This window comes from Polypterus senegalus, unplaced genomic scaffold (genome assembly GCF_016835505.1).
Source record: "Polypterus senegalus isolate Bchr_013 unplaced genomic scaffold, ASM1683550v1 scaffold_2334, whole genome shotgun sequence".
Classification (NCBI taxonomy): Eukaryota; Metazoa; Chordata; class Cladistia; order Polypteriformes; family Polypteridae; genus Polypterus; species Polypterus senegalus.
In genome coordinates this window covers 1-63,528 of record NW_024381365.1, presented here as the reverse complement: position 1 = coordinate 63,528, position 63,528 = coordinate 1, and the positions used below count along the sequence as shown (strand labels likewise).

General features: G+C 37.1%; 1 long non-coding RNA gene across 1 annotated transcript; it reads left to right on the top strand.

The window, feature by feature from the left end:
- Positions 1-33,060: 33,060 nt before the first annotated feature.
- On the top strand, positions 33,061-56,272 carry LOC120520579. Its single transcript, XR_005631881.1, has 4 exons — positions 33,061-33,104; positions 41,382-41,423; positions 48,676-48,717; positions 56,140-56,272. It is a non-coding gene; the product is annotated as an uncharacterized LOC120520579 (long non-coding RNA).
- Positions 56,273-63,528: the final 7,256 nt, after the last annotated feature.

Here is a 63,528-nt window from a genome sequence, read left to right as displayed (position 1 = left end):
GCAATTTATTCAGTATTTATATTGGTTAATTAGATCATCTTAACTTAAAAAAATTATTTTGAAAAATCCACTTATTCATTTTGTTAATGACTTTTAAAAGAACAGAGTTTGCATCGAGCTGGGTGAACGAAAGCTTGAAAGGATTTCCTGCCAAGATTACTAACTGGTACATGAAGTATTTCCCGATTATGGCATACTGTAAATGCACAAATTGATATAACATTTAGATGCTTTCTAACTGGTTTAAATGTAGTACAAGTGAATTCTTAAGAGTTACTGTAGGTGCTACAAATATGGACGAAAGACATATAATTACCTGCCAACAGTAAAGAGAGGCACTGAAATCTGCAAACTAACCTACCAAACCTTTTCGAGCAATGCAGCACTCTACACAGCTCAGTGCACAAAAGACTTCTACTATAACACTGTCAGAGGAAACCAGCTTTCTGAGAGCAGTAACACATTTAACAATGAAACTTTGTAACGGTTGTCATTTGTATTTAATGTCAGTTGGGGCTGAGCAAATGGGTGAAGATAACGTCCATGTAAAATAGATATTGTTGATTGGCTCCAATCATTGCAGAATTTTCCTCCAAGCTGTTCTTAATATTGTTGGTTTTCAAGTTTATTGTTATGTGTACAGTACAAAGCACAATGAAATTCTTACTTCCGTGTATCTTCAGAACAGTATACAGTATATAAAAGTATATACAATATACAAAATAGTATTTGCAAGTATATACATACGTTTCTACATATTTGATCATGCAAACAGTAGATCTTCATGCAAACTCTATCTAACGATAAAGGTGATATATTTGAATAAAACACAAGAAAAATGTACCTTTTAAGTTATTTATTAAACGGAAATATTTGTAGATGTAATCATCTACTGTGGATCTTCTGGGGAAAAAAGTAAGCACACCCTTGATTTCAGAACTTGATATTGCCCCTATTAGTTGGGATGACTTCTTGTAGGCATTTTGCATAACTGCTCAACTGTTTTTATGACATCAACTCAGTGAAATTTTTGACCACTTCACCTACAAAATTCCTTAAGTTGTAAGATGTTAGCGGGTTTTCTTCCAGGTACTGCCCGTTTCAAATGCTCCCACAACTTTTCAACGGGATTCAAATCAGGGCTATCCCTAGGCCAGTCCATAACCATCATTTTCTTCTTTTTTGGAGTCATTCCTTAGTGGATTTGCTAGTGTGTTTCAGATCAATATTGTTCTGAAGGGTCCATTGGCGTTTCAAATTCAACTTTGGAATAGAAGGCCTCACAATTTACTGAAGCATACTTTGATTTGACGCAGAATTCACAGTTGACTTGATGAAGTTGCCCAGGCCCTGAGTCAGCAAAGTAACCCCAAACAATAACATTTCACAAACATACTTCACAGATGGCTTGAGGTTCTTCTCCAAAACTGGTGTCTTCGGTTTATACTTATTCAACTTCGGAAAGTATATTTTATAAACATGTAACTGCTTCAAAGTTAATTTGTCATTAACAGTCCAGACAAGTTAAATCTATTAAACTGTGCAAATATTGTAGCTTGTAATTTTTTAAATGTTGCGCAATTGCTTTTATTGACTTGTTTTACCAAAAAGGAATATTATAAATCTAACAAATTTTCAATAATGTCGTTTTGCCTTTTCTGTGATGCCAAATTTAGCAAGTTAAATTTTGTAATGTATGATTTTTAGAACAAACCTAATTTATTTTGAGACATGTACTGCATAATGTTTAATTATGTTTTCTTAGGAACAAACTATTATGATCCGAAACCTGGAAAGGGAATGTGAGGTACAGTAAATTAATACTTTATTTTATTGATGCATTTTTCCTCTCTTGAAGACCATTTGGTATTTATAAAATAATTTACCATTGCAAACATAACCAAATTTTATATGATTTGTTCAATCTGATGATTAAAAGCTTCAGCAATTTAAAAATATGTAGTTCAGAACATTTGGCTGCCAGGGGTACTACCAGAAATAGGAATTTGGATACTCTTACCCTCATGATCGGTATTAACCTTTTGCATATGAATAATTAATTGATTGATTTGCATGATTGATTTTGCACTGGGAAATATGAGGTGAACATTTTGGCTCCAGAGGAGTGTGCTGTCACCTATCGACGGAAGGTTGTCTCTTTTATTGGTCACTCATTACATGAAAAATTAGTTATTTGTCTTCTAGCCTATTTTACAACCATAGTCAATTTCCTAAACTAGGTCTCTCTATGTCAAAATTTCAGAGTTCAAACCACAATACTCACGTAGAGTATGAGAGCTAGCAGTTATTTTACCTATCACTACTAATATAACAGATATAGCAGATAAAACAGAATGTTATGGATAAAGAACAATTGTTACCTTCCTCTATTCCATGCAAAGTAATGTTCATGCATTATATAGTACTATTAGTAATATGTTTCCATAGGCAATTGACATCCTTTGCGAGTAGTTAATTATAAAATGAAGTTTTTCCAGATTGTTGCCTATGCTTCTACTCACAAATTTGGAATACTAAGTTAAAAGGCTGATCAGTAATCAACAGGGGCTTCATTTGCAGAAATGTGCATAGAATTCACACTTAAACATGGCGTACGGACAAAAACAGAAATATGCACAAAAAAATTGAATGAATAAAACTTGTTTGTTTGCTAGGTTCCACACACTTCCCCATTATAAATCCCAACAAACGTGAAATTTAACACACATGCCTTATAGCCCTACCCCGACTCCTCCCACAATTTTACATATCTGAATATGAAAATCAATATTAATATCCCTTTCCATTCAGTATTTTGTTAAAAGTCAACGGCAAATGCACATGTAAATGAGGTTTTTGCAAATGCCAAGTGGAGGTCCTACTCAGTGAAGCTGAGGTGAGAAAAAAACACTTTTTGGTGGCTTAGGCAGTGGCATGAGCAACAAAAGGAATGTGATGGAATGGCACTCGAAAGTTCAAGTTCAGAAACTTACACAGTGCCTGAAATATAAAATGAAGTGGTAGGATGTCAAAGTCGACCCAAAGTCTGGGTGTCATACGGAAGTGTAAAAAAAAAAAAAATAGCGACAATGAAGAAGAAAGAGATCGAAATGTTGACTTAAATCTGAAAATTTTCACTTTAATCTGGTGGTATATTTTGTCATTAAAGTAGAACATTGTAACCTTCATCTTTAAATCAATATTTAATTTACTAGAATTTCTCAAATCCCATCGTAACTAAAGCAGCCCGTTAAAAGGTTTGCATTGTATGTTTGTGAATCACTATGTGCTTCTTAAATGGTCTTTCTCTTTCACACACAGGAGCGTAAAGGCACGGATCTCCACACAGAATACATTACATTTATTATATTACAGCTCTCTCAACATTTTAAAATACTAATATTTATACTTTATATCATTTTCATAAATAAATGCATTAAAGTACGTACTAAACATGGGGACACAGTGGGGTAGTGGTAGCGATTATGTAGCGCCCCGTCCAAGAATTGTTCCTCCATCCCCTGTCCAAGGGCCTCATGTATAAACGGTGCGTACGCACAGAAATGTTGCGTAAAAACTTTTCCACGATCAAATTGCAATGTATAAAACCTACACTTGGCGTAAAGCCACGCACTTTTCCACGGTACCTCATACCTTGTCGTTTGCAATTTCTCCGCTTGGTTTTGCAGACTGGCGGCACCCAGCGTCAAAGCAATGCTACTGCTCCTGTGAGGTTACTCTTTATTTTCCTGACGCAGCTTTATAAATACACTGAAACTAACCGCATATTGTTTATTAGTGTAATGCATCTGATTGTAATTAACTTTTAACAATATAATGGTCCAGGGAATAGCCATAGTATTCCAAATACCATATCTGGTTTAGCGTTGTTACTGTTTATTTGAACAAATAGTATGTTTTTCCTTTGCCTCCACTTGGTATTTGCTGAAATTCTTATATTTCCCCCCTGATATTCCTTCATCTGGATTTTTCTGTGCGTAAGCACATTTTGGCTTTTGTGCTTATGCCATGTTATAGTGCGAGTTCTATGCACGGCGTTATACATGAGACCCCAGGTATTATTTCTGCCTCCAAACCCCATCCAGAATAATTCCTACCTCCACTCCATCCAGAATTGCTCGTGCCTCTCTCGTCCAGGGACTTGTCCTGCTTCCTGCAAAATATTTTTTCGGACGCACGCGACCCTGGATGAAATAATTTATTGCAGCAGTACTGTGTCTTTCAAACGTACCAACCCCCAAATCCTGTCCTTCCATTTTTTTCTTTCCACATAACCAATCGCCACAATATAAGCTCTGTATTAAATGTATACCCAGCCGTAAGCTTAGAAAGCAGATTTTTAAAGACCGTTAAGGAACATTGAAAAATCTTGGTAATACATGTTGAATTATTCAATCCATTTATCTATCCAGGGTCACTCCAGTCCCAGGAAGCATACAACACAAGGGAGGATCAATCCCTGATTAGGGTGCCAGCTCATCACTACTGCTGTGCCACCGTGTCCGCACATGTTTAATTATTAACAGTGCACATTATTTAAATGTAGTTAATAATTTATCTATAAAATGTAATATACATACTTTAATGCATTTCATCAAAAAATATCAAGTATACATCCTAGTATTCAAACAGCTCACAGCTCCAAGAAGATAGCTCTTAGAAAACTAAATTGACTTGAAGCTAGTCTTCATCATCTATTAATATGTGCTCTCTTTTGTCGAATTCCTACATTTTCATTGAACAGTACAATGAGATTCAATATACAAATCCTCTATAAATTAATTTTTCCTATAAAATAACAATAATAAAAACAATGAAACATATACTATATGAAAGAATAAGTGCAATAGTACAACATAAAAATATAGTGCAGATAATGCACATGGCTCATAAAATGGCTCAGGTTGTGTAATATTACAGTTGTAGAGTTAACAGTGAGTTAATTGTAATTTATAAGTTGAAACTGTTCTACTGGGAGCATTTGATAGACAGAAATGTTATGCCATAAATATAGCACTTCTCTTAGGGGGTTATATATAAAGGACAAGAAGTACATTTTATCATAGTGAATAATAAAATAACAGCGTCAGCTTTTAAGCAGCGACAATACTTGGGCATCTTGGTTTATGTCATAACAATTGTTATTTAAAATTTATTTTAGGGTTGCTGTATCCTGAATTGTAAACTTCTTAAATTTAATAAAAATATTGTGGCACAATATTTTGTCAGAGTAAACCAGCTTTCTAAGAGCAGTAACACATTTAACAATGAAACTTTGTAGCGGTTGTCATTTGTATTTCATGTCAGTTGGGGCTGAGCCAATGGTTGACGATAACGTCCATGTAAAATAGATATTGTTGATTGGCTCCAATCATTGCAGAATTTTGCTCCAAACTGTGCTTAATATTGTTAGTTTTTAAGTTTATTTGTTATGTTTACAGTACATAGCATAATGAAATTCTTACTTCCATGTATCTTCAGAACAGTATATATAAAAGTATATACAATATACAAAATAGTATTTGCAAGTATATACATAAACGCACACACTGATTGCTTTTTTAAAATATTTGTTCTTGTTATTGACTGTCCCCGAATTTACTTATGTAAGTATCACTGGCCCTGTACCTTTACAAAAGTGTCTGAACAAGACAGGTGAGGTTTTCAATTAGTCACTTTATCTTCCTAAGGCACTAAATGGTACGTACAGTCATTTGAAAAAGTAAGTATACCCCATGGGAACTCTTGACGTTTTCTACATATTTGAACATGCAAACAGTAGATCTTCATGCAAACTGTACCTGCCGATAAAGGTGATATACTTGAATAAAACACAAGAAAAATGTACCTTTTAAGTTATTTATTTATTTAACAGAAATATCTGTAGATGTATTCATCAGCTGTGTTTCTGCTGGAGGAAAAAAGTAAGCACACCCTTGATTTCAGATCTTGATATTGCCCCTATTAGTAGGGATGACTTCTTGTAGGCATTTTGCATAGCTGCTCAACTGTTTTTATTACATCAACTCAGTTCAAATTTTGACCACTTCACCTGCAAACTTCCTTCAGTTCTAAGATGTTAGCAGGTTTTCTTCCAGGTACTGCCTGTTTCAAATGCTCCCACAACGTTTCAATGGGATTCAAATCAGGGCTTTTCCTAGGCCAGTCCATAACCATCAATTTCTTCTTTTTGGAGCTATTCCTTAGTGGATTTGCTAGTGTGCTTCAGATCATTATTGTACTGAAGGGCCCATTGCCGTTTCAAATTCAACTTTCCAGTAGAAGGCCTCACAATCTACTGAAGCATACTTTGATATGAGGCTGAATTCACAGTTGACTTGATGAAGTTGCCCAGGCCCTGAGTCAGCAAAGTAACCCCAAATAATAACATTTCACAAACATACTTCACAGATGGCTTGAGGTTCTTCTCCAAAACTGGTGTCTTCGGTTTATACTTATTCAACTTCGGAAAGTATATTTTATAAACATCTAACTGCTTCAAAGTTACTTTGTCATTAACAGTCCAGACAAGTTAAATCTATTAAACTGTACAAATATTGCAGCTTGTAATTTTATAAATGTTGCGCAATTGCTTTTATTGACTTGTTTTACCAAAAAGGAATATTATAAATCTAACATAAATTTTCAGTAATATTGTTGTCGTTTTGCCTTTTTTGTGATGCCAAATTTAGCAATTTAAATTTGTCATGTATGATTATTAGAACAAACCTAATTTATTTTGAGACATGTACTGCTTAATGTTTAATTATGTTTTCTTAGGAACAGACTATTAAAACCCAAAAACTGGAAAGGAAATTTCAGGTACAGTAAATTAATACTTTATTTTATTAATGCATTTTTCCTCTCTAGAAGACCATTTGGTATTTATAAAATAAATTACCATTGCAAACATAACCAAATATTATATGATTTGTTCATTCTGATGATAAAAGCTTCAGCAATTTAAAAATATGTAGTTCAGAACATTTGGCTGCTAGGGTTACTACCAGAAATAGGAATTGGGATGCTCTTGCCCTCATGATGGGCATTAACCTGCTACATATGATTAATTGATTGATTGATTCTGCAAGAAATGTGAAGATTTTGGCTCCAGAGGAGTGTGCCCTCACTTAACGACAGAAGGTTGTCTCTTTTATTGGTCACTCATTGCATGAAAAATTAGTTATTGTCTTCTAGTCTATTTTACAACCGTAGTCAGTTTCCTAAACCAGGTGTCTCTATGTCAAAATTTCAATGTTCAAACCACAATACTCACATAGAGTATGAGAGCTAGCACAGTTATTTTATTAATCACCACTAATATAACAGACATAGCAGATAAATCAGAATTTTGTGAATAAAGAACAATTGTTACCTTCCTCTATTCCATGCAAAGTAATGTTCATGCATTATATAGTACTTTTAGTAATATGTTTCCATAGGCAATTGGCATCCTTTGCGAGTAGTTAATTATAAAATGAAGATTTTCCAGATAGTTGCCTATGCTTCTGCTCAGACAAATTTGGAATACTAAGTTGAAAGGCTGATCAGTAATCAACAGGGGCTTCATTTGTAGAAACGCGTGCATAGAATTCACACTAAAATGGCGTCGGACAAAAACAGAAACATGCGTATGTACAAAAATTCCAGATGAATAAAACTGTTTGTTTGCTAGGTTCCACACACTTCCCCTTTATGAATCCCAACAAACGTGAAATTTAACGCACATGCCTTACAGCCCTACCCCGACTCCTCCCACAATTTTACATATCTGAATATGAAAATCAATATAAATATCCCTTTCCATTCAGTATTTTGTTAAAAGTCAACGCAAATGCACATGTAAATAAGGAGATTTTTGCAAATGCCAAGTGTAGGTCCTACTCAGTGAAGCTGAGGTGAGGAAAAACACACTTTTTGGTGTCTTAGGCAGTGGCATGAGCAACAAAAGGAACGTGGTGGAATGGCACTCGAAAGTTCAAGTTCAGAAACTTACACAGTGCCCGAAATATAAAATGAAGTGGTAGGATGTCAAAGTCGACCCACTGCCTGGGTGTCATACAGAAGTGTAAATAAAAAAAAAATGGCGACAATGAAGAAGAAAGAGATCGAAATGTTGACTTAAATCTGAAAATTTTCACTTTAATCTGGTGGTATATTTTGTCATTTAAAGTAGAACATTGTAACCTTCATCTTAAAATCAATGTTTACTAGAATTTCTCAAATCCCATCGTAACTAAAGCAGCACGTTAAATGGTTTGCATTGTATGTGTGTGAATCACTATGTGCTTCTTAAATTGTCTTTCTCTTTCACACATAGGAGCATAATGGCACGGATTGCCACACAGAATACACTACATTTATTATATTGCAGCTCTCTCAACATTTTAAAATACTAATATTTATACTTGACATAATTTTCATTAAGAAATGCATTAAAGTACGTACTAAACATGGGGACACAGTGGGGCAGTGTTTGCAATTAGGTAGCACCCCGTCCAAGAATTGTTCCTGCAGCCCTGTCCATGTATTGTTTCTGCCTCCAAACCCCATCCAGAATAATTCCTACCTCCACCGCATCTAGAATTGCTCGTGCCTCTCCCATCCAGGGACTTGTCCTGCTTCCAGCAAGATATTTTCTGGGACGCTCGCGATCCTGGATGAAATAATTTATTGCAGCAGTACTGTGTCTTTCAAACGTACCAACCCCCAAATCCTGTCTTTCCATTTTTTTTCTCTCCACATAACAAATCGCCACAATATAAGCTTTATATTAAATGTATACCCAGCTGTAAGCTTAAATCGCAGATTTTTCAAGACTTTTAAGGATCATTGAAAAATTTTGGTAATACATCTTGAATTATTTCATCCATTTATCTATCCAGGGTCACGCCAGCCCCAGGAAGCATACAACACAAGGTAGGATCAATCTATGGATAGGGCGCCAGCTCATCACTACTGCTGTGCCACCGTGTCTGCACATGTTTAATTATTAACAGTACACATTATTTAATTGTAGTTAATAATTTATTTGTAAAATGTAATATACATACTTTAATACATTTCATCAAAAAATATCAAGTATACATCCTAGTATTCAAACAGCTCACAGCTCCAAGAAGATAGCTCTTAGAAAACTAAATTGACTTGAAGCTAGTCTTCATCATCTATTAATATGTGCTCTCTTTTGTCGAATTCCTTCCTTTTCATTGTACAGTACAATGAGATTCAATATACAAATCCTCTATAAATGTATTTTCCTATAAAATAACAATAATAAAAACAATGAAACATATACTATATGAAAGAATAAGTGCAATAGTACAACATAAAAATATAGTGCAGATAGTGCACATGGCTCATAAAATGGCTCAGGTTGTGTAATATTACAGTTATAGAGTTAATAGTGAGGTAATTGTAATTATAAGTTGAAACTGTTCTACTGGGAGCATTTGATAGACAGAAATGTTATGCCATAAATATAGCACTTCTCTTAGGGGGTTATATATAAAGGACAAGAAGTACATTTTATCATAGTGAATAATAAAATAACAGCGTCAGCTTTTAAGCTTAAGCTCAGAAGTATATAAGACTCAGACATAAGCCAGGTGCACATTGGACCAGGGCTCAAATTTAAGTCTTATGATTTATACACAGAGTTATGTAATGTCATTTAAAACTGCAATATATGATAAATACCTAGAGACGGCAGACAGGCACCTAGATGCAGGATTCCCTGACATGCCAATTTTTTCCAGCTTTTCAAAAAGTTTTCAATGCAGAAACTCACGATTCAAGTGATTCTGTTGAAATTCTTTTCGATCATTACTCCAAAAATGATAGCCCTCCAATTTTAAAATATGAAAGTAGCAGGCAAGAATGGACAGTTGTGCCAAAAATGATCATAAGTCAATCATACAAAGACATCAGTCCAAAACAGATTTTAGTAAAAATGGCAGCAACTCAAGGAGTAGTTTCCAAATTTAGCCAGAGTAGCTCATATTGGTCTAGTTATCCCATTGACCACAGCTGAAGGTGAAAGGGGTTTTCGATCTCCTTGGAGTACCCAGATACTTGGAACTTTGATTATGTGAAAGCCGCAGACAACTTGGCCTCTAGGAAAAAAAGAAGAAAAAATATTTAACTGAAGACACCTTCTGCGTATGCAAGTTGGCTTTGAAGAATATTTTTTTATTTCTTTTCATTAGGTTTCCCATACTTTTTTTTCATTGTTTTCACTTTTCTTCCTGACAGCGATAATACTTGGGCCTCTTGGTTTATGTCATAACAATTGTTATTTAAAATTTATTTTAGAGTTGCAGTATCCTGAATTGCAAACTTCTTAAATTTAATAAAAATATTGTGGCACAAGTGTCAAACCTTAAAGAAAGTCATAGTAAACATTGGGAAATAAATAATAATAATTAACTAATAAAAATAATGCACATTTAATTTTCTCCACCACCAAATTTCCCTGTCCCACCCCACCCAACTACTTTTTCATGCCACCCGGCTGGAAAAAAATTCTGGGGAGAACACTGTCATAGTAAAGTCTGAATATATTTCGTATTTAGAAAAAGTAAAGATGAGAAGGATGAATGTCACAGGCGGCTTGTGATCTAGCACTCACAGCTGTTCATTATATATTTTTCCGACGATCAGATGAAAATGTCGCACTTTGTTGATGCCCTCTTGTGACGTCGCTCTGTTCTCTTCTCCTGATGTCTTGTCTTCTCTTCTTCTTCCTCCTTCCTATGTCGCTCTTCAGACGAGGCATATTTACTATAAAATTCTATCACGGTTTCACAACACATAATTGCTGCATGCACCCGATTGGCTGGCTCTCCATATGATAGAGGAATTTTGCTCAAACTCTTTAATCTATCTTTCCCCAAATAATAAAGTTATTTGATGTTGTATGAGATATCGGCCTATCCTCCTTCCCAAGATTGTACACCAAGTAGCTCTGTCAGGTGTTCATCCAAAAGTAATCAATAGCCTCGGTATCACCAAATCTTTCTTTCCCAGGGTGTAAAACCAATTTAGCACTTTGTTGTGAGCAGCTGTTATAAAAGTGAGGTATAAGGGAGGAAGATATGCTTTTGATATTATAATATCTATTCAAGTGTCCTGCATCTGAATTCATCTTGTTCAGAGTGAGCCAAATGTAATAAAAATAGAGAATAATTTGTAGATTTTATACATCATAACAGAAGCTAAGTATTGTTGTTTATTATACCCTGTACCATGTAAGTCAGTGGCAACTGAAGTAATATTTGGTAATAATATAGTTACAGGATGTTGTTCATTAGATATAGAGTACAGTTAATAAGAGGGCTTTATAAATTCCACTATTACAGTCTTCGGTCTAGGATTTGAACCCAGAATATTGAAACTGTGAGGCACTAACCCTCAGGCTGCCTTTATGCTATTTAGTTTATGTAAATATCCAAAGGTTTAATCAAACTCAGAATACTCAAAATAGAAGCTGCTTTCTTCCTTGAAGGCAGGGAGAAATCAGAAGCTGCTGCAACAAAGCAGGGTTGAAAAGCGGAGCGCATGTAAAACAGCTAATGGATAAAATTAAAGTTAACAGCTTGTTTTACTCTTGTAATTTTAACAAAGTTTGACCTGGATTTATTTAAAATATTTTGCAATTTATTTAGTTCTAGCAGAATACCCGCGCTTTGCAGCGGAGAAGTAGTGTGTTAAAGAAGTTATGAAAAAGAAACGGAAACATTTTAAAAATAACGTAAGATGATTGTTAATGTAATTGTTTTGTCACTGATATGAGTGTTGCTGTCATATATATATATAGACACAGACACATACATAGACACACACACATATATATATACATATATATGCATATATATATATATATATATATATACACACATATATAGCAAAATACCCGCTTTGCAGCAGAGAAGTAGTCTGTTAAAGAAGTAATGAAAAGAAAAAGGAAACATTTTAATAATAACGTAACATGATTGACAATGTAATTGTTTTGTCATTGTCATGAGTGTTGCTGGCATATATATATATATATATATATATATATATATATATATATATATATATATATATATATATATATATATATACTAATAAAAGGCAAAGCCCTCACTCACTCACTCACTCATCACTAATTCTCCAACTTCCCTTGTAGGTAGAAGGCTGAAATTTGGCAGGCTCATTCCTTACAGCTTACTTACAAAAGTTGGGCAGGTTTCATTTCGAAATTCTATGCCTAATGGTCATAACTGGAAGGTATTTTCTCCATTAACTGTAATGGAGTTGAGCTGCAATGACGCGGGGGGAGTTTCGTGTGACATCATCACGCCTCCCGTAATCACGTGAACTGACTGTCAACGCAGTGCGTAGAAAACCAGGAAGACCTCCAAAAGCGCTTAAGAAAACATGCATTATATAATTGAGAAGGCAGCGAAACAATAAGAAGCGAGCGAGTGACATATAATACCATATTCATGAGTGCTGCTACCTCGGAAAGAAAGCAAGGTGTAAACCTAAACTTTAAATTAAGTTCATAGACAGGTTACCGCTGGCGTTTCACCTGCCCACAGGTAATGCGGGATACAAGTTTAATGAGAGGACGAGGATATAAACGAGTTTTGATCACTTTGTAACTAAGTTAAAATTGTAGGTGAAGGGGTGTGCTTATGCAAATTCCGAGAGACTGTGTTTGTGGGGATTGACAGTTAAGGCGGGTGGGGAGTCACGTCATCATCTCCCCCCATTCATCTCATTTACTCTGAGCTGAGCTCAGCTAACGCCGTCTTCCGAAGCAACTTCGTCAGACTGCCACCAAATACTCACAGAAAAATCCACAAGTTAATACACACGCTCTCTCTAGAGTTTCTCCACACTGAATCCTCCAGGCACTACTTACAAAAGGTTACATTGACAATCGTGTTACGTTATTTTTAAAATCTTTCCTTTTCTTAGCACAAGCACAGCTGAGAAGCTTCGATGCATGTGCTCCATAACGCTTAAAAATAATGCATTTAATCACACTTTGCATTACAAGCAAAGGGAGCTTTTGTCAATGCATGATTTCCTGGTACACGATTACATTGATCAGCGCATCCCGATTCATTTTACCCTCGCACCACCTTAGTTTGAGAAGAAGTATGAAAAATATGAGGTTAACATAGAAAAACAGATCACCAATTCAAGCTTTATGAATAATCGATTTGCCATCAATAATTGTTTTGGTAAAGCCATCCTCCTTCCATTTTATAATTTTTCCGCCATTAGCCATGATTAAATGAACGGTAAAAAGTAAGAGCGAGCGAGGTGACTTATTTAGGCAGGCATATATATGACAGCAACACTCATGACAATGTCAATCATGTTACGTTATTATTAAAATGTTTCCTTTTCTTTTCATTACTTCTTTAACACACTACTACTCCGCTCGAGGCGGGTATTTTGCTATATATATAATATATGAATTACCTTCAAAGAGCGCTGAGACTTTTGATATCATGAACGTGTGTACACAGGGGTCTCCTGCCCAGCAAAAGTCGAGCAGCCAGCGCGCTGCATAGCTGTGCCGCCTTTGAGGCGCTGACTGCGCTTCTGCCTTAAGTCAAAGTGAGCACTTTTAATTTTTTTCATCCTCCCCCTGCGCTATAGCCCAGACAAGTGCAAACACGGGACCCCTTTTCTACACCACGGCAAAATAATATTAAGGCGATTCACACTTTCTTTTGCACGATACGATTATGAGGTCCTCACCTCGGATTATGAAGACACGCACACGAGTGCAGGACTGACAGTGCCATCACAGCCGATTAATGGCGGGACGTCTCACCAGTCTACACAAGACCCACCGCGACTGTCCCCAAAAGGCGATCATAACGTCAGCGAACACATCTCTCTATACTATATAAAAGAAAAAGGCAACTTTCCTTTCTTTACACCTTTTTTCCTTTTATCCCAAACCAAAGCCTTTCTCTCTTAACACTGCAGAGGACACAAAACTAATTTTCTTTAATTGCCGGTAAGGCACATTACCAGAGGCAGAAATTTGAACGTTCACATAGAAAATGTAATTTCTATACCACAGCCGTCGTGTAGCGCCTTTCAAAAGGGATCTACTACCGAGAGATGATCCATATACATTTTAGCTGCTGTTAGTTACTTACCTGTTGTGTTACACAGTCTTTAAAATGTAGTTTACCCGCAACCACTCCAGTAGTGATCAATGTACCTGTACTTCTTAAAACGTTAATGTTTTACTGTTTAATAACTTATAGACTATATTTTATTATTTTTCCCTTGCACTCAGTGACCAAAGCTATACACACACATATAGACACATACAAACATACACACAAGTATATGTATGTGTATATATATGTATGTATGTGTATATATATATATATATATATATACACACACACATATAATTTGTGTGTGTGTATGTATGTGTGTGTATATATGATGTAGATAGGTATGTATATAGATATGTAGATATGAAGATATGTATGTGTATATATATATATATATATATATATGTGTATGTATGTGTGTGTGTATGTATGTATGTACAGTGTGTGTGTGTGTGTGTGTGTGTGTATATATGACAGCAGCAATCCAAGCTGTGAGAAAACAGTAAAAAGGAGGCGTGTCAGACGACGTGGTACATTTTCTGATGCAGCTACCGAAAAACAACTTTGTGACGCTGCCACCAAATACACAAAGCAATTACAGTACTTTGACAATCATGTTACGTTATATTTAAAATGTTTCCTTTTCTTTTTCATAACTTCTTTAACACATGACATCGCATGGAAGCGCTTGGTATTTTGCTATATATATATATATATATGACAGCAACACTCATCACTCACAAGTGACAAAACAATTACATTGACAATCATGTTACGTTATTTTCAAAATATTTCCTTTTCTTTTTCATTACTTCTTTAACACACTACTTCTCCGCTGCGAAGCGCGGGTATTTTGCTAGTATATATATATATACAGACACACATTTACATATACCTATATCTATCTATCTGTCTACAGTGGTGTGAAAAACTATTTGCCCCCTTCCTGATTTCTTATTCTTTTGCATGTTTGTCACACAAAATGTTTCTGATCATCAAACACATTTAACCATTAGTCAAATATAACACAAGTAAACACAAAATGCAGTTTTTAAATGATGGTTTTTATTATTTAGGGAGAAAAAAAATCCAAACCTACATGGCCCTGTGTGAAAAAGTAAATTGCCCCCAGAACCTAATAACTGGTTGGGCCACCCTTAGCAGCAATAACTGCAATCAAGCGCTTATATAACTTGCAATGAGTCTTTTACAGCACTCTGGAGGAATTTTGGCCCACTCATCTTTGCAGAATTGTTGTAATTCAGCTTTATTTGAGGGTTTTCTAGCATGAAGCGCCTTTTTAAGGTCATGCCATAGCATCTCAATTGCATTCAGGTCAGGACTCTGACTAGGCCACTCCAAAGTCTTCATTTTGTTTTTCTTCAGCCATTCAGAGGTGGATTTGCTGGTGTGTTTTGGGTCATTGTCCTGTTGCAGCACCCAAGATCGCTTCAGCTTGAGTTGACGAACAGATGGCCAGACATTCTCCTTCAATCAATCAATCAATCAACATTTATTTATATAGCACATATTCATACAAAAAAATGTAGCTCAAAGTGCTTTACAAAATGAATATAAAAATAGAAGACACAATAAAAAATAAACATAAGTCAACATTAATTAACATAGAATAAGTAAGGTCCGATGGCCAGGGTGGACAGAAAAAAAACATCAAGAGCTGGAGAAAAAAAATAAAATCTGTGGGGGTTCCAGACCACGAGACCACCCAGTCCCCTCTGGGCAATCTACCTAACATAAGTCAAACAGTCCTCTTTGTATTTAGGGTTTTCATGGAAGGACCTGATGATTATGGTCACGTAGACTTCTGGCTTTCAGTCCATCAATGTTGGTGCATCATGATGCTTTGAGTAGGTGGTGGTGGCGCAGGCCGGCACCACAAAAAAAACGGAAAAAGAAACAGAACAGAGAGTTGGGGTCAGTACAGATTTTAGAGCCACTATGAATAGTTATTGTGATGAATTGAACATACAGAGTATCAGTATTAAGTTAAAGTGAAGTTATGAGAAGGCCATGTTAAAGTAATGTGTTTTCAGCAGTGGTTTAAAGTGCTCTACTCTATTTGCCTGGCGAATTCCTATTGGCAGGCTATTCCAGATTTTAGGTGCATAACAGCAGAAGGCTGCTTCACCACTTCTTTTAAGTTTAGCTTTTGGAATTATAAGGAGACACTCATTTGAAGATATAAGGTTACGATTTGGAATATAATGTGTCAGGCATTCCGATATATAAGATGGAGCTGATTATTTAAGGCTTTATAAACCATAAGCAGTATTTTAAAGTCAATCCTGAATGACACAGGCAACCAGTGTAGTGACATCAAAACTGGAGAAATGTGTTCGGATTTTCTTTTCCCAGTTAGGATTCTAGCAGCTGCATTCTGCACTCGTTGCAAGTGATTTATGTCTTTTTTGGGTAGTCCTGTGAGGAGTGCTTTACGGTAATCTAGTCTACTGAAAACAAAAGCGTGAATTAATTTCTCAGCATCTTTCAATGATATAAGAGGTCTAACTTTTGCTATGTTTCTTAAGTGAAAAAATGCTGTCCTAGTGGTCTGATGAATATGCGATTTAAAATTCAGATTACAGTCAACGGTTACCCCCAAGTTTTTTACTTCCGTCTTAAGTTTTAATCCTAGTGCATCAAGTTTATTTCTGATAACCTCATTGAATCCATTATTGCCAATTACTAAGATTTCAGTTTTCTCTTTATTTAGTGTGAGAAAATTACTATTCATCAATTCAGAAATACCAGTAAGACATTGTGTTAGTGTATCGAAAGATTCGGAGTCATCAGGTGCTATTGATAAGTACAGCTGTGTGTCATCAGCATAGCTGTGGTAACTCACGTTGTAAGCTGAGATAATCTGACCTAACGGAAGCATGTAGATTGAGAAAAGCAGCGGACCCAGGATAGAGCCTTGTGGAACACCATATCGGATATCATGTGTCTTTGAGATGTGATTACCACAACTCACAAAGAATTTTCTACCTGCCAGGTATCAATGGTGTCAAATGCAGCACTCAGATCTAAGAGGATGAGAACAGATAAATGGCCTCTGTCTGCATTTACCATATGTCATTTACTACTTTAACGAGTGCAGTTTCTGTGCTGTGATTTGTTCTAAAACCTGACTGAAATTTATCAAGAATAGCATGTTTATTGAGGTGGTCATTTAACTGCATAATGACTGCCTTCTCTAGAATTTTACTTAAGAAGGGCAGGTTAGAGATGGGTCTAAAATTTTCAAAGGCAGAGGGGTCAAGATTATTTTTCTTGAGCAGGGGTTTAACTACAGCAGTCTTAAGACAGTCTGGAAAGACCCCGTATCTAATGACAATTAACTATGTCCAGAATATTGTCAATTAGCACGCCTGATATTTCTTTGAAAAACCTGGTTGGTATTGGGTCAAGGACGCAGGTGGAGGGTTTCAGTTGAGAGATTATACTATGTAATTCAGGTAAATCTATCCTGGTGAAAGCATTTAATTTGTTTATAATGGAGTACCGGGGCTTTGGAGGTTCTGCAGTGTTGGGGAGATATACTATGTTATCTCTAATATCATTAATTTTTGATTGAAAAATACAGCAATGTTCTCACAGGTTTCACTGGAATTATTCTGGGGGCATTCCTTTGTGTTCCCTGGGTTTAACAGACGATCAATTGTTGAAAATAAGACTCTGGGATTACTAGCATTGTTATTTATAATATTAGAGAAATAGCAGCCTCTCAAGACGGACAGTGTTATTGTATTCTGTTATTTTAACTTCAATATCTCATAATGGATAGTTAGTTTAGTTTTCCTCCATTTACGCTCAGCTCTACGACATGTTCTTTTAAATCAGACACTCTTTGGGTCTTCCATGGAATAACAATACTAGAAGATTTTTAACTGTCTTTTCAGGTGCAACTATGTCAACAGCAGTTCTTACTTTAGAATTAAAGTTTTCCACTTTACTATTTACATTATCCTCGCTATTATAGTTGGCATTATAAACGGACTGATTGCTTAGAATAGTTGTAAGTTTTAAAGCTGCTGATGAGTCAAAGAAGCGTTTTTTAACAAAATGCTTCTCATGAGTGTTTTCTATCTTTATTTCTATATTAAATAGTAGAAGGAAATGGTCTGATAGACCAATATCAATGACCTGCTTTATATCAACTTTAAGTCCTTTAGTAATCACTAAGTCTAACGTATGACCTGCTTTATGTGTAGGCTGATTACGAGCTGCCTCAAATCAAAAGAGTCCAGGAGGTTCATGAATTCCTTTACCTTTTGGTCACACTGATTGTCGACATGAAAGTTAAAGTGCCGACTATTAAGAGTGCGTCATAGTTTGTAACTAAAATTGACATTAAGTCAGAGAATTCCTCAAGGAAAGACGCTGTTATATTTAGGAGGTCTATACACGGATAATACTAGAACGTGAGAATCTCCATGAATAACAACGCGAGATACTCAAAGGACTTAAATTTACCAAAACTAACATCTTTACATTTTAATGCTCGAGTAAATGTTTGCCAATCCGCCCCTTTTCCCTGGCGGTCTGCACGAGTAAAACTGTAATCCGGGGCAGATTCGATTAAAACAGCGCCCATTGAATTAAGCCATGTTTCATTTAGTGCAATAAAATCAATGTTTCTATCACTAATAAGATCGTTTATAAAAATGTCTTGTTAGTTAAAGCTCTAACATTTAATAGTGCCATATTTAATGTTTCTGAAGGGCAGAGCTGAATTTTATGCGTGTTATTGGTAATCGAACAAAATTAAGTTATTTTTGTTAACGCCGCTCTGTGTGTACTTTTTATGTAATCTACAATCCGTTTTTATAGTCTTAATGCAGTGTTGATCTGAAGTAGTAATTTCAATTAAATTATTGGTGTTTATGCCGCACTGCCTAGATTTTTACGTGCATTAAGATTTGTTATTAGATTATTAATGTTGTGCACTTTAACGGAAGACTCTGTTAAGCCATTATGTCCTATCAAAGCAGTAGCATTACGTAAGGGGTTAAAGTAGAAGTAGACAGTCAAGATAGACGAATTACCTTAGCGATGTTTTGGAGAGGACCCGGCGCCAAATCTATTCGGATGCAGTCCATCCCGCTTGAAGAAGCGCGGCCTTTCCCAAAAAGATCCCAGTTGTCTATAAACCCGATGTCTTGATTCTCGCAGAAGCCTCTCAGCCAGTTGTTTAAACCCAGCAGACGACTGTAGTATTCATTCGATCGTCTGGCGAGAGGTAGTGGACCCGAGATGAAGATTTTTGGATGGGGTCCTCTCCTTCGTGTCTTCAACTAGTGCTGCGAAGTCAGCCTTGAGAACCTCTGACTCGGTGCCTTATGTCGTTTACGCCGGCGTGTAGAATGATGGATCCAATTGCCCTCTTGTGCTTCTGGTAGAAGGTCGGCACCCACCTCATCACATCTCGAACTTCGAGCACCAGGAAAACAAGAAACAAAGGATTTTTGATTAGGGCACGTGATATTCAGGTTTCATACAATCAATCACCTACCACGATTACATCACCCGGGGTTGAAGGCAGACTGGGGACGCAGAGAGGGTCGAATCAGTTCTGGATTTGAATGCTCGCCTGTGCTGATGGAGGTGTTCTAGCCTTGAACCCCCGCCTGCAAAGCTGAAACCCGTCGAGGTCTTCATCAGCGTTGTTTGTTCCTACGAGCGCGGGGTGAAGCTTACTTGCCCTTGGACTTGAGTGCAGAGGTGGGGTTGATGTTACGCCGACTTCAGTTGTTTGGTGTGGTTTGTCCAGCAGCCAAGTCTTCAAGTCTCTGAGGTACCTTCATCTGGACAGGAGTTTCTGAATCTGTTTGTCGAGTGCCTGGAGTTCTTCGACAACGACGGCAGCGCATTCATCTCACTGTCGGCCATTGTCTGCTTCTACTTCCGCTTCGCCGTCACCTAGGAAAGAAAGAGAGAAAAAGTAGTCCGCCTTTGTCTATAAACCTTCAGGATTTTTTGGCAGACAGTAGAATTCATGGTTCCATCTATCACAGCAAGCCTTCCAGGTCCTGAAGCAGCAAAACAACCCCAGACCATCACACTACCACCACCATATTTTACTGTTGGTATGATGTTCTTTTTCTGAAATGCCGTGTTCCTTTTACACCAGATGTAACGGGACATTTGCCTTCCAAAATGTTCAACTTTTGTCTCAGTCCACAAGGTATTTTCCCAAAAGTCTTGGCAATCATTGAGATTTTTCTTAGCAAAATTTAGACGAGCCCTAATGTTCTTTTTGCTTAACAGTGGTTTGCGTCTTGGAAATCTGCCATGCAGGCTGTTTTTGCCCAGTCTGATAGATCTCAATTACTTCTGTTCTCATTTGTTCCTGAATTTCTTTGGATCTTGGTATGATGTCTAGCTTTTGAGGTGCTTTTGGTCTACTTCTCTGTGTCAGGCAGCTCCTATTTAAGTGATTTCTTGATTGAAACAGGTGTGGCAGTAATCAGGCCTGGGGGCGGCTACGGAAATTGAACTCAGGTGTGATACACCACAGTTAGGTTATTTTTTAACAAGGGGGTAATTACTTTTTCACACAGGGCCATGTAGGTTTGGATTTTTTTCTCCTAAAATAATAAAAACATCATTTAAAACTGCATTTTGTGTTTACTTGTGTTTATATTTGACTAATGGTTAAATGTGTTTTGATGATCAGAAACATCTTGCGTGACAAACATGCAAAAGAATAAAGAAATCAGGAAGGGGCAAATAGTTTTCACACCTGTGTATATACAGTGGTGTGAAAACTATTACCCCTTCTGATTTCTTATTCTTTTTATATGTTTGTCAATATTTCTGATCATCAAACACATTTAACCATTAGTCAAATATAACACAAGTAAACACAAAATGCAGTTTTTAAATGATGGTTTTTATTATTTAGGGAGAAAAAACCAATCCCACATGGCCCTGTGTGATAAAGTAATTGCCCCTGAACCTAATAACTGGTTGGGCCACCCTTAGCAGCAATAACTGCAATCAAGCATTTGCGATAACTTGCAATGAGTCTTTTACAGCACTCTGGAGGAATTTTGGCCCACTCATCTTTGCAGAATTGTTGTAATTCAGCTTTATTTGAGGGTTTTCTAGCATGAACAGCCTTTTTAAGGTCATGCCATAGCATCTCAATTGGATTCAGGTCAGGACTTTGACTAGGCCACTCCAAAGTCTTCATTTTGTTTTTCTTCAGCCATTCAGAGGTGGATTTGCTGGTGTGTTTTGGGTCATTGTCCTGTTGCAGCACCTAAGATCGCTTCAGCTTGAGTTGACGAACAGATGGCGGACATTCTCCTTCAGGATTTTTGGTAGACAGTAGAATTCATGGTTCCATCTATCACAGCAAGCCTTCCAGGTCCTGAAGCAGCAAAACAACCCCAGACCATCACACTACCACCACCATATTTTACTGTTGGTATGATGTTCTTTTTCTGAAATGCTGTGTTCCTTTTACGCCAGATGTAACAGGACATTTGCCTTCCAAAAAGTTCAACTTTTGTCTCATCAGTCCACAAGGTATTTTCCTAAAAGTCTTGGCAATCATTGAGATGTTTCTTAGCAAAATTGAGACGAGCCCTAATGTTCTTTTGCTTAACAGTGGTTCGTCTTGGAAATCTGCCATGCAGGCCGTTTTGCCCAGTCTCTTTTTTATGGTGGAGTCGTGAACACTGACCTTAATTGAGGCAAGTGAGGCCTGCAGTTCTTTAGACGTTGTCCTGGGGTCTTTTGTGACCTCTCGGATGAGTCGTCTCTGCGCTCTTGGGGTAATTTTGGTCGGGCCGGCCACTCCTGGAAAGGTTCACCACTGTTCACATGTTTTTGCCATTTGTGGATAATGGTCTCACTGTGGTTCACTGGAGTCCCAAAGCTTTAGAAATGGCTTTATAACCTTTACCAGACTGATAGATCTCAATTACTTCTGTTCTCATTTGTTCCTGAATTTCTTTGGATCTTGGCATGATGTCTAGCTTTTGAGGTGCTTTTGGTCTACTTTTCTGTTTCAGGCAGCTCCTATTTAAGTGATTTCTTGATTGAAACAGGTGTGGCAGTAATCAGGCCTGGGGTGGCTACGGAAATTGAACTCAGGTGTGATACACCACAGTTAGGTTATTTTTTTAACAAGGGGGCAATTACATTTTCACACAGGGCCATGTAGGTTTGGATTTTTTCTCCCTAAATAATAAAAACCATCATTTAAAAACTGCATTTTGTGTTTACTTGTGTTATATTTGACTAATGGTTAAATGTGTTTGATGATCAGAAACATTTTGTGTGACAAACATGCAAAGAATAAGAAATCAGGAAGGGGCAAATAGTTTTTCACACCACTGTATATATATATATATATATATATATATATATATATATATATATATATATATACACATATCACTTTTGGGGTGCAGGCAGCTGTTGCTGGGGTGCCAGAATCCATTGAGGAAGAAAAATTTAAAACATTATTTGTACAAAATCTTAATTTATCTATCCATTCCTAAATAATTAAATGGGCAGGCTATTTCGTATCAGTGCAATACGCTGCTTGTTAAAAGGGATGACTGCTAATCTTACGTGCACTTAGTGCTGCGTGGGTATTATGAACTATCGTATTTGTTCAAGTTCTATTTAAATTTTAAATATAAGTAATTTTTATTTGGTCGACAGAAATATATTTTAGTAGGAATGAAAGTTAAATTTAATCATCATTGCATAAATTTTTTCTTCACCATAGAAATTTAAAGACTAAATCCAACTTACATTCCTACCAAAGATATTTCTGGCTACTCAAATAGAACATACTTACTGTATATCCAAATTCGAGCTATTGAGCTGTCGCCTGCCTGCCTGAGTCACCCTCACTTCGCTCTTACTTTTTTACCGTTCATTTAATCTTGGCTAGTCGTGGAAATATTATAACATGGAAAGAGGATTACACCGAGTATGGCTTTACCAAAACAATTATTGATGGCTCCGAATAAAGTATCGCATGATTCCTAAAGCTTAAATTAAGGGATCTGGTTTTCTGCTAACTCCTATATTTTTTCATACCTCTTCCAAACTAAGGGGTTGCGAGGGTAAAACGAATCGGTAAGCGTGATATATATATATATTTTGAATATATTGAAATAGTTTTACTATCAAATAATGCAAACAAGTATGCAGGCACTTGCTCACTCTAATTCTGGGCTCATCAGGCAGTACATACTGCTGCACTCACACTCTGGTCAACCCCTCAGACGTCCTCGCTAAAGGTAAAAGCCTCTCAAGGTTGTGCTTATGGTGTGTGGGTCGTTTGTTTGACAGTATGTAGATCGGATGTGTGTGTGTGTGTGTGTATATATATATATAATTAAAGGAACACTTTAAAGAAACACATTAGATACATCAGATCTCAATATGAAGTTGGATATCTATACAAATAATCTACAGGGCAATATCTTAGGAACAAAAGGATGCCAAGTCTCTTTAATGGAAATAAAAGTTTTCTGTCTACAGAGGGCTCAATTGTGTAGACACCCTAAAAAATCAGAGTGAAATGAAGATGTGGCAGGCTAGTCCATTTTTTCAAAAACTTAATTTCTGCTACTCAAAATGCTTTTCAGTATCTTGTGTGGCCCCCACGAGCTTGCATGCTTGACAACGTCTGGGCATGCTCCTAATGAGATGACAGATGGTGTCTTGTGGCATTTCCTCCCAGATCTGTATGAGGGCATCCCACAGGCTGTTGTACAGTCTAAGGAGCAACCTGGCGGCCTAATGGACCCGAAACATAATGTCCCATAGATGTTCTGTTGGGTTTAAGTCAGGGGATCACGTGAGAGCCATTCCAATTGTTTCAATTCCTTCATCCTCCAGGTACTGCCTGCATACTCTTGCCACATGAGGCCAGGCATTGTCGTGCGTTAGGAGGAAACCAGGACCTACTGCACCAGCGTGAGGGTCTGACAATGGGTCCAAGAGTTTCATCCTGATACCTAATGGCAGTCAAGATGCCATTGTTCAGCCTGTAGAGGTCTGTGAGTCGCTCCATGGATATGCCTCCAAGATCATCACTGACCCACCACCAAACCAGTCATGCTAAATCCATGTTACAGGCAGCATAATATTCTCCACGGCTTCTCCTGACCCTTTCACGTCTTTCACATTTACTCAGGGTTAACCTGCTCTCATCTGTGAAAAGTACAGGACAGCCAGTGGTGAACCTTTCAATTCTGGTATTCTATGGCAAATGCCAATTGACCAGATTAATATCCCATAAGTTTCATTGACTTTATGCTATACCTCTGATTAAAAAGTGTTCCTTTAATTCTTTTGAGCAGTATATATAACTTTTGAGAATGCAGCGTATAGTTTTGTCCAGGTGGAAAGCAATGTTGCCTCAAATCAATGGCAACCTTTTGTAGGGTGTGTCCCTGAGACTTATTAATTGTCATCGCTGAAGCAGAGCCTTACTGGAAATTTGAGGCATTTCAACTGAAATGGGAGATCAGAGGGTATAACGGTGATGCCAGCAATACATTCAGAGTGTGGAGCTCTGCTTTTTGTGTAGTTGCCTTCACACAGCCTCTCCGCTGCTTTATAAACGAACCATATAAAGCCATCACCTTGTCAATTGTGTAATGCGTTTTTGAACAGGTTTGATGTATAGAAGTGATCACTGCATACTCGCTCTTCATTAAGTTCTCGTAAGCTGCTATCTTGTGTGATGCTGCTGGCGTCCACGGCTTAATTTAATGTTATCTAAGACCCGGCACTTAAAAGTTTCTGGCTGCACTCCGGTTGTAATATGACGAAGCTGTGCAAGCTCACTTTTGAGAATGCAAGTATAGTTGTCCAGGAGAAAAGCAATCTTGCCTGAAATCAATGGCATCGCTTTTGTGGTGGCTCGTCCCCTAGACTTATTACTTGTCATCATCGCAAGCAGCTAAACCATACTGGAAATTGGAGGCATCTGAATCTGAAATGGGAGATCAGAGGGTATGCAAAAGGGGATGCGTGGAATATAGTGAGTGTGGAGAAACTTCTAGGAGACAGCGTGTGTATTAACTTATGGATTTTTCTGTGAGTATTTGGTGGCAGTGTGACAAAGTTGTTTCGATGGCGTTAGCCACGGAGCTCAGCCTCAGAGCGAAATGAGGTAAGAGGGGAGATAATGGCGTGACTCCCCACCGCCTTTAACTGTCAATCCCCACAAACACAGTCTCTCGGAATTTGCATAAGCACACCCCTTCACCTGCAATTTTAACTTAGTTACAAAGTGATCAAAACTCTCGTTTATATCCTAAGCGTCCTCTCATTAAACTTATATCCCGTATTACCCATGAGCATGTGAAACGCCAGTGGCAGCCTGTCTGTGAACTTAATTTAAAGTTTAGGTTTACACCTTGCTTTTCCTCGAAGTAGCAGCACTCATGAATATGGTAGTATATGTCACTTCGCCGCTTCTTATTGTTTCGCTGCCTTCTCAATTATATAATGCATGTTTTCTTCAGTGGTTTTTGGAGGTCTTCCTGGTTTTCTACGCACTGCGTTGACAGTCGGTTCACGTGATTACGTGGGAGGCGTGGATGATGTAACGCGAAACTCTGCCCCCACGGCTTTTCGAGCTCAACTTCATTACAGTAAATGGAGAAAAATACCTTCCAGTAATGACCATTACGCGTAGAATTTCAAAAATTAAACCTGCCCAACTTTTTTGTAAGTAAGCTGTAAGGAATGAGCCTGCCAAATTTCAGTCTTCTACCTACACAGGAACTGGGAGAATTGTGATGAGTCAGTGAGTCAGTCAGTGAGGGCTTTCTCTTTATTAGTATAGGTTTATATTGGTTATTAATTCTAATTCATTTAATTAGATCATCTAAACTGAAAAAAAAAAATACTTTGAGAAATCCACTTATTCATTTTGTTAATGACTTCTAAAAGAACACAGGTTGCAAGGAGCTGGGTGAACGAAAGCGAAAATTTCCGCCAAGATTACAAACTGGTACATAAAAGGATTTCCATATGGCATCCCAAAATGCACAAATTGATATAACATTTAGATGTTTCTAACTGGTTTAAAAGGTACAAGTGAATTATAAAGAGTTACGTGGGTTTACAAATATGGATGAAAGACATACAATTATTCCCAAAAAAGTAAAGAGGGCACTGAAATCTGAAAACAACCTCCCAACCCCCTTTTCGAGCAATGCAGCACCCCCGGTCATACAAAAAGACTTCTCCCATAACACTGTCAGGGGAAAACCAGCTTGAGGCATAACGATTTAACAATGAAACTTTAAGGGTTGTCATTTGTTTTTGATGTCATTTGGGGCTGACCCAATGGTTGACCTCCTTTAAAAATAGATATTGTTATTTCCCAGTCAGCAAAATTTCCCCCGTTGTGCTTAATATTGTTAGTTTTAAATTTTTTGTTATGTGTACAGTACATCCCTGAAATTTTTACTTCCATGTATCTTCAGAACAGTATATATAAAAATATATACAATATACAAGATAGTATTTGAAGTATGTAAAAAAACCACACGTTTGTTTTTAAAATATTTGTTCTTTTATTGACTGTCCCAACTATTTTATGTAAGTTCACTGGCCCTTACCTTTACAAAAGTTTTTACAAGACAGGTGAGGTTTCAATTAGTCATTTTTATTTCCAAGGTACTAAATGGATGTACAGTATTTTTGAAAAAAGTATACCCCAGGGAAAACGTTTTGCTTTTTTCACATATTTGAACATAAACAGTGATCTTTGCCAAACTGTACCTACCGTTAAAGGGACATACTTGAAAAAAAACACAAGAAAAATGTTTTTTTTTAAGTTATTTTTTTAAACGAAATATCTGTATATGTAATCATCTACGTGGTTTGCGGGGGAAAAAAGTAAGAACCCTTGTTTTTCAAACCTGATATTGCCCTTTTTAAGGGATGACTTGTGGCATTTTGCATAACTTTTGAACTGTTTTTATGACACCAACTCAGTAAATTTTGACCATTCACCTGAAAAATTTCCCTTCAGTTGTAAGATTTTCATGAGTTTTCTTCGGAACTCCCCGTTTAAATGGCCCCACAACTTTTAAGGGGTTTAAAAATGGCTTTCCGGGGCCGCCCATCCTAATTTCTTTTTTGGAGCCATTTCCCTTAGTGGTTTTCCTATTGCTTCATTATACTCATTATTATATTGTTTATTATCCCGAAGGGCCCAATTTGCTTCAAATTCCTTCGAATAAAGGCCTCCAATCTACTGAAGCATACTTTGATATGAGGAAATTCACAGTTGACTTGTTTGGGGTTCGGCCCCCCGAGTCAAAAAGTAACCCCAATCAATAACTTTTCACAAAACATACTTCACGGGGATGGTTTGAGGTTGTTCTCCAAAACTGTGTCTTGGTTTACACTTATTCGACTTGGAAAGTATATTTTATAAACATCTAACTGCTTCAAAGTTATTTTTCATTAAAAGCCCAAACAACTTAAATCTATTAAACTGTACAAATATTGTAGCTTGTTTTTTTTAAAGTTGCACAATTGTTTTGTTTTACCAAAAAGGAATATTATAAATCTAACATAAATTTTCAAAATTTTTTGTCGTTTTGTTTTTTATGATGCCAAATTTAAAATTTAAATTTTTGGATGCAAAATTTTAGAAAAAACCTAATTTGTTTTGAGACATTACTGCATAATGTTTAATTATTTTTCTTAGAAAAAATATTGACCCAATACCTGGAAAAAATTTCAGGTACAGAAAATTTAAAACTTTATTTTATTGATGCATTTTTCCTCTCTAAAGACCATTTGGTATTTAAAAAAATTACCATTGCAAAAAAAAACCCAAAATTTTATATGATTTGTTAATTGATGATTAAAAGTTTCAGCAGTTTAAAAAAGATGTAGTTCAGAACATTTGGCTGCCAGGGGTACTCCAGAAATGGGAACTGGGATACTCTTGCCCTCATGATGGGAAATGAACCTTCTCATATGATTAATTGATTGATTGATTCTGACTGGGAAATATAAGGTGAAATTTTGGGCCCCAGGGGGTGTGCCCTCCCCCAACGAAAGGTTGTCTCTTTTGTTTGGGCACTCATTGAGAAAATTAGTTATTTGTCTTCACCCCCTTTTGCAACCAGTTAATTTCCTAAACCGGTCTCTATGTCAAAATTTCAGAGTTCAAACCCAATACCAATGAGTATGAAAGCAGACAGTTATTTTACTAATCACCACAAAATAGCAGATAAAAAAGAATGTTATGAATAAAAAAACAATTGTTACCTATTATTCCATGCAAAGTAATGTTTCTTAAATGTATTTTTTAGTAATAATATGTTTCATAGGATGACATCCTTTGAAAGGGTTAATTTTAAAAAGAAGTTTTTCAGATGTTGCCTATGCTTCCCGCTCAGACAAATTTGTAATACTAAGTAAAAGGGTGGAAAAAATCAACAGGGGGTTAGTACAGAAAAATGCATAATGCACACCAAAACATGGAGCAAAAAAACGAAACAATTTGGAAAAATTTAGATGAATAAAACGGGGTTTGCCGTTGACACCTTCCCCCTTTTTAAATCCCCAAAAAACGTGAAATTTAACGACATGCCTTTTAACCCACCCGACTCCCCCCAAAAATTTTTCATATCTGAAATGAAAATCAATATAAATATCCCTTCCATTGGTTTTGTTAAAGTCAACGGAAATGCAATGTAAACAAGGACATTTTGGGGAAATGCCAAAGGAGGTCCTACTAGTGAAGCTGAGGTGAGGAAAAAAATACTTTTGGAGGTTAGGCAGTGGATGGAAAAAAGGAACGTGGGGTGGGAAAGGACTGAAACAAGTTCAAAAAACACAGTCCAAATAAAAATGAAGTGGTAGGATGTCAAAAATTTACCCACCGCCCGGGGGCAAGGGAAATTAAAAAAAAAAAAAAGCAACAATGAAGAAGAAAGATATCAAAAGTTGACTTAAATTGAAAATTTTCACTTTGATCTGATGGTATATTTTTTTCATTAAAGTAGAACATTTTAACCTTTTTATCTAAAAACAATGTTTAATTTGTAGAATTTCCACATCCCATTTAACTAAAAAAGCACTTTTAAATGTTTGCATTGTATGTGTGTGAATTACTATGTGCTTCTTAAATGGTTTTTCTCTTTCCAACAGGAGCAAAAGGGATGGATTAAAAGAATACATTCATTTTTTATATTCGTTTTTCAACATTTTAAAAATACTAATTTTTATACTTGATATTTTTAAATAAAAATTTTGTCTACTCTGGGGACCAGGGGGAGGGTATTTTTGGAGCAAACCCTAAGAATTTTTTTCCAGCCCGGGATTTTTTCTCCCCCAAACCCCTCCCAAAACCCCCCCCCACCATTTTCCCAAAAACCTCGGCCCCCCCCAATTGCCTGATTAAAGATAAAAATTTTCTTAAACCAATTTTAAATAATTTTTTTGCATTTTTAAAATTTTTAAAAACTTTTTTAAAAAAAATTTTCCACCATTTTTTTTTCCCTACCCCTCCCCAAAATAACCGGGAGGATAATCCCTGGTAGGGCCCGTTCAACTGTTGACCTTGAATTTTAATTTTAAAGTCCATATTTAAATGAGTTAAAATTTTTCAAAAGTAATATACATCCAAAAATGCTTTCACAAAAAACAAGAAAATTAATTTAAAAAGCTCAAAAGAAGATACTTTAGAAAATAAATTACGGGGTTTCATCATTTTAAATATCCTTTTTCGTAACCCATTTTTTTTTGTAATACTGAGATTCAATAAAAATCCTCTTAAATTTATTTTCCATAAAATAACAATAATAAAATCAATTAAAACATATACCATATGAAAGAATAAGTACAATAGTACAACATAAAAAAAATGGTGAAAAGTCACATGGTCATAAAGTGGCTCAGGTTGTTAATACGTTGTGGAGTTAATAGTGGGTAATTGTAATTATAAGTTGAAACTTTTCTGCTAAATTTGATAGACAAAAAAGGGTTTGCCTAAATATAGATTCTTTAAAAGGTTATATATAAAGGACAAAAAATACATTTTATCACAGTGAATAATGAAATAATAGTGTCAGCTTTTGCTTAATTTAGAAGGATATGGCCAGACACATGCCAGGTGCACATTGGGCCAGTGTTCAAATTTTAAACCTTTCAGTTTATAAACAGAGTTATGTAATGTCATTAAACTGCAATATATGATAAATACCTAGAGCGGGAGAGAAGACCTAGATGGGGTTCCCCGACATTTTCTTTTTTCCATCTTTTTTAAAAGTTTTCAATACAGAAACTAACATCGTGAATCAAGTGAATTTCATCTCGCTGAAATTTTTTGATCATTTTAAAAAAGGACCCCCCAATTTTTAAAATGTTAAAGTAGCAGGCAAGAATGGACAGGGCCAAAAAAGAGCATAAGTCAACAACAAAAACTTCAGTCCAAACAGATTTTAGTAAAAGGAACAATCAAAGAGTAGTTTCCAAATTTTAAAAATAGCTCTATTGGGCTAGTGATCCCTAGTGAGCACACTGGTTAGGGAACAATATAGTTTCAGTATGTTTCTTTAGGGTAAAAATACAGTTAAAAAAAAGGATAAATTCCCCTATTACAATCTTCTATCTGGGGTTTGCCCCCAATTTGCTGGGGGGCACTAACCCCCGGCTGCCTTTATACTATTTTGTTTATGTAAATATCCAAAGGGTTTAAATTTAAAATGAAATCTCAAAAAAACTCTTTTTAAAACGGAAAAAAATCGAAGCTGCTGCAACAAAGCAGAGGTTGAAAAACGGGGGGGAAAAGAAAAAAAACAATGCATAAAATAAAGTTAACAGCTTGTTTTACTCTTGTAATTTTAACAAAGTTTGACCTGGATTTATTTAAAATATTTTGCAATTTATTCAGTATTTATATTGGTTACTAATTCTAACACATTTAATTAGATCATCTTAACTGAAAAAATTACTTTGAAAAATCCACTTATTCATTTTGCTAATGACTTTTAAAAGAGCAGTGTTTGCAAGGAGCTGGGTGAAAGAAAGCTTAAAAGGATTTCCTGCCAAGTTTACTAAACTGGTACATGAAGTATTTCCTGATTATGGCATACTGTAAATGCACAATTGATATAACATTTAGATGCTTTCTAACTGGTTTAAATGTAGTACAAATTGAATTATCAAGAGTTACTGTAGGTGCTACAAATATGGACGAAAGACATATAATTACCTGCCAAAAAGTAAAGAGAGGCACTGAAATCTGCAAACTAACCTACCAAACCTTTTCGAGCAATGCAGCACTCTACACAGCTCAGTGCACAAAGACTTCTACTATAACACTGTCAGAGGAAGCCAGCTTTCTGAGGCAGTAACACATTTAACAATAAAACTTTGTAGCGTTGTCATTTGTATTTGATGTCAGTTGGGGTTGAGCCAATGGTTGCGATAACGTCCATGTAAAATAGATATTGTTGATTGCTGACTGGCTCCAAGCTGTGCTTAATATTGTTAGTTTTCAAGTTTATTGTTATGTGTACAGTACAAAGCACACTGAAATTCTTACTTCCATGCATCTTCAGAACAGTACTGTATTTATAAAAGTATATACAATAAACAAAATAGTATTTGCAAGTATATACATAAGCACACATTGTTTGCTTTTTAAAATATTTGTTCTTGTTATTGACTATCCCCAATCTACTTATGTAAGTATCACTGGCCTTGTACCTTTACAAAAGTGTTTGTACAAGACAGGTGAGGTCTTCAATTAGTCACTTTATCTTCCTAAGGCATTAAATGTATGTACAGTCATTTGAAAAAGTAAGTATACCCATGGAAACTCGATGTTTTCTACATATTTGAACATGCAAACAGTAGATCTTCATGCAAACTGTACCTGCCGATAAAGGTGATATACTTGAGATAAAACACAAGAAAAATTTACCTTTTAGTTATTTATTTAACAGAAATATCTGTACAGTGTAGGTGTAATCATCTACTGTGGATCTGCTGGGGAAAAAGTAAGCACATCCTTGATTTCAGAACTTGATATTGCCCCCATTAGTAGGGATGACTTCTTGTAGGCATTTTGCATAACTGATGAACTGTTTTTATGACATCAACTCAGTGAAATTTTTGACCACTTCACCTGCAAAATTCCTTCAGTTGTAACATGTTAGCGGGTTTTCTTCCAGGTTCTGCCTGTTTCAATGCTCCCAAAACTTTTCAATGGGATTCAAATCAGGGCTTTCCGTAGACCAGTCCATAACCATCAATTTCTTCTTTTTGGAGCCATTCCTTAGTGGATTTGCTAGTGTGCTTCAGATCTTTATTGTATTGAAGTCTCCATTGGCATTTCAAATTCAACTTTCGAATAGAAGGCCTCACAATCTACTGAAGCATACTTTGATATGGCTTAGAATTCACAGTAGACTTGATGACGTTGCCCAGGCCCTGAGTCAGCAAAGTAACTTCAAACAATAATATTTCACAAACATACTTCACAGATAGCTTGAGGTTCTTCTCCAAAACTGGTGTCTTTGGTTTATACTTATTCAACTTTGGAAAGTATATTTTATAAACATCTAACTGCTTCAAAGTTACTTTGTTATTAAACAGTCCAGACAAGTTAAATCTATTAAACTGTACAAATAGTGTAGCTTGTTATTTTTAAATGTTGAGCAATTGCTTTTATTGACTTGTTTTACCAAAAGGAATATTATAAATCTTAACATAAATTTTCAGTAATATTATTGTCGTTTTGCCTTTTCTGTGATGCCAAATTTAGCAATTAAAATTTTTTAATATATGATTTTTAGAACAAACCTAATTTGTTTTGAGACTTGTACTTTATAATGTTTAATTATGTTTTCTTAGAAAAAAATGATTGCGATCCAAAACCTGGAAAGGGAATTTCAGGTACAGTAAATTAATACTTTATTTTTTTGATGCATTTTTCCTCTCTAGAAGACCATTTGTTATTTATAAAATACCATTGCAAACATACCCAAATTTTATATGATTTGTTCAATCTGATGATTAAGCTTCAGCAATTTAAAAGATGTAGTTCAGAACATTTGGCTGCCAGGGGTACTACCAGAAATAGGAACTGGGATTCTCTTGCCCTCATGATGGGCATTAACCTGCATATGATTAATTCTGCAATGGGAAAGATGAGTTGAAAATTTTGGCTCCAGAGCAGTGTGCCGTCACCTAACTTACGGAAGGTTGTGTCTTTTGTTGGTCACTCATTCCATGAAAAATTAGTTATTTGTCTTCTAGCCTATTTTACAACCATAGTTAATTTATTAAACCAGGTCTCTCTATGTCAAAATTTCAGAGTTCAAACCACAATACTCACGTAGAGTATGAGCCAGCACAGTTATTTTACTAATCACCACTAATATAACAGATATAGCAGATAAAACAATGTTATGAATAAAAAACTATTGTTACCTTCCTCTATTCCATGCAAAGTAATGTTCATGCATTATATAGTACTCTTAGTAATAAAATTCGTTAAAAAACGGCCTGATTATGCGTGTGAATGGTACGCCGCAGGTTGGATAGTTTACTATAAAATTCTATCATGGTTTCACAACACATAATTGTTTCATGCACCTGATTGGCTGGCTGTCAATAAGATGGAGGAATTTTGCTCAAACTCTTTAATCTATTTTTACCCAAATAATAAAGTTGTTTGATGTTGTATGAGGTATCGGCATATCTTCCTTTCCAAGATTGTAAACCAAATTGCTCTCCCAGGTGTCCATCAAAATGTAATCAGTAGCCTGAGGTATCAGCAAATCTTCCTTTCCCAGGGGGTAAAACCAATTTAGCACTATGTTCTGAACAGCTGTTATAAAAGTGAGGTATAAGGGAGGAAGATATGCTTTTGATATTATAATACCTATACAAGTGTCCTGAATCTAAATTCATCTTGTTGGGAGTCAGCAAATGTAATAAAAATAGAGAATAATTTGTAGATTTTATCTATACTAATAAAAGGCAAAGCCCTCACTCACTCACTCACTCACTCATCACTAATTCTCCAACTTCCCGTGTAGGTAGAAGGCTGAAATTTGGCAGGCTCATTCCTTACAGCTTACTTACAAAAGTTGGGCAGGTTTCATTTCGAAATTCTATGCCTAATGGTCATAACTGGAAGGTATTTTTCTCCATTAACTGTAATGGAGTTGAGCTGGAATGACGTGGGGGAGTTTCGTGTGACATCATCACGCCTCCCACGTAATCACGTGAACTGACTGTCAGCGAGGCGTAGAAAACCAGGAAGACCTCCAAAAGCGCTTAAGAAAACATGCATTATATAATTGAGAAGGCAGCGAAACAATAAGAAGCAGCGAGTGACATATACTACCATATTCATGAGTGCTGCTACCTCGGAAAGAAAGCAAGGTGTAAACCTAAACTTTAAATTAAGTTCATAGACAGGCTACCGCTGGCGTTTCACATGCCCACAGGTAATGCGGGATACAAGTTTAATGAGAGGACGCAGGATATAAGCGAGAGTTTTGATCACTTTGTAACTAAGTTAAAATTGTAGGTGAAGGGGTGTGCTTATGCAAATTCGAGAGACTGTGTTTGTGGGGATTGACAGTTAAAGGCGGGTGGGGAGTCGTCATCATCTCCTCCCATTCATCTCATTTACTCTGAGCTGAGCTCCAGCTAACGCCGTCTTCGAAGCAACTTCGTCAGACTGCCACCAAATACTCACAGAAAAATCCACAAGTTAATACACGCTGTCTCTAGAGTTTCTCCACACTGAATCCTCCAGGCACTACTTACAAAAGGTTACATTGACAATCGTGTTACGTTATTTTTAAAATCTTTCCTTTTCTTAGCACAAGCACAGCTGAGAAGCTTCGATGCATGTGCTCCATAGCGCTAAAAATAATGCATTTAATCACACTTTGCATTACAAGCAAAGGGGAGCTTTTGTCAATGCATGATTTCCTGGTACACGATTACATTGATCAGCGCATCCCGATTCATTTTACCCTCGCACCACCTTAGTTTGAGAAGAAGTATGAAAAATATGAGGTTAACACAGAAAAACAGATCACCAATTCAAGCTTTATGAATAATCGATTACCATCAATAATTGTTTTGGTAAAGCCATCCTCCTTCCATTTTATAATTTTTCCGCCATTAGCCATGATTAAATGAGCGGTAAAAAGTAAGAAAGCGAGGGTGACTTATTTAGGCAGGCATATATATGACAGCAACACTCATGACAATGTCAATCATGTTACGCTATTATTAAAATGTTTCCTTTTCTTTTCATTACTTCTTTAACACACTACTTCTCTCGAGGCTGGTATTTTGCTATATATATAATATATGAATTGACCTCCAAAGAGCGCTGAGACTTTTGATATCATGAGGTGTTGTACAAAAGGGGTCTCCTGCCCAGCAAAAGTCGAGCAGCCAGCTGAGTAGCTTTGACGCCTTTGAGACGCTGACTGCGCTTCTGCCTTAAGTCAAAGTGAGCACTTTTAATTTTTTCATCCTCCCCTGCGCTATAGCCCAGACAAGTGCAAACACGGGACCCCTTTTCTACACCACGGCAAAATAATATTAAGGCGATTCACACTTTCTTTTGCACGTATCGATTATCAGGTCCTCACCTCGGATTATGAAGACACACTGAAGTGGAGGACTGACAGTGCCATCACAGCCGATTAATGGCGGGGCGTCTCACCAGTCTACACAAGACCCACCGCGACTGTCCCCAAAAGGCGATCATAGCGCCAGCTTAACACATCTCTCTATACTATATAAAAGAAAAGGCAACTTTCCTTTCTTTACACCTTTTTCCTTTTATCCCAAACCAAAGCCTTTCTCTCTTAACACTGCAGAGGACACAAAACTAATTTTCTTTAAATGCCGGTAAGGCACATTACCAGAGGCACAAATTTGAGCGCTCACATAGAAAATGTAATTTCTATACCACAGCCGTCGTGTAGCGCCTTTCAAAAGGGATCTACTACCGAGAGATGATCCATATACATTTTAGCTGCTGTTAGTTACTTACCTGTTGTGTTACACAGTCTTTAAAATGTAGTTTACCCTGCAACCACTCCAGTAGTGCTCAATGTACCTGTACTTCTTAAAACGCTAATGTTTTACTGTTTAATAACTTATAGACTATATTTTATTATTTTTCCCTTGCACTCAGTGACCAAAGCTATACACACACATATAGACACATACAAACATACACACAAGTATATGTATGTGTATATATATGTAGTGTGTGTATATATATATATATATATATATATATATACATATACACACACACACACACATATAATTTGTGTGTGTGTATGTATGTGTGTGTATATATGATGTAGATAGGTATGTATATAGATATGTAGATATGAAGATATATATGTGTATATATATATATATATATATATATATATATATATATATATATAATATGTATGTATGTGTATATGTGTGTGTGTGTGTGTGTGTGTGTGTGTATGTATATATGACAGCAGCAATCCAAGCTGTGAGAAAACAGTAAAAGGAGGCGTGTCAGACGTGTGGTACATTTTCTGATGCAGCTACGAAAACAACTTTGTGACGCTGCCACCAAATACACAAACAATTACTTTGACAATCATGTTACGTTATATTTAAAATGTTTCCTTTTCTTTTCATAACTTTAACACATGACATCGCTTGGTTGGTATTTTGCTATATATATATATATATATATATGACAGCAACACTCATCACTCACAACAGTGACAAAACAATTACATTGACAATCATGTTACGCTATTTTCAAAATGTTTCCTTTTCTTTTTCATTACTTCTTTAACACACTACTTCTCCGCTGCGAAGCGTGGGTATTTTGCTAGTACACCATAACAGAAGCTAAGTATTGTTGTTTATTATACCCTATACCATGTAAGTCTTTGGCAACTGAAGTAATATTTAGTAATAATATAGTTACAGGATGTTGTTCTTTAGATACAGAGTACAGTTAATAAGAGGGCTTCATAAATTCCACTATTACAGTCTTCAGTCTAGGATTTGAACCCAGAATATTGAAACTGTGAGGCACTAACCCTCAGGCTGCCTTTACAGTCCCTGACAAAAGTCTTGTCGCTTCTCTGTTTTGTATAAACTCCTGCTATTAACCTGACTTTTAATTAATCAACTGGTGGTAGAAATAGCTCATGTGAAAAGCTAAAGCCCTCCCAAATGATGTTTAATGCACTGAAATAAATTAGTTTCTCTGAAAAAAGATTTATCATTTAATCAAGACAGAAAGGTCAAATTTGGGCAAAACAAAAGTGTTGTCGCCATACAGAAAATGAACAACTTTAATGCAAATCCAAAAATATGTCAGCAAATTAAGTAGTGGTGCTGTGAGATCCAAATTTAATATCTTGTATGACTTCCATGAGCTTCAAGGACAGCATCCATGAGGTTTGGCAAGGATTCATACAATTTATTGATGAAGTCATCAGGAATAGCAAAGAAAACAGTATTGCATGCCTCCCAGAGTTCATCAATATTCTTTGGTTTCGTCTTCCATGCTTCCTCTTTCATCCTACCCCACATATGCTCAATGATGTTCATGTCTGGTGATTGGGCTAGCCAATCCTGGAGCATCTTGATCTTTTTTGCTTTAAGGAACTTTGATGTGGAGATGGAAGTATGCGATGGAGCACCATCCTGCTGCAGAATTTGGCCTTTTTTATGGTTGGGAATATAAGAGGTAGCTAAGATTTCTTGGTATTTTAGACTATTGATGTTGCCTTCCACCCTGCATTTCCCTTGCATACCCCCATACTGGATGTAACCCCAGACCATGATTTTGCCTCCACCAAACTTCACTGTTTTCTGGGTAAATCTCGGCTCCATGTGGGTTCCAGTAGTCCTGCAATATTTTCGGTGACTGTGGTGTAATTCAACAAAGGATTCATCTAAAAAATTCACCTTCTGACACTTTTCCAGCGTCCATCCTTTTAGCAGGCTGTGGGCCTTGGTAAATGCCACACGGTTTTTCAATTGTCTTTTGTTTAGTGCTGGCTTATGGGCACTGATTCGACCATGGAGGCCATTTCGAGACAGAATCCGACAAACTGTTCTGGTTGACACAGGGAGTTCAGGTGACCAGGTCTCATGGAGCTCTGCTGCAGTGGAAAATGGGCTGGCCTTGGATTTTCGAGCCAACAAATGGTCCGGACTCTTGAGCAGTTGTCTTATGGGTCTTCCTGACCTGGGCTTGTCAAAAACTTCTCCAGTCTCTTCAAATCTTTTTTATCCTCTGAACTTGACGCTGAGACACATTGAAGGTGTTTGCCACATCAGCAGTGGATTTGGTCTTCAGCCTCTTGATAATCAACACTTTAGTCTCAGGGTGAATCTTAGGCAGAGGTCTAGTTGCAGTTGATGTGAAGGTCTAGTGTACTGGGGTTCTTTTTATACACACCTGAGACCTAATTGATCCATTATTAGTCACAGGTGAAGCTCATATGACAAGGTGACAACACTTATGTCTTGCCAAAATTTGACTCAGTAGGCTTTACCAAGCTGTGAATATTAGAATACTTTTTGTCAGTTTCGTTTTGCACTGAAACATTATTACAAAAGCTGATGGGATTAAAATGACCCATTTCTTGTAACAAAATCCATCCATCCATTTTCCAACCTGCTAAATCCGAAAACAGGGTCACGGGGGTCTGCTGGGCACAAGGTGGGAAACAATCCTGGGCAGGGTGCCAACCCACTGCAGGACACACACAAACACACCCACACACCAAACACATACTAGGGCCAATTTAGAATCGCCAATCCACCTAACCAGCATGTCTTTGGACTGTGGGAGGAAACCCACGCGAGACACGGGGAGAACATGCAAGCTCCACGCCGGGAGGACCCGGGAAGCGAACCCGGGTCTCCTAACTGCGAGGCAGCAGCGCTACCATTGCGCCACCGTGCCCACACCATTCAACAAAATCTTGATTAGAAATATATTTTAGCGGCACTTCAGGTCAGTTTGTACACAAGCGACAAGACTTTTGTCAGGGACTGTATACTATTTTGTTTATGTAAATATCCAAAGGTTTAATTAAACTCAGAATACTCAAAATAGAAACTACTTTCTTCCGTGAAGACAGGGAGAAATCGGAAGCTGCTGCAACAAAGCAGAGGTTGAAAAGCCAGAGGCGCATATAAAACAGCTAATGGATACAATTAAAGTTACTCTTGTAATTTTAATAAAGTTTAACCTGGATTTATTTAAAATTTTTTGCAATTTATTCAGTATTTATATTGGTTATTAATTCTAACAAATTTAAGTTTGCAAGGAGCTGGGTGAATGAAAGCTTGATAGGATTTCCTGCCAAGATTACTAAACTGGTACATGAAGTATTTCCCGATTATGGCACACTGTAAATGCACAAATTGATATAAGATTTAGATGCTTTCTAACTGGTTTTAATGTAGTACAAGTGAATTATCAAGAGTTACTGTAGGTGCTACAAATATGGATGAAAGACATATAATTACCTGCCAAAAGTAAAGAGGGGCACTGAAATCTGCAAACTAACCTACCAAACCTTTCGAAAGCAATGCAGCACTCTACACAGCTCAGTGCACAAAAGACTTCTACTATAACACTGTCAGAGGAAACCAGCTTTCTGATAGCAGTAACACATTTAACAATGGAACTTTGTAACGGTTGTCATTTGCATTTGATGTCAGTTGGGGCTGAGCCAATGGTTGACGATAACGCCCATGTAAAATAGATATTGTTGATTGGCTCCAATCATTGTAGAATTTTGCTCCAAGCTGTGCTTAATATTGTTAGTTTTCAAGTTTATTGTTTTGTGTTCAGTACATAGCACAATGAAATTTTACTTCCATGTATCTTCAGAACAGTATATATTAAAGTATATACGATATACATAAATGCACATACTATTTGCTTTTTAAAATATTTGTTCTTGTTATTAACTGTCCCCTGAATCTACTTATGTAAGTATCACTGGCCCTGTACCTTTACAAAAGTGTCTGTACAAGACAGGTGAGATCTTCAGTTAGTCACTTTATCTTCCTAAGGTACTAAATGGTATGTACAGTATTTTGAAAAAGTAAGTATATCCCATGGAAACTCTTGACGTTTCTACATATTTGAACATGCAAACAGTAGATCTTCATGCAAACTGTACGTACCGTTAAAGGTGATATACTTGAATAAAACACAAGAAAAATGTACCTTTTAAGTTATTTATTTAACAGAAATATCTGTAGATGTAATCATCTACTGTGGATCTGCTGGGGGAAAAAAGTAAGCACACCCTTGATTTCAGAACTTGATATTGCCCGTATTAGTAGGGATGACTTCTTTGTAGGCATTTTGCATAACTGCTCAACTGTTTTTATGACATCAACTCAGTGAAATTTTTGACCACTTCAGCTGCAAAATTTCTTCAGTTGTAAGATGTTAGTGGGTTTTCTTCCAGGTACTGCCCGTTTCAAATGCTCCCACAACTTTTCAGTGGGATTCATATCAGGGCTTTCCTAGGCCAGTCCATAACCATCAATTTCTTCTTTTTGGAGCCATTCCTTAGTGGATTTGCTAGTGTGCTTCAGATTGTTATTGTACTGAAGAGTCCATTGGCGTTTCAAATTCAACTTTCGAATAGAAGGCCTCACAATCTACTGAAGCATACTTTGATATGAGGCAGAATTTACAGTTGACTTGATGAATTTACCCAGGCCATGAGTCAGCAAAGTAATCCCAAACAATAACATTTCACAAACATACTTCACAGATGACTTGAGGTTCTTCTCCAAAACTGGTGTCTTCGGTTTATACTTATTCAACTTCGGAAAGTATATTTTATAAACATCTAACTGCTTCAAAGTTACTTTCTCATTAACAGTCCATACAACTTAAATCTATTAAACTGTACAAATATTGTAGCTTATAATTTTTTAAATGTTGCGGTATTGCTTTTATTGACTTGTTTTACCAAAAAGAAATATTATAAATCTAACATAAATTTTCAGTAATATTGTTGTCATTTTGCCTTTTCTGTCATGCCAAATTTAGCAGTTTAAATTTTGTAATGTATGATTTTCAGAACAAACCTAATTTACTTTGAGACATGTACTTCATAATGTTTATTTATGTTTTCTTAGGAACAAACTGTTATGAATCAGCACCTGGAAAGGGAATTTCAGGTACAGTAAATTAATACTTTATTTTATTGATGCATTTTTTCTCTCTAGAAGACCATTTGGTATTTATAAAATACCATTGCAAACATAACCAAATTTTATATGATTTGTTCAATCTGATGATTAAAAGATTCAGCAATTTCAAAGATGTAGTTCAGAACATTTGGCTGCCAGGGGTACTACCAGAAATAGGAACTGGGATACTCTTGCCCTCATGATGGGCATTAACCTTCTGCATATGATTAATTGATTGATTGATTCTGCAATGGGAAATACGAGGTGAAAATTTTGGCTCCAGAGGAGTGTGCCCTCACCTAACAACGGAAGGTTATCTCTTTTGTTGGTCACTCATTGCATGAAAAATTAGTTATTTGTCTTCTAGCCTATTTTACAACCGTAGTTAATTTCCTAAACCAGGTCTCTCTATGTCAACATTTCAGAGTTCAAACCACAATACTCACGTAGAGTATTAGAGCCAGCACAGTTATTTTACTAATCACCACTAATATAACAGATATAGCAGATAAAACAGAATGTTATGAATAAAGAACAATTGTTACCTTCCTCTATTCCATGCAAAGTAATGTTCATGCATGATATAGTACTCTTGGTAATAATATGTTTCCATAGGCAATTGACATCCTTTGCTTAATAGTTAATTATAAAATGAAGTTTTTCCAGATAGTTGCCTATGCTTCTGTTCAGACACATTTGGAATACTAAGTTAAAAGGCTGCAGCAGTAATCACCAGGGTCTTCATGTACAGAAACGTGCGTATAATTCACACTAAAACATGGCGTATGGACAAAAACAAAAAAATGTGTATGCACAAAAATTCCTGATGAATGAAACTGTGTTTTTTTGGTGGCTTAGGCAGTGGCATGAGCAACAAAAGGAACGTGATGGAATGCATACTTTAATGCATTTCATCAAAAAATATCCAGTATACATCCTAGTATTCAAACAGCACACAGCTCCAAGAAGATAGCTCTTAGAAAACTAAATTGACTTGAAGTTAGTCTTCATCATCTATAAATATGCGCTCTCTTCTGTCGAAACCTTCATTTTCATTGTACAGTACAATAAGATTCAATATGCAAATGCTCTGTAAATTTATTTTCCTATAAAATAACAATATTACAAATAATTAAACATATACCATATGAAAGAACAAGTATAATAGTACAACATAAAAATATGGTGCAGATAGTGCACATGGCTCATAAAGTGGCTCAGGTTGTGTAATATTACAGTTGTAGAGTGAATAGTGAGGTAATTGTAATTTATAAGTTGAAACTGTTCTTCTGGGAGCATTTGATAGACAAAAAGGTTATGCCATAAATATAGCACTTCTCTTAATTGGTTATATATAAAGGACAAGAAATACATTTTATCATAGTGAATAATAAAATAACAGCGTCAGCTTTTAAGGTTAAGCTCAGAAGGATATAAGACTCAGACACATGCCAGTTGCACATTGGACCAGGGTTCAGATTTTCGATCATTATGGTAGCCCTCCAATTTTAAAATATGAAAGTAGCAGGCAAGATTGGACAGTTGTGCCAAAAATGATCATAAGTCAATCATACAAAGACTTCAGTCCAAAACAGATTTTAGTAAAAATGGCAACAACTCAGAGTAGTTTCCAAATTTAGCCAGACTAGCTCATATTGGGCTAGTGATCCCATTGAGCACAGCTGAAGGTGAAAGGGGGTTTTCTGCCCTTAAAAGAATCAAGACATGTTTGCGAAATCGCATGAATCAAAGCATGCTAAATAATTTCATGCTGATCTCCTTGGAGTACCAGATACTTGGAACTTTGATTATGTGAAAGCTGCAGGCAACTTGGCCTCTAGGAAGAAAAGAAGAAAAAATAATATTTAACTGAAGACACATTCTGCATATGCAAGTTGGCTTTGAAGAATATTTTATTATTTCTTTTCATTAGGTTTCCCATACTTTTTTTTCATTATTTTCACTTTTCTTCCTGACAGCGACAATAATTGGGCCTCTTGGTTTATGTCATAACAATTGTTATTTAAAATTTATTTTAGGGTTGTAGTATTCTGAATTGCAAACTTATTAAATTTAATAAAAATATTGTGGCACAAGTGTCAAACCTTAAAAAAGAAAGTCATAATAAGCATTGGAAAATAATGAATAATTAACTAATAAAAATAATGCACATTTTATTTTCTCCACCACCAAATTTCCCTGTCATACCCCACCCAACTACTTTTCATGACACCGCTGAAAATAAATTCTGGGGAGAACACTGTCTTAGTAAAGTCTGGATATATTTCGTATTTAGAAAACGCTTACGAAAAAGTAAAGATGAGAAGGATGAATGTCGAAGACTGCTTGTGATCTAGCACTCGCAGCTGTTCATTATATATTTTTCCAACGATCAGATGGAATTGGCGCACGTTGTTGACGCCTCTTCTGACGTCGCTCTGTTCTCTTGTCCTGATGTCTTCGTCTCTTCTTCTTCCTCCCTCCTATGTCGCTCTTCAGATGAGGCATATCTATAAATATATATAAAATTTTCTAAGGCAAGACACCCATGGAAAGCACGGCGGAAGGGACGTGGATACACTAAGCCGCCAACAAGTAAGATGCCCATGGCGCACGCAGAAAGGAGCCACGCCCACCAACTCTAAGACCATTGGATACGACGACAACTCGCAGAACCACGCCCACCAACTCGGACGCGATGACACAGGAAAACCGGCATTCTTTATTTTCTTCTGTCGTAGAGTCCACATGCAACTCTGAGCCACGTTGACTATTCATAGTGGCATGTTTCTTCCGGAAGTGAATCGCTATATGCAGCGTGTAAAACAGTTTGCAAGGGGTATCCCATGGGATCCTTAAAACAATCCTTTAAACCTAAGGTTTAAACACAATGAAGGAAGCAGTCTTTAAAAACCAATAAGCCTCTGTTTCATTACCGTCTCACCTGCTTCACCAATGCAGGCCCTGTAACAGTCGAGATGCTCTCTCAGCAGCTGACCTTCTCTGTGCCTGACCGGTTCACACAGAGGCAGCGCAAGAGAAAGCCGCGCACAGACAGAGGCACACACAGGCAGCTGGTGGGCGGCTCTCCGTGAGTTTCTCTTGCGACCGGGCACATGATCAGGCAGTGTGTATGCTTTGAGTGCGAGGGTGGGACGCAACAGGACCATCTAGGAAAAATCATGTCGCGGATGTGAATCGCTGTATGTGGCGTGTAGAACAGTTTGCGAGGGGTGTCCCTGTGTCTTTCCAGAAGTGTTCAACCATCAATAAGTAATTATGCAGCGTTTGTTATGCCGCGGGTTTACTATTCTGTTGTATTTTGCTGTCTCCAAAGCTCCATCTTTTCATTCACTTACTGTTGTGTTCTCTCACCAACCTGTTTTAGACAACCGTGTCTTTCCAGAAGTGTTTAGCATTCAATACATAATTATGCATGAGATTGAGCGTGTGTGTACCCGGCGCAGAGAGGCGTGGGTAGCCGTTGAACCCTTTTTGGGCTGCAAACCGTGGAATTCCCACTAGGTGCGACTCATACGCTCTCACTGATTACATCCCTACCCTTTGTACACACCCCCCTCCAACCTCGCTACTACCGTGGTCGGGTGTCTTGGTGGATTATATATAGAAAAGCAGCCAAAACCGCACAGAGCAATAAAAAGTCTACGTGAGTCACAGGTGCATCTGGACTGTGCAAAGACAACAACGACTCAGGTGACGAGTTGGAGGTGGGCACATGAGCAGGCAGTGCATACTGAACGAGAAATCAGCAGACTAGCATGACAGAGGGAGCGGAATAGACGTCCTTCTCTTCTCCTATTCCACCCTCTGCGCCTGAGCTTCGTCGAGCCCGTCCCTCCGTCTGGCAGGAGAAGGCGCGATGCCATTCCGCTAGTTTTCAGTCAAGGAACGATTGTGTGTTGGTTTGTTCTGTGTATTGTTACAATGTTGCTTTTCTTGCTGATTTATTACATTACCGATTTTTCAAATGTTAATTTCTCCCTATGCTTAAAAATCGTTAAATAACCGTCCTGATTATGAGGCGAATTGTACGCCGCGGGTTGGTTAGTTTACTATAAAATTCTATCATGGTTTCACAACACATAATTGTTGCATGCACCTGATTGGCTGGCTGTCAATAAGATGGAGGAATTTTGCTCAAACTCTTTAATCTATTTTTAACCAAATAATAAAGTTGTTTGATGTTGTATGAGGTATCGGCATATCTTCCTTTCCAAGATTGTAAACCAAATTGCTCTCCCAGGTGTCCATCCAAAATGTAATCAATAGCCTGAGGTATCAGCAAATCTTCCTTTCCCAGGGTGTAAAACCAATTTAGCACTATTTGCCCAGGGGGGACTGGGCGGTCACATGGTCTGGAATCCCTACAGATTTTATTTTTTTATCCAGCCGTCTGGAGCTTTTTTTTTGTTTTTTCTGTCCCCCCTGGCCATTGGACCTTACTCTTATTCGATGTTAATTAATGTTTTTTTATTTTGTTTTCTTATTGTCTTTTTTTCTATTTTTTATTATGCAAAGCACTTTGAGCTACTGTTTGTATGAAAATGTGCTATATAAATAAATGTTGTTGTTGTTGTGAACAGCTGTTATAAAAGTGAGGTAGGTATAAGGGAGGAAGATATGCTTTTGATATTGGAATACCTATGCAAGTGTCCTGGATCTGAATTCATCTTGTTGGGAGTGAGCAAAATGTAATAAAAATAGAGAATAATTTGTAGATTTTATACACCATAACAGAAGCTAAGTATTGTTATTGTTTATTATACCCTGTACCATGTAAGTCAGTGGCAACTGAAGTAATATTTGGTAATAATATAGTTACAGGATGTTGTTCTTTAGATATAGAGTACAGTTAATAACAGGGCTTTATAAATTCCACTATTAGTCTTCAGTCTAGGATTTGAACCCAGAATATTGAAACTGTGAGGCACTAACCCTCAGGCTGCCTTTATACTATTTTGTTTATGTAAATATCCAAAGGTTTAATTAAACTCAGAATACTCAAAATAGAAGCTACTTCCGTGAAGACAGGGAGAAATCGGAAGCTGCTGCAACAAAGCAGAGGTTGAAAAGCCTGAGAGCTTGTAAAACAGCTAATGAATACAATTAAAGTTAACAGCTTATTTTAGATAGATAGATACTTTATTAATCCCAAGGGGAAATTCACAAAATTTTTTACTCTTGTAATTTTAACAAAGTTTAACTTGGATTTATTTAAAATATTTTGCAATTTATTAAGTATTTATATTGGTTAATTCTATCAAATTTAATTAGATCATCTTAACAGAAAAAAATTACTTTGAAAAATCCACTTATTCATTTTGTTAATGACTTTTAAAAGAACAGAGTTTGCATGGAGCTGGGTGAACAAAAGCTTGAAAGGATTTCCTGCCAAGATTACTAAACTGGTACATGAAGTATTTCCCCGATTATGGTACTCTGTAAATGCACAAATTGATATAACATTTAGATGCTTTCTAACTGGTTTAAATGTGCTACAAGTGAATTATCAAGAGTTACTGTAGATGCTACAAATATGGATGAAAGACATAATTACCTGCCAAAAGTAAAGAGAGGCACTGAAATCTACAACCTAACCTACTAAACCTTTTCGAACAATGCAGCACTCGACACAGCTCAGTGCACAAAAGACTTCTACTATAACACTGTCAGAGGAAACCAGCTTTCTGAGAGCAGTAACACATTTAACAATGAAACTTTGTAACGGTTGTCATTTGTATTTAATGTCAGTTGGGGCTGAGCCAATTGATGACGATAACGTCCATGTAAAATAGATATTGTTGATTGGCTCCAATCATTGCAGAATTTTGCTCCAAGCTGTGCTTAATATTGTTAGTTTTCAAGTTTATTGTTTTGTGTACAGTACATAGCACAATGAAATTCTTACTTCCATATATCTTCAGAACAGTATATATAAAAGTATATACAATATACAAAATAGTATTTGCAAGTATATACATAAGTGCACACACTATTTGCTTTTTTAAAATATTTGTTCTTGTTATTGACTGTCCCCGAATCTACTTATGTAAGTATCACTGGCCCTGTACCTTTACAAAAGTGTCTGTACAAGACAGGTGAGGTCTTCAATTCGTCACTTTCTCTTCTTAAGGCACTAAATGATATGTACAGTCTTTTGAAAAAGTAAGTATACCCCATGGAAACGCTTGACGTTTTCTACATATTTGAACATGCAAACAGTAGATCTTCATGCAAACTGTACCTACCGTTAAAGGTGATATACTTGAATAAAACACAAGAAAAATGTACCTTTTAAGTTATTTATTTAACAGAAATATCTGTAGATGTAATCATCTACTGTGGATCTGCTGGGGGAAAAAAGTAAGCACACCCTTGATTTCAGAACTTGATATTGCCCGTATTAGTAGGGATGACTTCTTGTAGGCATTTTGCATAACTGCTCAACTGTTTTTATGACATCAACTCAGTGAAATTTTTGACCACTTCAGCTGCAAAATTTCTTCAGTTGTAAGATGTTAGCGGGTTTTCTTCCAGGTACTGCCCGTTTCAAATGGTCCTACAACTTTTCAGTGGGATTCATATCAGGGCTTTCCCTAGGCCAGTCCATAACCATCACTTTCTTCTTTTTGGAGCCATTCCTTAGTGGATTTGCTAGTGTGCTTCAGATCATTATTGTACTGAAGGGTCCATTGGCGTTTCAAATTCAACTTTCGAATAGAAGGCCTCACAATCTACTGAAGCATACTTTGATATGATGCAGAATTTACAGCTCAGTGATGAAGTTGCTCAGGCCCTGAGTAAGCAAAGTAACCCCAAACAATAACATTTCACAAACATACTTCACAGATGGCTTGAGGTTCTTCTCCAAAACTGGTGTCTTCGGTTTATACATATTCAACTTCTTAAAGTATATTTTATAAACATCTAACTGCTTCAAAGTTACTTTGTCATTAACAGTCCAGACAACTTAAATCTATTAAACTGTACAAATATTGTAGCTTTTAATTTTTTAAATGTTGCGGAATTGCTTTTAATGACTTGTTTTACCAAAAAGGAATATTATAAATCTAACATAAATTTTCAGTAATATTGTTGTCGTTTTGCCTTTTCTGTGATGCCAAATTTAGCAATTTAAATTTTATAATGTATGATTTTTAGAACAAACCTAATTTATTTTGAGACACGTACTGCATAATGTTTATTTATGTTTTCTTAGGAACAAACTATTAGGACCCGAAACCTGGAAAGGGAATGTCAGGTACAGTAAATTAATACTTTATTTTATTGATGCATTTTTCCTCTCTAGAAGACCTTTTTGTATTTATAAAATAAATTACCATTGCAAACATAACCAAATTTTATATGATTTGTTCAATCTGATGATGAAAAGCTTCAGCAATTTAAAAATATGTAGTTCAGAACATTTGGCTGCCAGGGGTACTACCAGAAATAGGAACTGGGATACTCTTGCCCTCATGATGGGCATTATTAACCTTCTGCATATGATTAATTGATTAATTGATTCTGCACTGGGAAATATGAGGTGAAAATTTTTGCTCCAGAGGATTGTGCCCTCACCTAACGGGAAGGTTGTCTCTTTTGTTGGTCACTCATTGCATGAAAAATTTGTTATTTGTCTTCTAGCCTATTTTGCAACCGTAGTTAATTTCCTAAACCAGGTCTCTCTATGTCAAAATTTCAAAGTTCAAACCACAATACTCACATAGAGTATGAGAGCCAGCACAGTTATTCTACTAATCACCACTAATATAACAGATACAGCAGATAAAACAGAATGTTATGAATAAAGAACAGTTGTTACCTTCCTCTATTCCATGCAAAGTAATGTTCAGGCATTATATAGTACTCTTAGTAATAATATGTTTCCATAGGCAATTGACATCCTTTGCGAGTAGTTAATTATAAAGTGAAGTTTTTCCTGATACACTCACCTAAAGGATTATTAGGAACACCTGTTCAATTTCTCATTAATGCAATTATCTAATCAACCAATCACATGGCAGTTGCTTCAATGCATTTAGGGGTGTTGTCCTGGTCAAGAAAATCTCCTGAACTCCAAACTGAATGTCAGAATGGGAGAGAAAGGTATTTTAAGCAATTCTGAGCGTGGCATGGTTGTTGGTGCCAGACGAGCCGGTCTGAGTATTTCACAATCTGCTCAGTTACTTGGATTTTCACCCACAACCATTTCTTGGGTTTACAAAGAATGGTGTGAAAAGGGAAAAACATCCAGTATGCGGCAGTCCTGTGGGCTTAAAATGCCTTGTTGATGCTAGAGGTCAGAGGAGAATGGGCCGACTGATTCAAGCTGATAGAAGAGCAACTTTGACTGAAATAACTACTGTTACAACCGAGGTATGCAGCAAAGTATTTGTGAAGCCATAACACGCACAACCTTGAGGCGGATGGGCTACAACAGCAGAAGACCCCACCGGGTACCACTTATCTCCACTGCAAATAGGAAAAAGAGGCTACAATTTGCACAAGCTCACCAAAATTGGACAATTGAAGGCTGGAAAAATGTTGCCTGGTCTGATGAGTCTCGAATTCTGTTGAGACATTCAAATGGTAGAGTCAGAATTTGGCGTAAACAGAATGAGAACATGCCTTGTTACCACTGTGCAGGCTGGTGGCTGTGGTGTAATGGTGTGGGGGATGTTTTCTTGGCACACTTTAGGCCCCTTAGTGCCAATTGGGCATCGTTTAAATGCCACGGGCTACCTGAGCATTGTTTCTGACCATGACCACCTTGTACTCATCCTCTGATGGCTACTTCCAGCAGGATAATGCACCATGTCACAAAGCTCGAATCATTTCAAATTGGTTTCTTGAACATGACAAGGGCACGGTGGCGAGTGGTAGCGCTGCTGCCTTGCAGTTAGGGGACCTGGGTTCGCTTCCCGGGTCTCTCTCTGCGGGGAGTTTGCATATTCTCCCGTGTTCTGCGTGGGTTTCCTCCGAGCGCTCCGGTTTCCTCCCACAGTCCAAAGACGTGCCGGTTACGTGGATTGGCAATTCTAAAATTGGCCCTAGTGTGTGCTTGGTGTGTGGTTGTGTTTGTGTGTGTCCTGTGCCCAGGATTGGTTCCTGCCTTGTGCCCTGTGTTGGCTGGGATTGGCTCCAGCAGACCCCCGTGCAGGTTGGACAATGGATGGATGGATGGATAAACATGACAATGAGTTCACTGTACAAAATGGCCCCACAGTTACCAGATCTCAACCCAATAGAGCATCTTTTGGATGTGGTGGAACGGGAGCTGTGCCCTGGATGTGCATCCCACAAATCTCCATCAACTGCAAGATGCTATCCTCCAAGTGGAGGTCCTACTCAGTGAAACTCGACCCACCGTCTGGGTGTCATACGGAATTGTAAAAAAAAAAAAAAAACTGCGACAATGAAGAAGAAAGAAATCGAAATGTTGACTTAAATCTGAAAATTTTCACTTTAATCTGGTGGTATATTTTGTAATTAAAGTAGAACATTGTAACCTTCATTTTAAAATCAATGTTTAATTTACTAAAATTTCTCAAATCCCATCATAACTAAAGCAGCACGTTAAATGGTTTGCATTTTATGTGTGTGAATCACTGTGTGCTTCTTAAATGGTCTTTCTCTTTTACACACAGGAGCGTAAAGGCACGGATCGCCACACAGAATACATTACATTTATTATATTACAGCTCTCTCAACATTTTAAAATACTAATATTTATACTTGATATAATTTTCATAAAGAAATGCATTAAAGTACGTACTAAACATGGGGAGACAGTGGGGCAATGGTAGCGATTAGGTAGTGCCCCGTCCAAGAATTGTTCCTGCCTCCCCTGTCCAGGTATTGTTTCTGCCTCCAAACCCCATCCAGAATAATTCCTACTTCCACTCCATCCAGAATTGTTTGTGCCTCTCCCGTCCAGGGATTTGTCCTGCTTCCAGCAACATATTTTCTGGGATGCACGCAACCCTGGATGAAATAATTTATTGCAGCAGTACTGTGTCTTTCAAATACCCCCAAATCCTGTCCGTCCATTTTTTTCTCTCCACATAACCAATCGCCACAATATAAGCTCTGTATTAAATGCATCCCCAACCGTAAGCTTAGAATGCAGATTTTTCAAGACTGTTTAGGAACATTGAAAAATCTTGGTAATACATGTTGAATTATTCCATCCATTTATCTATCCAGGGTCGCACCAGTCCCAGAAAGCGTACAACACAAGGGAGGATCAATACCTGGATTGGGCGCCAACTCATCACTACTGCTGTGCCCCCTTGTCTGCACATGTTTAATTATTAACAGTACACATTATTTAAATGTAGTTAATAATTTATCTGTAAAATGTAATATAATACTTTAATGCATTTCATCAAAAAATATCAAGTATACTTCCTAGTATTCAAACAGCTCACAGTTCCAAGAAGATAGCTCTTAGAAACCTAAATTGACTTGAAGCCAGTCTTCATCTACAAATATGCACTCTCTTCTGTCGAATTCCTTCATTTTCATTGTACAGTACAATGAGATTCAATATACAAATCCTCCATAAATTTAATTTTCCTAAAAATAACAATAATAATAAAAACAATGAAAAATATATCATATGAAAGAATAAGTAGAATAGTACAACATAAAAATATAGTGCAGATAGTGCACATGGCTCATAAAGTGGCTTAGGTTGTGTAATAATAAAGTTGTAGAGTTAATCGTGAAGTAATTATAACTTGAAACTGTTCTACCGGGAGCACTTGATAGACAGATTGAACTGTTTCTGAGCCTTGAGGTCCATGCAGGAAAAGCTATGAAGCGTTTTCCGGATGAAAGAAGTTCAAATACACTCTGTGCGTGGCTGAATGCAATCCATGCAAAGGCTTTTGGCCTTCCTGAGACTACAGCATGTACAGTACTTTAAATGTCTTCCAAGGCTTTCCAATCAGCTACTGTACGGCTTTGATTCCACAAACAGACTCAGTGGGTTAACATACTCTGAGTAGTACACTGAGAGTAACAGCCCTAAAGCAGCTATCGAAGTTGAAATAGTTTGGCCATTGCGTGCATCATTATACAGTATTTTTACAGAATGATTACAATCAAGTGCCTTAAATTTGTAAACGGTACACAATTAATTTCGATAAACGTGATAAATCCTGTGTCATTAATGCAAATCTGAAAAAAAGGAGACCACACAAACAGTAGCACTGCCTTGACGCTGGGTGCCATCAGTTTGCATAACCAAGCAGACAAGTGTGTTTGCAAGATGAGGGGCTTCGGTGAAATTGTGTGTGGCTTTACGCCAAGTTTAATTTTTATACATCTCGAAGACTGCGTGGAAATGGGGGTATGCAACATTTTTGTGAGTATGCACCATTTACACAAAAGACCCCAAAACTCGTGCATGGTGAGCATCCCTTAGTGTATATCTGTGCTTCAATTTAATTTTCATAGTGGAAAACAGTACGTTGTGTGCATGTGTACTGCTCAAATGATGTATCGTCTTCTTTAGGAGGGTAGATGTCTGTGAAAAAGTATTTCTCAAAGAATCTGTCTGATCCTGGCTTGGTCTCCTTTTGCACCCCTGAATTACAGCTTTAGCTGACTGTTCAACGACAGTCAATAAGTTCCATCTGTAGGTGATTAGAAACACTATCTACACTGCCAGAGAAAGTGTCTTCAAACAGTTTAAAAGTGACATTGTGTATTCTGACAACTGACATCAGTGGGTCAAAGGGTATAGTGCTACCCCTTTTATGGTAGCAGTATACTTTCTGTAATTCGATAACTAGTAATATTTTGTAACAAGGATAGGCATGCTTGCAATTGAGAAAAGTTATTCCCTGAAAGTTGTCTTTTCCAAAGTTTTATTTTGATGATGAATGCCTTCACAGTGCTGTATATTAGATAGACAGATACTTTATTAATCCCAAGGGGAAATTCACAAAATTACTGCAATCCGCTGATATGGACCTTGCAATTTAAGATTAAATGCATTCATTTCCTGTGTTATTTACACAATGAACTAGAAATACGTCAACCAGTTGTTTTCTGAAATTTCTGCTCACTTCCATAACTATTTTGATTTATGATCTTAAATCAAGAAATTTTTCCATGCGTTTTCTCAGCTTAGCCAGAAGACTTCTGTGAGGTCATGGTAGCTGAACAAAAGAGCGTGACATAAATATATATGGTGGCATAAAGTCAAAGGAAAGATGCGGGCAGGGTGAAATGCACAAAGGTAATGTTAGACCCCCACCCCTCATTTTAGACACTGTGAAAAAGTGCATGAATTTAATTTAAATAGTAATTCAGTACAATAAAAAAACGTTTACCTACACTTTAAATATTATTATAATGTTTTTGCCAAGTGTCAAACCCTCTTGGTTATATTTTCTCTACCTCCATGAAGCATGACAAAAGTCTGCTTTATTTTGTCCTTAGACAGTGATGTACGCATAATTTTTTCTGTGTAGCATTTTTGTGAAACTTCTGATTGATAGCACAGAGTGTTTAAAGCAGGTGCCCAATGTGTCGATTAGTAATCGAACAGTAGATCGCAAAGGTAGTGCAGGTAGATCGGGTTGCATTCAAAAAAAAGTTTTTTAAATGTTAGTATATCATATATCCTAACACACTGATCATCCCGCACGCACGAACAAACGTGCAAACTTCTGCAAAACTCCGGCTATCTAAGTCATCTAGTTAGCCTTCCAATTTATATCGACTAAAGGAGGGATTTAAAAAAAATTGTTTGGGGAGGGTATGGGCTGGATATGGAATTGGAAGAGGATTTTTTTCTCTCACAATGTCACAATCGAAGTGCATTTGTCTGATCTGTCAATCTATCATTGCCATTCCAAAAAAGGAAAATGTGGAAAGGCACTTTCGAACTGTTCATAAAAACTATAAAACTGATTTCCTTCCAAAAAACGATCTGAGAAAGAGAAAGGAGAGGGAACTAAAATATATATATATATATGTAGCATTTTTAATGTAGGTAGATCATTTCGACCTGGTCATTTTAAAAGTAGCTCGCAAGCCGAAAAAGTGTGGGCATCCCTGGTTTAAAGGTACATCCAGTTCTAATTTTGAGATCATATTCTATAAGGCACTCAGTGACTTTTGTTTTTAAATGTACCTTGAATACAACTTGCAATCTGAAAGTGTTTCCAATCCACTCAAGAAAATCAATTAATAGCAACAAGACTACCAAAGCTGCATTCCTGGAAAGAAATATCTTTAGACACATTTAAAACCTCTTCACAGTTAGAAGCTGAATTATCGTAGTATTTCCCTCTACTTACCCTTTACCTTTTTTTTTTCCCAAGGGTAAGTGTACTCATCAAGTTAGTTACCGGGTTCGTCTACTCTTGCACCTTACGATTACCACACGCACCTTACGATTACCACACGCATACATAGGTATACACATACACAATGAAAATCGACAGTGCCCTCTGAATGACACACACACAGATGGTTAACCTCTGGCACTTTAAACCACACAGGTGCCTTAGGAATAACACAGTCTGTCACTCTCTCAGCACTTCAAGAGACTTATTATCTGCACAAACAACATACGATGTTTTAATGCTATCTCAGACCTAAATATTAGTTTTGCTCTACAAGAATACATTAAAACATTGATCTTTTGGAAGTAACCAGAACTGGTGACACATCACCCGTATATCTCCACTTATTGCAATGTTGTGCTCTCGGAACCTGAGCAGTACTCCAAGTAGTGATGGACCTAATGTTGGTCCAGGCAAAAGGTTCCCATTTAGATTAATTTGCTGGTACCTGTAAGAGCAGTTGAACACAACCCTGGCCTTACCATTGTGCTGTACAATATGGTGAGGAACGTATTATGATTGAGACCTCTCAGCTTCTTCCGTTGGTATCTTCACCACAAGACCTTCCTCTATAAGCTTGTGTATTTCTTTGCTATACACAGCTGCCAGTTCTGGAGTATTGAGTAGGCGGACCTCTGTGGCTCTTAAAAGAGCCATAGCTGAAGGTGGTGCATGAAGGAGGGTAGCATCATTCTTCCACAGGAGTGGTGGTGCATAGTGACTCATGTCATTGACTATGATATAAGTTGTTTTTTCCTCCAGAGTGTCCAGTGCAGCTTTGTCCTGCTTTGAGCAGATGATCTCCCTTTCGTTCCTGTGTGGCAATATATTAAACTACCAAAGCCTCTCCACATGATGATGCAGTTCTTGAGTGGGAGAGAGTAATGTGGTTTGGAGACAAGAACTTTCATTTGAAGGGCGTTGCAAAAAGGTTGTGGGCTCTTGGACTATCCAGCCTAGTAGTGTCTGTACTGCTATAGAGCCCCCAGGAGGTTCCCACCGAACTGGAGCAGTAGAAGTAATCAGCTGAGGGTAATCTGACCCTATGAGATGCAGGGGTTGAACTCTACTGAAGCCATGCATTGGTATATCTTTTAAAGAAGGGGGCTGAACGCATCCCTAGAAGTCACGGTTGCGCCTCCGAAACCCCCTCTTAAACGCTGATACAATGGAAACACAGTTTACCTCCTGGTTGCTCCGTTAGCTTCTGCAGCTATGTCACATGATCTGCTTCTCGTACAGCGCTTCGTATATTTAAAAGCTTGTGCAGCACCTGTCCTGTTTGCTCATTGCTTTGTCTCTCTCTCCTCCCCCAGAAATCCTCTGCTCCTGTTGGGGATCCCGCTCCCGACATGCAAGCTTGTTATGAAGAGGAAGATGTTCGTCTGTTCATTTAATAACAATATGTCTTCACACAGAGTTCATTTTACTTTTGAAAGACTTTTGTTTGATATGTTTGTTTAAATAAAGTTCCTGTCTCTACAATCTCCTGTGTTTCTGTGCAATTCTGTGAGCCAAGAGCAATAATCTTTAAGTGTTTATGCTTTCTTTTCAGTACTTCAATGGGGCAATATTGCTCAGCCAGGTTCAGTTTATTGGCAGTAAAAGCTCTTTGAATACAATATTTTACTTTCGGGCCTGCTTGGGCAAATATCTCGAAGGAGACAGCAGCACCTTTCAATTGAATAATATCATGTCTTATTGTTCTCAATGACAAGATCTCCTCAGCTCCTTTCAGTCCAAGTTGCTTGGCAGCTACTGGCAGAATTGTCCTCTCAGATCCATCATCTAACACAGCATGTGTATCTAATATTCTTGATCTACTCCATAGCCATACTGGGACTACCTTTAGCATCACCCTGCCTAAGTGGCTGATTTGATTGACATTAATACTAGGTGATGATGTACTTACTGTAAGAATGCTCTGATTCTCTGTAGCAGAAGCAATGTCATGAAGTACAGGTAAATATGGACCTCCGCATGTTGAACAGGATTTCATAAGTGTACAACTATCCTGTTTGTGACCTCGGCAGCTCCTCCAACATCAATCTTGTTCCTCAACCCATTTCACCTTTTCTGTGTGGCTCAATTTGCTGAAAGTTTCACAAGCATTGAGGTAATGTTCACGGTTATTGCAATAAGGGCAAAATGGTCTTGGTCCTTGTAGACTTGAAGAGCTTCTGTTCTCTTCGGTAGGGCTGTCCTTTAACTGCTTCCGTGCACATCTGCATATCTGTATGGCCTGAGCTTTCTGGTCAAGCCACTCTGCAAGGTCTAGTAGAGTATGTTCTGGCACTGTCACTCATAATAATGTGTTTATTAAAGTAGTATTCTATAAATGAGTCTCTATACAGTAGTTCACAAGCAGTTTAGCTAGCAAGTCTTCTACATGAGATCCATACTGTAGTTCAGCTCTAGCAGGCCCATCCATAGTGTTAAGAATGCCCACCAAAGTATTGACATCAGTAGCAAAGTCCTCAAAGCCTTGAGCATCACCTGGCCGTAAGGCTGGAGTGTTCAGAATTGACTTCAATTCACGTTGAACTAACTGTCTTGGTTGACCGTATCTTTGCTCTAAAGTTTGCATTGCACCAGTGTATGGGAATGGATGATGGACATAACTTTTAGCAATCTGATAAGCAGTGGGTAGCTCTAGATGATCCACCAATATTTGGTACTTATAATCTAAAGTTAAATGGCGATGAGGGCCAAGGATACTGTCTAATCCTTTCTTAAGCATGAGAAAGTCACTCTCTTTGCCTGAAGAAAAGGCTGCTAACTTTGGTTTTGGTATGCCATACGATGATGCAATTGCCATTTCCATTAATCAAGGCACACTAGGATCAGTGGGGGTGTAAACGTGTAGAGGCTGCCGCCTTTGGTAGTGCTGATGTGGAATTAAATTAGGAACTGAGGACTGTGGCAGCGGTTGAAACAATGTCTGCACAGGAGCTGGCGTAAACTGTGGCTGCATTGGAGCTGGCGCAGGCTGCATAGGAGCTGGCTGTGGCCAAGAATATGATCTTGAGAATCTAATTAACTGCCCATAAGATTGTAAACCTGACAGGGCTGCTATACTGGCGTAAAGAGCTGGCTGAGAAATTGACTGTGCCCTATGTTGTGGATAATGGGGCACAGGACTCTCAGAATGGAAGCAATCCTCAGTTACCTGCGTAACACTTTCCATAACAATCTGAAGCTCCCTCATCTCATTACTCAGAGCACTCCAATGTGACTCTAAGAAATTTATGCTCTCCCTCTTCACATTAGGAACTTGCATAAAATAGCTCCCATATGAGTTATAGGTTGAATATGTACCAGTGGATGATCAATCACAAAGTCCTCCAAGTAAGCTGGCACACACCATGTGTGACTTGGACGAGGATTTGTTATCTGTGTCTCACTGTAAAAATCTCTAGATGTAGCCATAGAACAGCCTATGTATAATCCAGCACGAAAGACCACTTTGTGAGGGACAGTTGTATGTTACTGTGCTGACTGTACACTTGCTGGCCTAATTTTACGGCTAGAAAGAAACACAGCTACACCAGAGAGTAGATAACACCCTTCAAGTACTTTAATAGATGTGTATACATACAGTAAGTGTATGTGTGGTATCTAAACAGAAATAAATTAATACAATAAGTACACAAATACAAATGGAATGCATATATGAACATAACTAATTAAATGTCAAACTGGAACATTATTACATAGTATTCAAGAAGAGCAATGTTAAACATCAATTCCTCAACTTTAGGTATTGTTAATACAATACAATACAGTTTATTTTTTTATAGCCCAAAATCACACAGGAAGTGCAATGGGCTTTAACAGGCCCTGCCTTTTGACAGCCCCCCAGCCTTGACTCTCTGAGAAGACAAGGAAAAACTCCCAATAAAAACCTTGTAGGGAAAAATGGAAGAAACCTCGGGAAAGGCAGTTCAAAGAGAGACCCCTTTCCAGGTAGGTTGGCGTGCAGTGGGTGTCAAAAGTAGGGGGTCAATACAATACAATACACAGAACAGAACAATTCCTTAATACAGCATAATAATAAAAATTTTAGAAGTACGGTTTAACAGTAGATGATATGACATAATTAGGTTTGGATATTTTAGAGTCCTGGAGACCTCATCCATCTAGCTGCCTCCCCATTTGGCCATGCCACGGCTGAAACGTTGCTCCGATGAAAGGACCCTCTTTCCCATGATTCCTGTGATCCTCCATCAGGGATGACTTTACCATAGGCAGGCAAACAACTTGGCAGGTGGGCCGTGGCACCAATGGCCACATTTGGGTACCGAGAAATGAAACAGAATAGGTGAGGGTTAGTATTCAAATATAATTATCATGTTACTTATGTTATAGTGCTAATGACTAACAACAGAGATGCAGTATGTACAGTTAATCAGCAGCTCTAGTCAGGATATGCTAAACTGAAGTAGTGAGTCTTCAGCCGGGATTTAAAGGCTGAGACTGAAGGGGCATCTCTTATGGAAGCAGGAAGACCATTCCACAGTTTAGGGGCCCTGTAACTAAAAGCTCGACCTCCCACTGTTATTTTATTAATCCTTGGAATCCTAAGCAGACCGGCATCTTGAGATCTTAATGTGCTCAGGTTTGTAAGTCATGATAAGTTCAGACAAGTAAGCGGACCTTGGCCATTTAATGCTTTATATGTTAAAAGGAGGATTTTGAAATCTGCCCTAAACTTAACTGGGAGCCAGTGTAAAGATTTAAGAACTGGGGTTATGTGTTCATATTTTCTTGTTCTTGTAATAATTCTTGCAGCGCATTTTGGATTAACTGGAGGCTGTATAGAGAACAGTTTGAACAGCCAGTGAACACCGCATTGCAGTAGTCAATCCTACTAGAGATAAATGCATGAATTAATTTCTCACAATCCTGTTTATTTAGAAAGCGCCTTAATTTCCTAACATTTTTAAGATGGAAAAACATGTTTTGGACGACTTTGTAATATGCTTTTAAATGACATGCTAGAGTCAAAGATAACTCCTAGATTGCGGGCTGATTCAGTAAAATTAATTGGGATTCCAACTGAGTTAAATGACGACAAAATATTGCTGTGATCAGCGTCATTCCCTCCAACAATTAACATCTCTGTTTTATCTGTATTTAAAGACAAGTAGTTCTCATTCATCCATTCCTTTAATTCACTAACACAACTAATTAAAGACAACATCGGAGAAACTTCATTTGATTTAAATGAAAGGTATAACTGGGTGTCATCTGCATACGAGTGAAAATTAACATTATGTTTCCTAATGAGAGATCCCAGTGGAAGCATGTAAAGTGAAAACAGTAAAGGTCCCAGTACTGAGCCCTGCAGGACACCATATTGAACTTCTGTGTATAATGATGGAGTACTGTCTGCACATTTCTGTACATACTGGAATCGATTTGATAAATAAGAACTGAACCAAGCGAGCACGGGGCCTGTAAGCCCAACATCGTTTTCTAGCCTGTGCAGTAAAATAGAATGGTCAATGGTGTCAAATGCTGCACTTAAGTCCAACAACATAATTACAGTGGAATTTCCTTCATCAGAGGATATCAGAATGTCATTTACAACCCGTGTTAGTGCCGCTTCTGTACTATGACCAGTGCGAAAGCCAGACTGGAATTTCTCAAATAAATTGTAACGCGTAAGGTGTGACTGAAGCTGACTGGCGACTACTTTCTCTAGTATTTTAGAGAGAAATGGTAAATTTGAAATAGGCCTATAGTTATTTAGTATGTGTGGGTCTAGGTCTGACTTTTAAGTAAAGGTTTAATGACTGACACTTTTAGTGCATCAGGTACTGTGCCATGCAGTAATGAACTATTGATAACGGTTAGAATAGGCGCTGCAAGAACATCCATTGCACTTTTTACTAGTTTTGTTGGCACTGGATCTAGGGAACAAGTAGTGGGCTTCATTTTAGTAATTAAAGTTAAGACTTCCTGGTGAGTTACAGGATTAAAATTATTAAAGTGCTGAATGCAATGTGCGACAGGGTCTGCTAAGCTAGTATTTGGTTTGTACTGTGATGCTGAGATCTGGGATCTTATATTTTTTAACTAGTAGAATACCGCTGCAGAAAGTGAGAAGTAGTGTGTTTAAAGAAGGTACGAAAAAGAAAAGGAAAAATTTTAAAAATAACGTAACATGATTGTTAATGTAATTGTTTTGTCATTGATATGAGTGTTGTTCTCATATCTATCTATCTATATATATATATATATATATATATATATCTCTATCTCTATCTATCTATATCTATATATCTCTATCTATCTATATCTATATATATATATCTATATCTATATATCTATATATATATATCTATATATATCTATATATATATATATATATATATATATAGGCAGTGGAGAAGTAGTGTGTTAAAGAAGGAAAGAGAAAGAAAAGGAAACATTTTGAAAATAACGTATACATGATTGTCAAAGTAATTGTTTTGTGTATTTGGCAGCAGCGTCACAAAGTTTTTTCATCTAGCTGCATCAGAAAATGTAACGACGTCTGACACGCCTCCTTTTACCGTTTTCTCACAGCTTGGATTGTTGCTGTCATATACACACACACACACACATACATATATATATATATACATATATATACAGTATACATACATATCTTCATATCTATATACATATCTACATATACATACTTATATATATACATACCTATCTACATCATATATACACATATATATACACACACACAAATTATATATATGTGTGTATGTATGTATGTATGTGTGTGTGTGTGTATATGTATATGTATATATATATATATATATATATATATATATATATATATATATATATATATATAAAATGTAGATGGGCTGTGTGTTTGTATATATATATATACATACATACATATATATATATACACACATATACTGTGTGTATGTTTGTATGTGTCTATATGTGTGTGTATAGCTTTGGTCACTGAGTGCAAGGGAAAAATAATAAAAATATAGTCTATAAGTTATTAAACAGTAAAACATTAACGTTTTAAGAAGTACAGGTACATTGAGCACTACTGGAGTGATTTCGGGTAAACTACATTTTAAAGACTGTGTAACACAACAGGTAAGTAACTAACAGCAGCTAAAATATATATGGATCATCTCTCGGTAGTAGATCCCTTTTGAAAGGCGCTACACGACGGCTGTGGTATAGAAATTACATTTTCTATGTGAACGTTCAAATTTGTGCCTCTGGTAATGTGCCTTACCGGCATTTAAAGAAAATTAGTTTTGTGTCTTCTGCAGTGTTAAGAGAGAAAGGCTTTGGTTTGGGATAAAAGGAAAAAAAGGTGTAAAGAAAGGAAAGTTGCCTTTTTCTTTTATATAGTATAGAGAGATGTGTTCGCTGACGTTATGATCGCCTTTTGGGGACAGTCTTGGGGTGGGTCTTGTGTAGACTGGTGAGACGTCCCCGCCATTAATCGGCTGTGATGGCACTGTCAGTCCTCCACTCGTGTGCGTGTCTTCATAATCCGAGCTGACAACCTCATAATCGTAAACGTGCAAAAGAAAGTGCGAATCGCCTTAATATTAGTTTGCCGCGGTGTAGAAAAGGGGTCCCGTGTTTGCACTTGTCTGGGCTATAGCGCAGGGGGAGGATGAAAAAAATTAAAAGTGCTCACTTTGACTTAAGGCAGAAGCGCAGTCAGCGTCTCAAAGGCCGGCACAGTAGCTGCACGCGCGCTGGCTGCTAGACTTTGCTGGGCAGGAGACCCCAGTTTTTGCAAGACACGTTCATGATATCAAAGTCTCAGCGCTCTTTGGAGGTCATTCATATATATATATAGCAAAATACCGCCCTCGCAGAGAAGTAGTGTGTTAAAGAAGTAATGAAAAGAAAAGGAAACATTTTAATAATAATGTAACATGATTGACATTGTCATGATGTTGCTGTCATATATATGCCTGCCTAAATAAGTCACCCTCGCTTTGCTTCTCTTTATTTACCGTTCATTTAATCACGGCTAGTGGCGGAAAAATTATAAAATGGAAGGAGGATGGCTTTACCAAAACAATTATTGATGGCGAATCGATTATTCATAAAGCTTGAATTGGTGATGTTTTTCTGTGTTAACCTCATATTTTTCAGACTTTTCTCAAACTAAGGTGGTTCGAGGGTAAAATGAATCGGGATGCACTGATCAGTGTAATCGCTATTAGGAAATCATGCATTGACAAAGCCCTTTGCTTGTAATGCAAAGTGTGATTAAATGCATTATTTTTTAACGCGTTATGGAGCACATGCATCGAAGCTTCTCAGCTGTGCTTGTGCTAAGAAAAGGAAAGATTTTAAAAATAACGTAACACGATTGTCAATGTAACCTTTGTAAGTAGTGCCTGGAGGATTCAGTGTGTAGAAACTCTAGAAACAGCGTGTGTATTAACTTGTGGATTTTTCTGGGAGTATTTGGTGGCAGTGTGACAAAGTTGCTTCAGAAGAGTGCCGGAGCTCAGCTCAGAGTAAAATGAGGTAAATGGGAGGGATATGATGACGTGACTCCCCACCGCCTTATCCGTCAATCCCCACAAACAAGTCTCGGAATTTGCATAAACCCCTTCACCTACAATTTTAACTTAGTTACAAAGTGATCAAAACTCTGTTTTTATCCCTGGCCCCCCTCATTAAACTTGTATCCGTTACCTGTGGAG